General features: G+C 54.3%; 2 protein-coding genes and 1 long non-coding RNA gene across 10 annotated transcripts; 2 read left to right on the top strand and 1 right to left on the bottom strand.

Moving 5' to 3' along the window:
* Positions 1-19,334: 19,334 nt before the first annotated feature.
* On the top strand, positions 19,335-26,616 carry ENTPD8 (ectonucleoside triphosphate diphosphohydrolase 8). 3 transcript variants are annotated; one of them, XM_058302787.2, is made up of 10 exons: positions 19,335-19,466; positions 22,592-22,735; positions 22,803-22,920; positions 23,261-23,411; positions 23,479-23,638; positions 23,909-24,139; positions 24,315-24,563; positions 24,990-25,100; positions 25,356-25,490; positions 25,570-26,616. In XM_058302787.2, the coding sequence occupies exons 2-10, from the start codon at positions 22,610-22,612 to the stop codon at positions 25,759-25,761; spliced, it is 1,473 nt and encodes a 490-aa protein (XP_058158770.1). In that variant the 5' UTR covers positions 19,335-19,466; positions 22,592-22,609; the 3' UTR covers positions 25,762-26,616. The 3 variants fall into 3 exon arrangements, with proteins under 3 accessions (XP_058158770.1, XP_058158771.1, XP_071073240.1); XM_071217139.1 differs by having other exon boundaries at positions 19,359-19,466; positions 22,599-22,735; XM_058302788.2 differs by lacking the exon at positions 24,315-24,563.
* Positions 26,540-34,094, bottom strand: NOXA1 (NADPH oxidase activator 1). Its single transcript, XM_058301398.1, is given in 12 exon segments — positions 26,540-26,792; positions 26,795-26,835; positions 26,964-27,039; positions 27,042-27,087; positions 27,258-27,409; positions 28,406-28,572; positions 28,574-28,620; positions 28,776-28,848; positions 31,667-31,749; positions 33,601-33,704; positions 33,707-33,977; positions 34,068-34,094. Coding segments are annotated over 12 exon segments (1,170 nt in total). The 3' UTR covers positions 26,540-26,709.
* Positions 34,095-34,272: 178 nt separating this feature from the next.
* On the top strand, positions 34,273-58,505 carry LOC131279386 (uncharacterized). 6 transcript variants are annotated; one of them, XR_011649538.1, is made up of 6 exons: positions 34,273-34,483; positions 51,386-51,546; positions 52,136-52,229; positions 54,023-54,058; positions 55,026-55,291; positions 56,096-58,505. It is a non-coding gene; the product is annotated as an uncharacterized lncRNA (long non-coding RNA). The 6 variants fall into 6 exon arrangements; XR_011649535.1 differs by having other exon boundaries at positions 54,324-55,291; XR_011649539.1 differs by having other exon boundaries at positions 34,284-34,483; positions 53,835-54,058; positions 55,043-55,291.
* Positions 58,506-69,107: the final 10,602 nt, after the last annotated feature.

The raw sequence follows: 69,107 nt of genomic DNA, 5'->3' as shown, positions 1-69,107 counted from the left end.
GTCATGTCCCATGCTGGAGGGAAGGCAATGCATTTACATGCTGAGTTTGGCTTCGAGACTGGCCACATTTGAGCAACACTGAGGCTCTCAGGAGGTAACTCTTAGGCACACTGCTGCTCTAGGCCTTGTTCTTATTTCAGGTGCACAGGCTCACAAGCATAGTCATTAGTATCAGGAGCTCATTGTTGGACTTCATTCCTTTTTGGTCTTTGCCGTTGCACTTGGGGGATTGTTGCTGTTCCTTTAGGGACTGTGATAGAGCTCCCCTGGCTAGGAACTTAGCACCCCCTCAGTTGTTGTTTTTAATTGTTTCCTATGAATATCCAAACATTTTTATGTATCCTGGATATATGCCCTATAGAACTCCCTGCCAACCATGTGTCCTCTGTCAATAACATCCCACACCAGTATTCCTCTGCTGCCATTGTTGAACCACTCTGTGGTCCAAAACTTCCTGAAAAGTGAAGCCCAATATATTGCCAGGTTCCCTTAATAGTAAAATGGAATATAGCGATGAGTTTAAAGGTTAGATATAGAATACATATTAATTTGGAAAAATTCTACATCCTATCTTTTTCTTTTCTTTTTTCTAATTATTAAGCTTATCTTCACAAGAGTTTTAGATCACAGTAATTCATATATACAATATACAGTACTCCCACATATCCAACAAAAAACCTTTTCCCTTCCACAGCAATAATCTTTTAACATATTCATACCATATTTACTCAAACTGATGTATAGATATTGAGACAATAGCTTTCAAACAAGGTGACATTTGTGTTTACATTGTGGTTTATACTTTAGGCTATACAATTTTCTAAATTTTTAGTTATCCTATGTTTTACATTATGATTTACATTTTAGTCTATCAGCCCCTATACATTTTTGGTGTAATTTAACATGTCTTATATCCATCCTTGCATAATCTTGTGGAACACTTCCATTGCTCACACAGTTACATTGGTTCCATCTATTCAATACCTCTTTCGCCCTCCCCTCAGGGCCCACAGTGACAGTCAATCTTCATTTCTTGAAGAGCCATGTTCAGAGCTACTTGCAACAGTGTTGAGGGCTTGACATGCTCAACTGCCCTAATGCCCTGGGAGTTACCATTTCTCTTGCGAGATACAGTTCCCTCTATTTGATGGCATCAATCCTCCTCAGGATGTGGATATACCTTCACTCTCATTATATGGGTCTCTACCCAATGATATAACCCACTCTGGCAAAATGAGCATTCACATATTCCCTAGGAGTCTGTCCTGCATTAGATTATCCCCTTTAAGTATCTTAAACAGGTAACTTTCCTTATTATATTTTTGAAAAGGTTTTCTCAGCATTATACTCTCAACGAACACCTGCCAATCTCCTGTGTTCATATGTTGCCCCACCCTCCCCCCAATTTCTTGGGCAATATTACCCACCCGCCCATCCCTAGCCCCCCTCAAGCCCACAAAGCCCCACCCAAAGGTAACCCTATGCCCCCATTTTACCCCTTCCTTGTACACATACTTACCTCCAGCTTATCATAGATTTCACCCATGTAGATGTCAGCTTACATCCTTCCTCTACCCCCTGATTTCCTGTAAGCCTATCATCCAGTCTCTAGCTCTCTGAGGCAGCTTGGTTTACTTATTTCATTCCATTGAGGTCATGTAGTATTTTTCCTTCAATGCCTGGGTTGCTTCACTCAACATAAGGTTCCCAAGATTCACCCATGTTGTCACGTGTGTTTCTAGTGTATTTGTTCTTAATGCCGAGTAGTATTCCATTGTATGTATACGCCACATTTTATTTATCCATTCATCTGTTGATGGACATTTGGGTTGATTCCAACTTTTGGCAATAGTGAACAATGCTGCTATGAACATTGGTGTGCATATATCGGTTTGTGTCCTTGTTTTCAGTTCTGCTGGGTACATACCCAGCAGTGGAATTGCTGGATCATATGGCAAATCTATGGTTAGTTTTTTGAGAAACCGCCAAACTGTCCTCCAGAGTGGTTGGATCCTTCTACATTCCCACCAGCAGTGGATGAGTGTTCCCATTCCTCCACATCCTCTCCAGCATTTGTAGTCTTCTGTTTTTTTTTCATAGCTGCCAATCTTATGGGAGTAAGATGGTATTTCATTGTAGTTTTGATTTGCATTTCCCTGATAGCTAGAGATTTGGAGCATTTTTTCATGTGCTTTTTAGCCATTTGTATTTCTTCTTTGGAGAAGTGTCTGTTTAAATCTTTTTCCCATTTTTTAAATGGGTTATTTATCTTTATTTTCAAGAAATAGGAGTTCTTTATATATGCAAGTTATAAGTCTCCTATCCGATATATGGTTACCAAATATTTTCTCCCATTGTGTAGGCTCCCTTTTTACTTTCTTGACAAACCCCTTTGAGGTGCATAAGGCTTTAATTTTGAGGAAGTCCCATTTATCTATTTGTTCTTTTGCTGCTTGTGCTTTTGGACCTATTACAAGGTCTTGTCTATGCTTCCCTACACTGCTTTCCAAAGTCTTTATGGTCTTGGCTCTTATATTTAGGTCTTTGGCCCATCTTGAGTTGATCTTTGCATAAGGTGTGAGATGGTAATCCTCTTCCATCTTTTACATATGGATATCCAGGTCTCCAGGCACCATTTGTTGAATAGGCCATTCTATTTCAGTTGAGAGGGTTTGGTGGCTTTATCGAATATTATATGGCTATATATATGAGGATCTATATCAGAACTTTCAATTCTGTTCCATTAGTCTGTGTGTCTCTCCTTATGCCAATACCATGCTGTTTTCACTACTGTAGCTTTGTAGTATGTTTTGAAGTCAGGTAGTGTGATTCCTCCAATTTCATTTTTCTTTTTCAATATGTCTTTGGCTATTTGGGCCTCTTTCCTTTCCAAATAAATTTCATAGTTAGTTTTTCTAGTTCCTTAAAGAATGCTGTGTTGATTTTTATTGGGATTGTATTGAATGTGTAAATCAGTTTTGGTAGGATAGACATCTTAATAATATTTAGTCTTCCTATCCATGAACAGGGAATATTCTTCCATTTCTTTAGGTCTTCTTTGATTTCCTTGAATAGTCTTGTGTAGCTCTCTCTGTATAAGTTTTTTACCTCTTTTATTAAATTTATTCCTAGGTATTTGATTTTTTTATTTACTATTTTAAATGGTATTTGTTTCTTGATTTCCTCCTGAGCTTGCTCATTATTGGTGTACAGAAATGCTACTGATTTTTGCACATTGATCTTATAACCTGTGACTTTACTAAACTCATTTATGAGTTCTAGAAGCTTTGTTGTAGACCTCTCAGGGTCTTCTATGTATAGGATCATGTCATCTGCAAATAATGAAATTTTGACTTCTTCCTTTCCTATTTGGATCCCTTTTATATCTGGTTCTTGCCTCAGTGCTTGAGCAAGTACTTCTAAGACAAAGTTAAATAGAAGGGGAGAGAGTGGGCAACCTTGTCTTGTTCCTGATCTTAGAGGGAAGGATTTTAGGATTTCACCATTGTAAACGATGTTGGCTGTGGGTTTTTCATATATACTCTTTATCATGTTCAAAAAATTTCCTTGTATTCCAATCTTTTGGAGTGTTTTTATCAAGAAAGGGTGCTGTATTTTGTCAAATGCTTTTTCTGCATCTATAGATATAATCATGTGATTTTTTTCCTTCAGTCTGTTTATATGGTGTATTACATTGATTGATTTTCTTATGTTGAACCATCCTTGCATACCCGGAATGAATCCCACTTGGTCATGGTGTATAATTCATTTAATGTGTTGTTGAATATGGTTAGCAAGTATTTTGTTGAGTATTTTTGCATCTAGGTTCATTAGAGAAATTGGTCTGTAATTTTCCTTTCTTGTGGTGTATTTGTTTGGCTTTGGCACTAGGTTAATGTTGGCATCATAGAATGAGTTCGGAATGTTCCTTCTTTTTTGATTTTTTGGAAGAGTTTCAGCAGGATTGGTGTTAGTTCTTTCCGGAATGTTTTGTAGAATTCACCCGTGAAACTGTTTGGCCCTGGGCTCTTCTTAGTTGGGAGGTTCTTAATGACTGATTCTATCTCTTTACTTGTAATTGGTTTGTTGAGATCATCAATTTCTTCTTTCGTCAATATAGGGTGCTTATGTGTTCCAAGGAATTTGTCCATTTTCTCTGAATTGTCATTTTTGTTGGAATATAGTTTTTGAAAATATCCTCTTATGATAGTCTTTATTTCTGTGGGGTCAGTGGTGATATCCTCTTTCTCATTTCTTATTTTGTGTATTTGCATCTTCTCTCTTTTTTCTTTTGTTAGTCTCGCTAAGGGTTTGTCAATTTTATTGATCTTCTCAAAGAACCAGCTCTTGGTCTTGTTTATCTTTTCAAGTGTTTTCTTATTTTCTATTTCATTTAGTTCTGCTCTTATCTTTGTTATTTCTTTCATTCTTCTTCCTGTGGGAGTACTTTGTTGTTTTTTTTACTAATTCCTCCAAATGTGCAGTTAGTTCTTCAATTTTTGCTCTTTCTTCTTTTTTGATGTATGAATTTATGGCTATAAATTTCCCTCTCAGAACTGCTTTTGCTGCATCCCATAAGTTTTGGTATGTTGTGTTATCATTATCATTAGTTTCAAGGTAATTATTAATTTCTTTTGAGATTTCCTCTTTGACCCACTGTTTTTCTAAGAGTGTGCTGTTTAATTTCCATATCTTGGTGTGAAATCTGGGCCTCTGGCCCTTGCAGATTTCCAGCTTCACTCCACTGTGGTCAGAGATATTATTTTGTATGATTTTGATCTTTCTGAATTCATTAAGCCTTTCTTTGTGGCCTAGCATATGGTCTATCTTGGAGAATGATCCATGTGCACTTGAGAAAAATGTATATCCTGCTGTATTCCGGTGTAATGATCTGTATATGTCTATTAGATCCAGCTCCTCTAATATACTGTTCAAATATTTTGTTTCTTTCACCAAAGAAACTCTTTTGAGATGCTCTGTCCAAAGTTGATAGTGGTGTATTAAAATCTCCCACTATAATTGTAGAGGCATCTATTCTTTCACTTAGTTTTTCCAGTGTTTGCCTCATGTATTTGGAGGCACCCTTGTTAGGAGCATAAATATTTATGATTGTTCATTCTTCTTTTTTTTTTAAAGATTTATTTTTATTTATTTAATTCCCCTCCCCTCCCCCGGTTGTCTGTTTTCTGTGTCTTTTTGCTGCGTCTTGTTTCTTTGTCCGCTTCTGTTGTCGTCAGCGGCACGGGAAGTGTGGGCGGTGCCATTCCTCGGCAGGCTGCTCCCTCCTTTGCGCTGGGCGGCTCTCCTTACGGGTGCACTCCTTGCGCGTGGGGCTCCCCTACGCAGGGGACACCCGTGTGTGGCACGGCACTCCTTGCGCACATCAGCACTGTGCATGGGCCAGCTCCACACGGGTCAAGGAGGCCCGGGGCTTGAACCGCGGACCTCCCATGTGGTAGATGGAATCCCTAACCACTGGGCCAAAGTCCGTTTCCCGATTGTTCATTCTTCTTGAGAGATTGTCTCTTTCACTAATATGTAGTATCCTTCTTTGTCTCTCACAATTGTTTCACATTTAAAGTCCATTTTGTCTGATATTAATATAGCTACTCCTGCCTTTTTTTGGGGTTATTGTTTGCTTGTAAGATTGTTTTCCAACCATTTACTTTCAGCCTCCATGAATCCCTGGGTCTAAGATGTCTTTCTTGTAGACAGCATATAGATGGGTCATATTTCCTTATCCAATGTCCCAGTCTGAATCTTTTGATAGGTGAGTGTAATCCATTGACATTCAGTATTATTACTTTCAAGGAATTATTTATGTTAGCCATATTTTGTTTGGACTTGTGTTTGTCATATTTTGTTTGGTTTTTTTCCCTTTTCTTTTTGTCTTTTTTGTTGCTCTTACACTCTCCTCCAACTCTGCCTCTCCTGTTTTTTCCTTTCTTCCTGCAGAACTCCCTTTAGTATTTTTTTTTTTAAAGATTTATTTTTTTATTTATTTAACTCCCCTCCTCTCCCCCGGTTGTCTGTTTTCTGTGTCTTTTTGCTGCGTCTTGTTTCTTGTTTCTTTGTCCGCTTCTGTTGTCGTCAGCGGCACGGGAAGTGTGGGCGGCGCCATTCCTCGGCAGGCTGCTCCCTCCTTCGCGCTGGGCGGCTCTCCTTATGGGTGCACTCCTTGTGCGTGGGGCTCCCCTACGCGGGGGACACCCTGCGTGGCACGGCACTCCTTGCGCGCATCAGCACTGCGCATGGGCCAGCTCCACACGGGTCAAGGAGGCCCGGGGCTTGAACCGCGGGCCTCCCATGTGGCAGACGGACGCCCTAACCACTGGGCCAAAGTCCGTTTCCCCCTTTAGTATTTTTTGAAGGGGAGGTTTCTTGTTGGCATACTCTTTCAATTTCTGTTTATCTGTGAATATTTTGAACTCTCCATCATTTTTGAATGCTAGTTTAGCTGGGTAGAATATTCTTGGTTGGAAATTTTTTCTTTTAGTACCTTGACTATATCATCCCACTGCCTTCTTGCCTCCATGGTTTCAGATGAGAAATCAGCACTTAATCTTATGTAGCCTCCCTGGTATGTTATGGTTTTCTTTTCTCTTGCTGCTTTTAGAATTTTCTCTTTGTCTTGAGCATTGGATAATTTGACAAGTATATGTCTTCGGGTGGGCCTGTTGGGGTTTATGATGTTTGGGTTGTGTTGTGCTTCCTGGATATGTACATCCGTCTCTTTCAGTAGACTTGGGAAGTTTTCAGCCATTATTTCCTGCAACACTCCTTCTGTCCCCTTTCCCTTCTCTTCTCCTTCTGGGATGCCTATAATACGTATGTTTGTGCATTTTGCATTGTCATTCAGGTCCCTAAGTCCTAGCTGGATTTTTTTCTATCTTTTTATCGATCAATTCTACTATCTGTTTGATTTCTGATGTACTGTCTTCCACATTGCTAATTCTCTGCTCTGTCTCTTCTAATCTGCTGCTATTTGCTGAGAGTGTATTTTTGATTTCTTGAACTGTGGTGTTCATTCCCACCATATCTGTTATCTTTTTGCGTATGTCTGCAATTTCCTCTCCAAGTGTTTTCTTCATATTGTTAAACTCTTCCTTTACTTCATTAAGTTGGTCTCTAATATATGTTCTGAGATCTTTAATTACTTGTCCGATGTTCTGCTCCCCTTCCTGGTTTTTAGTTTGTTCATTGCATTCAGCCATGTTTTCCTGATTATTGGTTTGGTTTGTAGTTTTTTGTTTCTGTCTGGTCATCATTTTATCTTGACGGGTTTAATCAGTTCCTTAGCTTCTTTGTCTATTCTTGGGGATTAATTAGTTGTTGTTCTTGCATGTTATATCTTTTCTTTGTCACTTTGTTCTTCTTATTCTAATTTCTTGTTGCTGGCTGAGTTCACTTTGAAGGAAAATATTAGGGCCAGGGAAAGGCAATTGTGTAAGAAAAGAAAATGTGTAAAGTAGTATTGGTAATAAATGTTAACAGAGCAACAATATGAGATCTTGGAGAATGGATATTAGATTCATGTAAGTTGTGTAGATTTATAGCACTGAGTACCTATAATGAGATAGTCAACTGAATATGGGGAGGAATATAGTATGAATTAAAAAACCAGTGTTTTCATGAGAGAGGGAAAGAGAAAAGAAAGACAATAGTATCAAGAGTGGATAAAAGAGAACAGAACAAAGGTATTAGAAATTAAAAGTTAGACAATTTGGGGACCAAAGAAAGGGAGGTGGAATGTAAGAGAGACAGTAGATGATGGAGGATAGCAAGATGTGGGGGAAAGGGGATAGTGTAGGTGGCCAAAATCAATTCACACAGAAACGAGGAAATGGAGGATGAGGAAACACAGCAAATGTGAGGTGTTCCCTGAAGCACCTATTGTATAAATAAGGTAAAATAAAATAAGAAGAAAAAGAGAGAAAATTTTAAAAAAAGAGAAGGAAAAAAAGGGGGGGGGGGTGGGCAAAGAAAAGGGAGGGAAACAAGGAAGAAAAAGAAAAGAAGAAAAAAAACCTATTAAATGAAAAAGGACCTTGGGGGATACAATGGGAGAAAAGACCAGGATATAATGCAATATTAGCAACCAAGACAATAAAATAACAAAAAAAAAAAAAAAAAGAGAGCGAGAGAGAGAAGAGAAAAAGGAAGGAAAAACCCCACAAATGCCAAGGGCTAGGACAATCAAGGACCTCAGATGGACCTCAGGGCATGGTGGATTCAGGGATGGGAAGTCTGTGATATTGCAGACTCAAGAGGTGTGAGTCTCTGGGGTGTGGGCCACCAGGGTTTAGGGGACACAGACCTGGGAACCACAAATCTAGTTAACAGGGAGCCTGGGAGCACTGCAGTGCAACACAGCCTTCAGGGATCCCTGCAGCTGGGTGCCAGCCCTAGGGGGAGGGGTCACACCAGCAAACTCTGACCTCTGTGTCAGAAACCCAAAATTCCCCCTCTCACAAGAGTCTCTTCTGTCACTGTCTCACCAAGTTGACTTCAGGACACCTCCCGCCCTGCAAGCCCCCAAAACAGCCTGCTGGGGGCGCCTCTGTACTACAAGTAGTTCAAGGACTACCATAGATCAGCCGCCAGCCCTAGGGGGAGGGGCTCTAGCTGGAAGCTCTGATCTCCATGTCAGAAACCCAAAATTCCACATCTTGCAAGAATGCCTCCATCTCTGTCTCACCAAATCGACTTCCAGACACCTCCCACCCTGCAAGCCCCCGAATAGCCCGCTCAGGGCTTAGGAATTCCCCAGTGCAGCAGAGCCTCCAGGAATTGCCACCTCCATGGTGCCCGCCCCAGGGGAAGCATCCCACGTGCAGCCCTGATCTCCGTGAAAGAAACCCAAAATTCTACCGTTTACACAAATCTTTTCTGTCACCATCCCACTAGATCAATGTCCAGACACCTCCTGCCTCAGACACCATCTTGCCCCGCCTCCTTTTGTGGTGTCTTTATCTGGCTTTGGTATTAGGGTAATGCTGGCTTCATAAAATGGGTTGGGTAATTTTCCCTCTTCTTCAATTTTTTGAAAGAGTTTAAACAGGATTGGTGTTCATTCTTTTCAAAATGCTTGGCAGAATTCACCTGTGAATCCATTTGGTCCTGGACATTTCTTTGCCGGGAGATTTTTGATGACAGATTAATCTCTTTAAATGTGATTAGTTTGTTAAGTTCTTGTATTTCTTGTAGCGTCAGTATTGTTTGGTTGTGCATTTCTAGGAATTTGTCCATTTCATCTAAGTTGTCTAGTTTGTTGGCATACAGTTTCTCATAATATCCTCTTATGATTCTTTTTATTTCTGTGGGGTCAGTTGTAACTTCCCCCTTTCATTTCTGATTATATTTATTTGCATCTTCTCTCTCTTTTTCTTTGTTAGGGTAGCTAGGGGTTTGTCAATTTTATTTATCTTCTCAAAGGACCAGTTTTTGGTTTTGTTGATTTTCTCCATTGTTTTATGTTCAATTTCATGTATTTCCACTCTAATCTTTATTATTTCTTTCCTTCTGCTTGTTTTTGGATTGGTTTGCTGTTTTTCTAGTTTCCCTAGTTGTTCAGTTAAATCTTAGAGTTTAACTCTTTCTTCTTTTTAAATACAGGCATTTAGGCTATAAATTTCCCTCTCAAGACTGCCTTCACTGTAACCCATAAGTTTTGATAAGTTTTGTCCTCTTTTTCATTTGTCTCAATATATTTACTGATTTCACTTCCAATTTCTTCTTTGACCCACTGATTATTTAGAAGTGTGTTGTTCAGTGAGGGCGCACGGCGGACAGCAGGCGGTGTCAAGGGCGGACGCACAGCGGCGCGAAGAATGCTGCGGAGACGGAGAGTGGTGGCAACGCGTCTGCTTTATTGAGGAAGACAAGCGTTTATATAGGCTAGGGCGCTGGTGGTAGCAAGGCTAAGCCAAATAAGGCAATGTATGTGAGGGGAGGCCGCTAATTGGCTGGGGGACGGTTGGGGGTGAGGTACGAGGGTAAGGGGCGACGTGTGGGGTGCGGATTGGCTTAAGCTGAAGGCGACCTCCGATTGGTTGTTGGAGGCTGTTGCTAGGTAAAGGGGCAGGGGTGAGGTTATCATTCTGGCGGGGGGTATATGGGGGCTGGGGCAGAAGATAAGGGGTAGTTGTGGGTTGGGTTCTGGTGAGGCGCGGGAGAGGCAGGCCGATTACCCGAGGGCGGCCCCTATGGAGACTGGATGCTGGGTGGAGATCGAGGAGGCAGCCGTTACGGGCAAGAGTAGCAGGGGGGCGACAATCTACCCGCACCAAGCACTCACCCAGCAGGAGACGAGGCCTCATCTCAACGTGCTGGGCCTGCCCAACGATGGTAGCATGCTTGTTACCTCAGTTCAGCCTCCACACATTTGTGAATTTTCTTTTTTCCAATTATTGATTTCCAGTTTCATTCCATTTTGATGTGAGAAGTTGCTTTGTATAATTTCAATCTTTTTATATTTATTGAGAGCTGCATTGTGCCCTAACATGTGGTCTATCCTGGAAAAAGATCCATGGGCACTTGAGAAGAATGTGTAACCTGCTGAATTTGGATGCAGTGTTCTGTATATGTCTATTAGGTCTAACTCATTTATCATATTGTTCAAGTTCTCTGTTTCCTTGTTGATCTTCTGTCTAGCTGTTCTATCTAATGATGTGAGTGGGATGTTGAAGTCTCCAATGATTATTGTAGAGACATCTATTTCTCCCTTCAGTTTTCCCAGAGTTTGTCTCATGTATTTTTTTTTTTTAAGATTTATTTTTATTTATTTAATTTCCCCCCCTTCCCTGGTTGTCTGTTCTCTGTGTCTATTTGCTGCGTCTTGTTTCTTTGTCCGCTTCTGTTGTCGTCAGTGGCACGGGAAGTGTGGGCGGCGCCATTCCTGGGCAGGCTGCTCTTTCTTTTCACGCTGGGCGGCTTTCCTCACCGGCGCACTCCTTGCGCGTGGGGCTCCCCCACGCGGGGGACACCCTTGGGTGGCACGGCACTCCTTGCACGCATCAGCGCTGCACATGGCCAGCTCCACACGGGTCAAGGAGGCCCGGGGTTTGAACCGCAGACCTCCCATATGGTAGACGGACGCCCTAACCACTGGGCCAAAGTCCGTTTCCGTCATGTATTTTTTTAATAAAGATATTTATGGGCTTTAGTCTTTGGTGAGTTTATTGCATAGATAGCTGATTCCATCTAGGATCAACCTGGGACATTACCATCAGCAATTAGTGACTTTTTTTTTTTTAGTATTGATCTTTTTTTTTTTAAGATTGATTTTATTTCTCTCCCCTTCCCCTAACACCCCACTCCCCACCATTTGTCTGCACTTGTATCCATTCACTGTGTGTTCTTCTGTGTCCACTTACATTTTTAGCAGCACCAGGAATCTGTGTCTCCTTTCTTGTTGTGTCATCTTGCTGCATCAGCTCTCTGTGTGTGCAGCACCACTCCTGGGCAGGCTGCACTTTTTTCACATGGGGCAGCTCTCCTTGTTGGGTGCACTCTTTGCATGTGGGGTTCCCCTATGCAGGAGACAACTCTGCATGGCAGAGCACTCCTTGCACATGGCAGCACTGCACATGGGCCAGTTCACCACATGGGCCAGGATGCCCTGGGTTTGAACCCTGGACCTCCTATATGGTAGGCAGATGCTCTATCAGTTGAGCCACACCTGCTTCCCTGTCTCATGTATTTTGGGACACCCTGGTTAGGTGCATAGATATGACTGTTATATCTTCCTGGTGGATAGTCCCTTTTATTAACATATAATGGCTTTCTGTATTTTTGCATTTAAAGTCTGTTTTGTCTGATATTAGTATAACTAATGTATTTGCATGGAGTATCTTTTGAACCTTTCACTTTCAGTCAGTTTGTATCCCTGGGTCTAAGATGAGTTTCTTGTAAGTACCATATGGATGGCTCATGTTTTCTTATCCATTCTCTCAGTCTGTACCTTATGATTGGGGAGTTTAATCCATTCACATTCAATGATATTACTGTAAATGCACTATTTACTTCCACCATTTATTTTATTTATTTATTTATGACATTTTCATATGTCATACCATGTTTTAGTCTGTCTTTTTACTCTTTTGGTTATCCTTTCTGCTCTTCTTTCTTCTCTATGCTCCTCCAGGCCTCTCTCTCCTGTCTTTTTATTTCAGGTTCTAAGATTTCCTTAAATATTTCCTCCAAAGTTGGATTCTTTTTTGCAAACTCTCTTAGTTTCTGTTTGTTTGTGAATATTTCATACTCACCTTCATATTTGAAGGACAGTTTTGCTGGATAAAGAATTCTTGGCTGGCAGTTTTTCTTTTTCAGTATTTTAATTGTATCATACCACTGTCTTCTCGCCTCCATGGTTTCTGAAGAGAAATCTGCACTGTTACTGGGCATATCTTGTATGTGCTGGTTTGCTTCTCCCTTGCTGCTCTAAGAATGCCCCCCCCTTTTTTTTAACTTAATTTTTTTTTCTCTCTCCCCTTTCCCCATCCATCAGTTGTCTGCTTTCTGTGTCCATTTGCTGTGTGTTCTTCTGTGTCCACTTGTATTCTTGCCAGTGGCACCAGGAATCTGTGTTTCTTTTTGTTGTGTCATCTTGCTGCATCAGCTCTCTGTGTGTGCAGCGCCACTCCTGGGCAGTCTGTGCTTTTTTCATGCTGGGTGGCTCTCCTTACAGTGTGCACTCCTTGCATGCGGGGCTCCCATATGCAGGGGACACCCCTGCATGGCTCAGCACTCCTTGTGCGCATCAGCACTGTGTGGGTCAGCTCATCACATGGGTCAGGAGGCCCTGGGTTTGAACCCTGGACCTCCCGTGTGGTAGGCAGACACTCTATCTGTTGAGCCAAATCTGCTTCCCTGAGAATGTTCTCTTTATCTTTGACATTTAACTTTCTGAATATTATGTGTCTTGGAGGTCAATTTGGATTTATTCTGATAGGGGTATGGTGTCTTTCTTGGATGTGTAATGCATTTCTTTCATGAGAGTTGTGAAATTTTCAGCTATTATTTCCTCAAAATCTCCTTCTGCCCCTTTTCCCTTCTCTTCTTCTTCTGGAAATCCCATGAAAGGTATGTTGTTGGGTTTCACATTGTCATTCAACTCTGTTTCCTGCTCATTTTTTTCCATTCTTTTCTCTGTCATTTTCTTTCTACAATTTCAGCTATTCCACCTATGGTATCACTTATTCATTCTTCTATCATTTTGAGTCTGCTGCTATATATCTCTAATGTGTTTTTTATCTCACCTATTGTGTCTTTCATGCCTGTGAGCTCTGTTATTTTTCTGTTCAGGATTTCAGATTCTTCTTTGCACTTACTCAATGTCTTCTTTTTATTTTTATTATTATTTTTAAAGATTTATTATTTATTCTCCCCCCGCCTCAGTTGTCTGCTCTGTGTGTCCATTTGCTGTGTGTTCTTCTGTGTCCGCTTGCATTCTTGTCAGCAGCACCCAGAATCTGTGTCTCTTTTTGTTGTGTCATCTTGCTGTGTCAGCTCTTCATGTGTGTGGCCCCACTCCTGGGCAGGCTGCGCTTTTTTCATGTGGGGTAGCTTTCCTTGCGGGGCACACTCCTTGCGTGTGGGGCTCCTCTACACGCAGGACACCTCTGCGTGGCACAGCACTCCTTGCACGCATCAGCACTGTGTGTGGGCCAGCTCCTCACATGGGTCAGGAGGCCCTAGGTTTGAACCCTGGACCTCCCATGTGGTAGGCGGATGCTCTTATCAGTTGAGCCAAATTCACTTCCCTCAATGTCTTCTTGATGTCATTTATCTCTTTACTCATATTGTCTTTCAACTCACTAATTTGATTTTGGAAATTTGCGCACAACTCACCAATTAGTTCTCTCAAATCTTGCATCTCTTCTGGAGTTTTGATATATTCTTTTTCTTGGACCATATTTTCTATTTTCTTAGTATGGCTTGTAATTTTTTGCTGATGTCTAGGCATCCCTATCAGGATGGGGAGTTTACATTGATGCTCAATTTTTTTCTCTTTCATAGGGAGGCTGTGTTTTACTGCTGCTCTTTGATTCTTGGTTCAACCTGGATCATTAGGATCATCCCTGTTAGTTGTTCAAAACTGGGCCCTGGACCCAATAATAGGTTCCAGACCTGCTTCCTAGGGCCTTGGGGAGGGAGGCTATAAAGGCGGGAGAAAGCCTCTCTCATTTACTTATAATTTTCTCACATGCATTTCCTTGCCTGACAGCAGATGGAGCTCTTCAGCAGCTGGTCAGAGTGTGTTTGCTAGAACACAGTCCTGACGGATGTGGTGAGGATTCTGCCTGGAGGCCCAGAGCCTGCAATTAAAACTTTCTTAGGGACGGGTCTCCAGCCTGTGCTGGCAGCCCCCTCCCTTTCCCCAGGCTGGAAATATTTCCACTCTCTTCTGAGTCCTCAACACTAAGTCTCTCTTACTAGAGAAGGAGACTGGGAGGCTTGTCTATCTTCAGCCCCTTGCAGGCGCCCGAGGCAGACAATGCTGTGGCCTCACCTGGCCTGGACGGGCCCCTGGGACACAGCAGACCAGATTTTTGGGTCAGGAGCTGAGTCAGCCTCAGGCTGTGTCCCTCTCTCCCCTTTCCTGGGGTGGTAGATCCCTGGAGCCCCTTCTGCCTATAGCCACAGGCCCAGAGGCCTGAGGATTCTGAAGTGTCTAGTGTGTGTGTGTGTGTGGGAGGGGTGCCAGCAGCATCAGCCACTGGCTTCAGCTCACAGTTCTGCCCTCGTGATTCCTCCCTTGTCCCTCTCTCCCCTGGGAGGTGTCCAGCTTTCACCTGGTGTCCTAAACCCTAGAAGATAATTTTCTAGGCTGTTTCTAGCTTTCCTCTAGCTATTTTTCTGGAGGAGAAGAGAGTCCCATGTCTTTCTAGTCTGCCATCTTCCCAGAAGTCCCAGAGGGGGTTCTGAGGACCGATTCTTCAGAAGGCTGAGATTGAAACATCAATATTCTCCATATAAACTAGACCCAGAGTCTCAAAAAGTAATATTGAAAATGTCCAGGAGACAAGCCAGAATTACTCAACATCTGAAGAACTATGAAAGTCTTGGCTGACAGGGAAAAGGATATCAACTGGTGCCAAGGATGAGAAGATGCCTATATTTAAATATCTGACAAAAACTTGAAAGCAGCCCTTATTACAATGCTCCGTGAACAATCACAGACACTTAAGACCCAAATGAAACTTTAAGAAATAAAAAATACAATAACCAAAGTAAAAAACTCACCAGATGGACTCAGTAGCAGAATGGAGATGACAAAGAGAAGATCAGTGAACTTGATTAAGACTAATCAATTGAAATTATCAATGTGAACAACAGAAAAAAGATTGGTCAGAAATAAAAACAGAGCATCTGCCACCCACAGGATGAAAAAATGTCCACCACTGATGTCCTTGGACCCCAGAAACAGAGGAAAAGAATGTGATGTAGAAAAAAAATAATAGTTGGAGAAATAAAGATAGAAAATAGCCAAAGCTTAGCAAAAGATATAAATCTACAGATTCAAGAAGCTCAGTGAACCCCGAGCAGTTTAAACCCAAAGAAGTCCACCTGCAGACACACCACAATCAAACTGCTGAAAAGTAAAGACAAAGACTCTTGAAAGCAGAGAGAGAGAAATGGCATATTATCTATAGGGAAACTATGACCTGAATGACCAAGAAATTCTCCTCAGAAACCATGGAGGCCAGAGGAAGAGGCACATCATTTTTGAAGCACTGAAAGGAAAGAACTGTCAATCCAGAATCCTGTATCATGTGAAAATGCCTTTTCAACATTTTCGACAAATGTGAAGTAAAGATATTCTGAGATGGAGGAAAACAGAGAACTCTTTGCTAGCCAACTGGCTCTGAAAGAATTGCTAAAGAAGGTTCTTCAGACAGAAGGGAAATGCCAGAAGGAAACTTCAAAAATGAGGCAGGAAGGAAAAGCAATGGAAATGGTAAACATCCAGGTTAGTAGAATAGACTTTGTCCTCTTAAGTTCTTTAAAATAATGTTTGAGGGAAGCGGACTTGGCCCAGTGGTTAGGGCGTCCGCCTACCACATGGGAGGTCCGCGGTTCAAACCCCGGGCCTCCCTGACCCGTGTGGAGCTGGCCCATGTGCAGTGCTGATGCGCACAAGGAGTGCTCTGCCACGCAGGGGTGTCCCCGCATAGGGAGCCCCACGCGCAAGGAGTGAGCCCCGTGAGGAGAGCCACCCAGTGCAAAAGAAAGTGCAGCCTGCCCAGGAATGGCACCACACACATGGAGAGCTGACACAGCAAGATGACACAACAAAAAGAAACACAGATTCCCAGTGCCGCTGATAAGGATAGAAGCGGTCACAGAAGAACACACAGCGAACGGACACAGAGAGCAGACAAGTGGGCGGGGGGGAAGGGGAGAGAAATAAAAAATATATATATATTTGACTGATGAAAGCAAGAGTTATAGTTATAACAGTGTATTGGGGATTGAATTGTGTCCTCCAACAAGGCATGTTCAGGACCCAAACCCTGATCCATTTGTAAATAGGATCTTTGAAGAAGTTATTAGCTAAGGTGAAGCCAAACTGAACGGACGCCGGCCCTGACCCAGTATGGCTGGAGTCCTTCAAAGCAAAGGAGACTGAGCAGGGAGAGAAGCCAGAGGGAAGCAGCGAGCAGCTCGGAGGTGTGGCCACAGGCCACGTAACAGCAGAGCCAGGGAGCCCCAGAGACGGCCGGATGACGGCTCGGAGGAAGCAAACACACAGCTTCCGAAGAGCCAATACCTTCCTGTTGTTAAGCCAACCCACCCTGTGGTATTTGTTTTAGCAGCTGGAAACTAAAACACATTGCCTGGTGGGGTTTTTTGTTTTTTTTTAATGTAGGAATTGTAATATAAAAAACAAGTATGAAAGGGGAGGAGCATAAAGGGACCTACATGGTGGTAAGATTTCTACATTCCAATTCAAGTGATAAAATATTGACTGTAAATAGACTGTAAGAAATTATGTGTGGGAGTGGATGTGGCTCAGCAGTTGAGTGCTGGCTTCCCACATACAAGGTCCCAGGTTCAATCCCTGCCCCCAGCACATAAAAAAAATTATGTATGTATCTTAAATTCTCTGGAACAACCAATAAATAATTATACAAAAAAAAGTCAAAATCATAAGTTAATTAAAATATTTTAAAAGTTCAAATAATTAAAAAGGAGGCAGAAAAGGGAAGAAAAGAGGAACAAAAAACAAACAATAAAATGGTAGCCCTAAATCCAAACATATTAATAGTTACAGGTGATGTGAATAGTCTAAACATAGCAATTACAACACAGAAATTGTCTGAGTGGATAAAATGCATGCCCAACTCTATGCTGTTGACAAGAAACTCACTTCAAATATAATGATATAAATAGATTAAGAGTAAATGATTAGAAAAATATTCAAACACTATTTGAAAGAAAGCAGGAGGTGCTGTGTTAATATCATACAAAGTAGACTTCAGAGCAAAGAAAATTACTGGGAATAAAGAGGACATGACACACTGGATCAATTAATCAAGAAGAACCTAACAGCAGATCTTCAAAATACATGCATTAAAAACCGACAGTACTGAAGTGAGAAATAGACAAATGCACAATTAACAGTTGGAGACATAATGCTCCTCTCTCAGAAATAGAACCAGGAGACAGAAAATCAACAAGGATAGAAAAGAACTGAAAATTATCATCAACTAGACCTCATTACATCCACAGCACACTGGAACCCAAGAATGGCCAGACACACGTTCTGCTCAAGAGCACATGGACCATTCACCAAAGGGACCCATACCCTGGCTCAAAAACACAAACTTTAATAAATATAAAATATAAAAATCTTACAAAGATTGTTTCCGGCATTAATGGAATTAAACTAGAAATAAATAACAGAAAGAAAGCAGGAATATCTCGAATCACTTGGAAATCACGCACCCCTGAAATAACACATTGGGGAGTGGATGTGGCTCAATCACTGGGGCACCTGCTTCTGCATAGGAGGTCCTGGCTTTGGTTTATGGTGCCTCCTAAAAAAATAAAATAAAATAAACAACAAGCAAAAGAAACAAGGGAAAAAAAACCCAACTCAGAGAAGCCGATGTGGCTCAGTGGTTGAGCACCGGCTTCCCACATAGAGGCGCCCCTTACCTCAGAAACAAAAAAAAGACCACACTGCCCTGAGGGCAGCAGGGGCTGTGAAATGCAACAGCTTCCCACCCAGCATGGCCATAAAAGAGAAAAAACCTTTCGAACTTCATAAAAATTAAAGACATTTGCCCTGTTGAGAGAATGTAAAGACAATCTACTGACTGGGAGGAAAACATCTGCAAAGCGCATATTTGAACAGGACTTGGATCCGGAATATGGAAAGAGCTCTCTGAAATTAGGGGGAAAACAGAACAATCCCATTCAAAGACGGGCAAAAGATGTGGACAGACCCTTGGCCAAAGCCGGACGTCCAGGCACCCAGCAGGCCCGGGACCGTGACAGCACGGTGACAGTGCGCCCGAAACGCCCTCGCTCAGGGAAGCGCACCCCGAAACTCCCCGGGACGAGGCCACACCCAGGGCAGCGGCGCGGCTCCTCCGCGGCCCCGGGACGGCTTAGGGTCTGGGGGCGGCGTCCGTGCCCCGGGGCGCTGGCAGCTGCGCCCGCACGAGAGCCGGCTGGACCGCGGAGGGCCCGGGCAGGGGCGCGGGCAGCGGGCGAAGCCGCTGGGTCCTGGGGGGGCAGCGCTTGACCGCGCCACGCGGTGCGGCGGGGACGGCCCGGGACCCCCCGCCTGTGCGCCCGCGAACCCGCGGCACCAGCCCGGGCACCCCTTCTGCGGGAGGGCGGGGGAGGGCGGAGGGGGGCAAAGTCCGCGCGGCCTCGGCAGAGCGAGGGGCGCGGGACCGGCCTCGGGCCGGTGGCCACGGGGGCAGGCGAGCTGGGGCAGGGGCCGGGGGGCAGGAGCTGGGGCAAGGGCCGGGGCAGGGGCCGGGGCAGGGGTTCCCTCCAGGCGCCCGCCCTCCCCCCTCTCCTGGCGGCTCCCGCCTCTGCCCTGGGGCGCCCCAGAGGTCGGAGGCCTGAGGGCGGGGTCCCTCCCTCCCCCCAGTCCCCCCCCCCCGCGGCGGCTCCGCGCTCAGCCCCGCCTGGCCTCAGTCTACCTGTCTGCGAGCGGGGGGTGGGCGCACAGGGCGCAGTGCGTGCCGCCCCGTGGACTCTGCCACCGCCCCGCCCGGACCCCGGCCGCGGTGGGCGGAGACGGGCCTGCTGGGAGGGGGGCAGGCGGGCGGGGCGGCCCGCAGGCGCCGGCCAGACCCGCGGACCAGACCCGCGGACCAGACCCGCGGACCAGACCCGCGGACCAGACCCGCGGACCAGACCCGCGGACCAGACCCGCGGACCAGACCCGCGGACGCGCGCCAGAGCGGGCTTCCTCGTCGGACGCGGCCGGCCGCGCGCAGGTGAGCGGGTCCGGGTGGGGGCGGCTGGGGGCGGCCAGGTCTCGGGGGTGGGGCTGTCCCGCCCGCCTGGGGAGCCCGGGGACCAGGCGGGGCGATCGGGGCGCCGAGGCCCTGGGGCGACGGAGGGCCCTGCCCGGTCCCCGGGTGTGCCTGGGCCCGCTGTGGGCTCGGCCGGGCCCCCTCGGCTCCAGGGCCGCGGGGTTGCGTGGACGCCCCGCGCGGTGCCCCTGAGGGCGGCCCGGAGCCCAGGGCTGGGAACCAGCTCCCTGGACGCTGGCCGAGGCATTCCTGAGGGGACACGGTCGGAAGCGCAGCCACGCGCCGGGGCGCCCCGCGGGGCCTGGCCCGCCTTCTGGAGGCGCGGGGCGGCGGGGAGCAGAGGGCGGCGGGAGCCCTCCGGCGGGCAGCGCTGGCCTCTGCCTGGCCTTTCTGGGCCGCCTCAGCTCAGCTAAAATGATTCAAAAATAAGATTAGAGACCTGTAAGGGGAAACCATCAAAGCACTGATGAAAAACTTTTAAAAAGACCTAAATAAATGGAAAGACGCCCAGCCTTCGTGGATTGGAAGACTCACTGCCGCGGTGATACTGCCTAAAGCGATCTCAGTTTACAGATTCAGCGCAACCCCTGTGCACGCCAGCAGGCTTTTTTTTTTTTTTTTAACGAAATGGAAAAGCAGATATTCAAATTCATATGGAAAGCAAGGGGCTCGTGAAAAGCCAAAACAATCTTGAAAAATAAAGAGGGTCACACTCCCTTATTTCAAACTCCTGCAAAGCTGCAGCAGTTGACAGTGTGTGCTGGCCTAGGACAGACACGTGGCCCATGGACAGGACTGGAGCCCAACTCAGTCCACACAGCCATGGCCAGCTGATTTCCACAAGGCTGACAAATTCAGTCAATCGGGAAAGAAGAGTCTCTTCAATAAATGGTGCTGGGAGAACTGGATCTCCATTTGCAAAAAAAAAAGAAGGACCCCTACCTCACACCATATGTAAAAATGAAACAAAATGACCAAAGGCCTAAATATAAGAATGAAAACTATAAAAACTCCTAGAAGAAAATGTGGGGAAGCATTTTCAGGACCTTGGGTTAAGTAAGCAATAGTTTCTGACTTTACACCAAAAGCATGAGCAAAGAAAAAAAGAAAAGATAAATAGGACTTATCAAAATTAAAAATTTTTGTACATCAAAGGATCTCATCATGAAAGTAAAAAGACAGGTCACGGAATGGGAGAAAATATTCAGAAGCCACATATCTGATAAGGGCTTAATATTCAGAATATGTAAAGAATATATATACACAACTCAAAAACAACCCAATTAAAAAAATATGGTCAGGGGTTTGAATAGATTTTTCTCCAAAAAAGATATTCAAGTAACTAGTAAGTACATAAAAAGATGCTCAACATCTTTAGCCATTAGAGGAATGCAAATTAAAACTACTGTGAGAGACCACTTCCTAGCCACCAGGATGGCTATGATCTAAAAAAACTGACAATATCAAGGGTTGGTAAGGAAGCAGAGAAATAGAACCCTTGTCCGTTGCTGGTGGGAAGATAAACAGTGTGATCTGCAGGGGACAGTTGGGCTGTTCCTCAGAGGTTAAACCTAGAATGACTGTATGACTTGGAATTCCACTCCTAGGTATATGCCCCCAAAAATTGAAAGCAGGGACTTGGACAGATGTTTGGACACCAAAATTCATCACAGCATCATTCATGGTAGCCAAAAGGTAGAAGCCACCACCCCAGTGTCCCTCAAAACAGACGATGGAGAGACAGTGTGGCCCATCCATACAACGGGATGTCAGCCGCAAAGAAACGGAGTTCTTACACACGCTACAGCACACCTGAACCTTGAAGATGTCGTGTCGCGTGAAATAAGCCAGACACATGACGACAGATGTTTATGACGCCTCTTATATGAAATACTTAGAATAAGCAAAGCCATAGAGACAGCAGAATAGTGGTGACGGGGGCGGGAGATGGAGAGTTATGGCTGAATGAGTGTGCATTCTTGTTTGGGATGATGACAATAGTCTGGAAATAGTTAATGGTGAGAGTTACACAGTTCTGTTAACATTCTTTAAAAATTTTTAATTTTAATTTTAATTAGAAAAGTTATGAGCTTACAAAACAATCGTGCATAGCTGGGCTCCTGCACGTCACCCACCACCAGCCCCTTGCGTTTGTTACAAATGATGAACGAATGTCATCACACTATTCCTGCTAACTATAGTCCATAGCTCACATGTGGTGTATTTTCCATAAGCCACCCTATTTTAACCCCATGTGCTAGTAAAGCACATTTGTTGTAGTTCATGAGAGAATGCTCTCGTATCTGCCGTTGACCACAGCCCACCTTCCACCCCGTGGCTCGCTGTGTTACGCAGCCCCTGCCTTGTACAGTCCATCCAAGTGCACACTCAGTGGCTCTTACTTTCATCACAGAGTTGTGCGGCCATCACCTAAAATGATTTTTAGGTTATGTATATTTTGACACAAAAATAAATTATTCTTTTAACAAATCAGATTAGAGAAATTTAAGGTTGGATTTTCAAGGATAAATTGGATCTTTGTTAAGAACCCGGAAATTCGGGGATGCCCCCGAGCCTCGTTCATTGGGCCCCACGATGTGCGTGGCTTGGGAGATCTAGACAGCCTAGCGGGCAAGAAGGAAAGCCCCCTGCAACCTGCCGGGGTCAGGGCTGTCGGAGAGGACACCTCCCCGGGAGGGGGCAGAGAGGGGCGGGGGGGGGTCCTGGCGAATGCAGAGCGACCTGCAGAGCTGGGCACACCCAGCCAGCCCCTGGCGGGGCAGGGGCAGCAGTGGGGAGAGCCCGGGGTGGGGTGGGCTCAGCCCGTCCCCCTGTGGGGGGCCCACAGAGGCTGCCCTGGACAGTGGCACAACAAGGGGCTCTCCCGGGCTCAGTGGCTGTGTCACGGGCTAGCCCGGCGCCTGCCCCGCGGCCCTGGCCTGGCCTGCCCAGCCCTGGCCACTGCGGCCACCCACTGGCCCGCCCGAGTGGGCAGCCCGAGCCCCAGGGAGGCTTCCGGGGCAGGTGGCGTCTGGGGAGGCCATGTCCGGAGGGAAGTCGGGTACAATGAGACCCCTGCTGCCCAGCCCGCAGGACCCCTCCCCATGGGGCTGCCCCGGAAGACGTGTGTCCTCACGGCCCTGCTGGGGGCTGCAGCCACCTCGGGCCTCGCTGCTCTCGTCCTCATGCTGGTGCAGGCCACCGACGTCCTCCTGCCCGCGGGCACCAAGGTGGGCCGGGCCGAGCGGGTGGCCGGGGCTGGCGGGCGCTGCCCCTGCTGACCCCGTGTCCCCGCAGTTCGGGCTCGTGTTTGACGCCGGCTCCTCCCACACGTCCCTCTTTGTGTACCGGTGGCCGGCGGACAAGGAGAACGACACGGGAGTGGTCAGCCAGGCCCTGGCCTGCCAGGCGGAAGGTCAGGGGGGCTGGGGCTCCCCCTGTGTGGGGAGGCTGGTGGTGCCCGGCCCCAGGCGTCGACCTAGCCTGCGTCCTCTTGGACCCTGACCCCTCCACCTGGCTCCCCATAAAGGAGGCGGCCAGGGAAACCAAGGGGACTTCGCGCCCCCAGTCCTGGGGCAGGAAGTCGGGGTCCGCTCGGTGCCCCCGGGGCTCGCGGCCTTGGAGTTAGGCTCCACCCTCTTGCCGTCATTTTAACTCCCCTCTGCAAGGGCGTTTCAAACCCGCCTGTGCTCAGGCTGGGGGCTCGGCAGCCCTGCCTTTCGGGGCCTCACGCCTGGCCCCTGCTGCTCTTGCAGGGCCTGGAATCTCCTCCTATGCCTCGGACCCCGCTCGGGCCGGCGAGAGCCTGCAGGGCTGCCTGGAGGAGGCGCTGGCGCTGATCCCCGCGGCCCAGCATCGGGAGACGCCCGTGTTCCTGGGGGCAACGGCAGGCATGAGGCTGCTCAGGTGGGGGCAGCCCCGGAGGGGGGGTGTGGCCGGCACCCCCAGTCGACTTAGCGCTCCCTCTTCCCAGCGTGAAGAACAGCTCCCAGGCTGAGCTCATCTTTGCCGCGGTGGCCCGGGCCCTGGGCCGGGCGCCGGTGGATTTTCGGGGTGCTGAGCTCCTGGCCGGGCAGGACGAGGGGGCTTTGGGCTGGATCACAATCAACTACGTGCTGCGGCTGCTGGTCACGGTGCGGGGCAGCCCGGGGCTGGGCCGGGGGCACGGGCCTGGGGGCTGGGGTCAGGGCTGGGGGCGCAGGGCTGGGGGTGCAGGGCTGGGGTTGCAGGGCTGGGGGTGTGGGGTTGGGGCTGGGGGTGCGGGGCTTGGGGTGTGGGGTCGGGGCTGGGGGTGCGGGGCTGGGGGTGTGCGGTTGGGGCTGGGGTTGCGGGGCTGGGGGTGTGGGGTCAGGGCTGGGCCTGGCTGGGGGCACGGAGCGGCTGAGCGCCCCTGTCTGTGCCAGTTCTCCTTCTCCGGAGCGTGGGTCCGCCCTGCAGACGCGTCGCTGGTGGGCGCCCTGGACATGGGGGGCGCCTCCACGCAGATCTCCTTCGTGCCTGGAGGCCCCATCCTGGACAAGAGCACGCAGGCCACGCTGCGCCTGTACGGCTCCGACTACAGCGTCTACACGCACAGCTACCTGTGCTTTGGGCGGGACCAGATGCTGAACCGGCTCCTGGCGGCGCTGGCACAGGTGGGCCCTGCCAGAGGGGGGAGGGGAGGGGAGGGGGATGTGGGGGGAAGCACCTGGGAGGGCAGGGGTGAAGGAGGGGGGGAGGGGGAGGGGAGGGAGAGAGGGGAGGGGGAGGGGGCGAGGTGGGGAGAGGAGGGAAGGGCCGGGACGGCGCCCCTCGCTCACACCCCCGCAGGGCCCCTCAGCGCCGCTCCGGCACCCCTGCTACCACCGCGGCTACCGGGGCTGGCTGGCGCCCCTGGCCGAGGCCCCCTGCGTCCGCGCCCCCGCGGGCCCCGCCGGGAACGTCTCGGTGGAGGGCACGGGGGACCCCGGGGCCTGCGTGGCCGCCATCCGGGGGCTCTTCAACTTCTCCAGCTGCGAGGGCCGCGTGGACTGCGCCTTCGAGGGGGTCTACCAGCCCCCCTTGCGGGGCCGTTTCTACGTGAGCGCCCGCGCCTCCCCCCGCCCCGCGCCCCCCGCCCCGCGCCCCGAGCCCCGAGCCCCCCGCCCCGCGCCCGCGCCCCCCGCCCCGCGCCCCGCGCCCCCCCGCTCCGAGCCCCGAGCCCCGCGCCCCGCGCCCCCCGCCCCGCGCCCCCCCGCCCCGCGCCCCGCGGGGGTGGGGGTGGGGGAGGGGGGTCTGTCCTGAGGCCCAGGGGAGCCTGGCCCAGTGGGCTGGGGGGCCGGGGACCTGCCGCAAGGAGGGCCGAGGCCCCCCTCCCCTCCCACTGTCCCCGCCCCCCTCTTCCCTCCTCACCCCTCCCCTCCTCCCTCCTCACTCCTCCCCCCTCCCCCTCCTCCGTCCTGCCTCCTCCCCCCTCCCCCTGCCCCCTCCCTCCTCACCCCCTCCTCTTCACCCCTCCTCCCTCAGGCCTTCTCCAACTTCTACTACACCTTCCACTTTTTGAACCTCACCTCCGGGCAGACGCTGCGCACAGCTAATGCCACTGTCTGGGAATTCTGCCAGAGGCCCTGGGAGCTGGTGAGCGGGCACTGACCCCGCCCCGCCCCCGCCCGGCCCCCCAGGCCCCCCTCCCCGGTGCACCTGGGCAGGTGGGCGGAGACTGTGTCCCGTGGTTCTACCCCACTAGGGATGGGGGAGCTGGGAGGGAGGGAGGCCGGGGCCTGGCACCCCCCCCCCCCCACCCATCTGCAGCCCCCAAGGGGCCGCCCTAGCCTGGGCCTCAGCAGTGCGCCCGGTGACTGGAGCCTCTCGGGCCTCGGCCTCTCGGGCCAGGTGGTGGCCAGCTACCCCGGGCAGGAGCGCTGGCTGCGGGACTACTGCGCCTCGGGGCTCTACATCCTCACGCTGCTGCTCGAGGGCTACGGGTTCGACCAGGACACCTGGTCTGGCATCGAGTTCCGCCAGCAGGTGATGGTCTCCCCCGGGGCCTCGGCTGGGCCAGGGCCAGGCGGCCGCCTGCAGCCTGACCGGGCCGTGCGTCCCTCAGGCTGGCGGGACCGACGTGGGCTGGACGCTGGGCTACATGCTGAACCTGACCAGCATGATCCCAGCCGAGGCCCCGGCCCGGTGGCGGGCAGCGAGCCACGGCGTCTGGACAGCAGGCGTCGTCTTTGTGGCACTGACCCTCGTGACAATCCTTGGGACAGCTGCAGCCCAGCTCCTCTGGCCCCAGGCCTAGGCCACACCCACTCCCCGGCCCAGTGCCGCCTTGCTGTGTGGGCTCCAGCCCAGGGTCAGCCTCGAGCCGCGGCAGTGGCCAGGCCCGCTCGGGGACCCTCGCCATTCCCCCGAGGTTCCCCAGAGCAGAGCCGCGCCTGCCACGGAACGGGGGCTAGGCCGCTTGGAGCAAGGGGCCCGTGCTCCGTGCCAGCCCGTGGGCGCCCATGTGTGACCCGGCCCGTCATGGCCCTCAGATCCTCAGTGGTGGCCGTGGGGCCTTGTGTGGACACAGCCTGGACGCTGAGCTGGGGCAGGCGGGGGCGCTGGGGACACCCCGGCTGAGCAGAGAGGTGCACCTGCCAGGCACAGCTCGGGCTGCGTCGTCACACCCGGTGCGCACCAGCCGCCCGCAGCGAGGGGGCATCTGGGCTGAGCTGGAACCTGCCCTTGGTCCAGTGGGGTCTGGCTGGACCTGTGACCACGGGCTGACCTGAGGCATGGGAGAAGCCCAGGGTGTGGGGCAGTGGCGGGACCACCCTGGCACCCGTGCCGCCCGTGGGCTGTCTCGAGGCCTCCTGGTCCTGGCACCCCTGCCCCCCGTGCCCTCCCAGGCCCCCCAGGGCAGTGGGGCCTCTGCCGGGCACGGGCAGCACTGGTGGGCTGGGCACGGAGGGCCTGGGGAAGCCGCAGCGGCTGTGGGTGACGGTGAGCCGGGGCTCCCGGCTCTTCCTCCTGTGACCTGCCAGGAGGCCGAGTGGCCCCAGTGCCCCCAACGTGGATGCCAGGCTCCAGCCCCTTCTCCCCAGTCCCAAGCCGAGTGCATGGATGACGGTGGGAGAACATTGTTTTTATTAAAGGGCTTCTTGCCATGGGATTTCTCAAGGCTCGTTTCCCAGCTGGGACCCCCGGGTGGGCTGGGGATGGATCCAAGGAGGCTGCACGTGGTGGGGTGGGAGCCCCTGGGGTGTCAGCGCCTGTGGCCAGGTCTGGCCTCCTCGCTGCCAGCGGGGGCCACGAAGCATTTCGGGAAAACGCCCATGCGGCCCTCACGGGGCCCTCCAGCCACGCCTGGTCCACTGCAGGGGGAGGGGGTCTCCTGACCCAGGCGTCGCAGGATGTGCGCTCCCCTCGGCGGGCTCTGTGCCCCGGGCAGCCCCCAGTGCCCCCTGCAGCCTGGCAGCCCCAGCAGTGAGGTGGGAGGCAGCCCCTGCGCCTTTACACGGCACATCCAGGACGTGTCCCTGCTGGTACTCCAGGTCCTCGGGCCCCTGGGCCGAGCAGCCGTGCTGGGCCACCCCTGGTAGAGCACGGGCCGGCCCCTGGCCCCTGCAGCAGGAGCGCAGCACTGCAGGGCAGCCGGGCACTGCGAGGGCACGGGGTCTGCCCACCCAAGACTCCCCTGGCCCAGGAACCCCCCAACCTAGGAGCCCACCTGGCCCGGGGACCCCCAACCTGAGAGCCCGCCTGGCCCGGGGACCTGACCTGGGAACCCGCCCTGGGGTCGGCTCAGCTCACCCGGCCCTGAAGCCGCAGCCCCCCAGGGCCATCAGCCGCCTCCTGCCAAGCCCCCTGAAGGGAGTCCTCCCCCAGAATGGGGACCCAGCGCCCCTCCTGGCTGGCGGGAAGAAAGCTGCGGAGAGGCTGCTCAGGGCGCCACAGGGCGCCCACTGCCGGGGACGGGCCAGGGCAGCAGTGCCTCGCTGGACAGTGCCTCGCCCGACAGTGCTGGCCTTTCTTCCTGCAGCCACCCTGTACTGGGCCCTGGCCGGGGCTGGGGAGGCCGGTGGCGCCGGTGCCAGCCTCACTCAGAGCTTCCCGGCTCGGGGCTCCCCCAGCGCATCCCCCCGCTCAGAGCCCCCCCCAGCGCATCCCCCCCGCCCAGAGCTCCCCAGCGCAGCATCCCCCCCGCTCAGAGCCCCCCAGCGCATCCCCCCCGCTCGGAGCCCCCCCCAGCACATCCCCCCGCTCGGAGCCCCCCCAGCGCAGCATCCCCCCCGCTCGGAGCCCCCCAGCACATCCCCCCCACTCGGAGCCCCCCCAGCGCAGCATCCCCCCCGCTTGGAGCCCCCCAGCACATCCCCCCCGCTCGGAGCCCCCCCAGCGCAGCATCCCCCCCGCTCGGAGCCCCCCCAGCGCATCCCCCCCGCTCGGAGCCCCCCAGCGCACCCCCCCTGCTTGGAGCCCCCCCAGCACATCGCCCCTGCTCCGGCTCGGAGCCCCCCAGCGCATCCCCCCACTCGGAACCGCCCCCTGCGTCCTCTGTCCTCTCTCTCCCCACCCCTCCCCAGATGAGCAGCTCAGGCCCCCAGCGCGCGGCCCCTGCCCCAGGGCGGGCTCCTGCCCTGGTCTGCTCCCAGCCGCCACCATCTCCGCCGCCCCTCCCTGGGTGCCCCCGCCCCTGCACTGGCCTCTTCCCCTCAGGCTTCCATGTGGGACCCTGAGCTTCGGCCTCTGCTCTCCTCCCTGTGGGGGGCTCCCTGCAGCCCAGGCGCCGCCCCCCTTGAGACTTACCCCTGGGGCAGGGCCCCAGTTCCCGCCCAGCCCTGCTGCCCCATTGCTCCAGCTTTCAGGGGAAACCTACTGACCCAGACCCCGTCAGGGTGGACACGCCTCTGCCCACTGACCCCCACGGGCGCGGGGGTGCAGCTAGGGACAGTGGGGACGGGCAGGGGTGTGGGGGAGCAGCCGGGGGAGCGGTGGAGGGTGGAGGGCTTTCCCGGTCCACCTGGGCTGTGCGTGCTGGGCCTGCAGGGGCAGAGCTTGGCTCAGCAGGGCCCGCGGGCCGGGCAGGTCGGCTCCGCGTCTGGCCCTCAGGGTCACGGTGAAGGCCGTGCACGGCGACGGTCTCCAGGGGCTCGGAGTCGCCCGCTGCCGGGTGCTGAACCAGGCAGAGAGGGAGGGTGGGACCCCAGAGCCCCAGCTCTCAGGGCGGGGGCGGGGGCCGAGGCTGTACGTGGCCAGCCGGGTCCTGGGCTGCTCCGAGAGGGGCTTGCACGGGGCCTCTGTCCCTGCGCAGGGCTGTGCTGACCGCACCCCAGCCCTGAGCTGCTGCTCCTGAACGGCTGGGGGAGCCCCCACCATGAGTGGGTGCCCCTGACCCCGGCACCTGCGGGGCCCTCCATGGGGGGCTCAGCCCCTCAGCCGCCGGCAGCCCTGCAGAGGGGGGGGCGGGAAGGGCTCCAGCAGCTCTTCCGCAGCATGGGGGCCAGCTGGCCACTTCCTCCAGACCCCTGCCTGGGCTCCCACAGCCGCTCTGCACTGCACCCCTTGCCCGCCCAGGGCCCACTCGCCTGGAGGAACCTGCTGGGGGCGTGCTCCAGGGGGAGCCTCTGAAGGGAAGCCAGGTGCGCTGTCAGCGCTGCCAGGGGCCTGGGGCGGGGCCTGGGACGTGGGGGCCTGGGGCTGCATGTGGGAGGCTGGAGATGAGGGCCCAGCGCCTGGGCATGCGGGCTGGCCCAATGCGCGGAGGGGGCGGAGCCACAGCTGCCCGGGCCCCCAGGTGGCCCCTCCCTGCTCCCACCCGGGCTCGGGGAGCACGAGGCCCGGCCCTCAGCGAGGGGGCGCCTGGGGGGTTTGCTGTCTTGGAGCCAGGCGGCCCCCAGCCTCGGTGCTGCCCACAGCGTGGGGAGAGCAGGGAGCGCGGCCTCTGAGACCAGCGTGGGTGGTGGTCACGGCGGCCCTTAGGCCAGGAACAGTTTGAGGGAATTTAATTTGGCATAATCTGTAAGGTGATGTTCTGTTATTAAGGATTTTCTGTTAAACTTGGGTCAAGTGAACGTTAATGAGGAAAAGCAGCGGCTGTGGATTCCGGCGCTGTCCTGTGATGACGGTGCGGTTCGGCCGCGTCTGTGTGCGCAGGAGACACCCTTTTAGTCCCTGCCTTCCCCAGGCACCCGAAGCTTCCGGGGAGCCCTGGGGCCAGGGCTGAGAGCGTGAGCTGGGGCCGAGGGGCACACCAGGGGCGTGGGCCAAGCCAGGCCCTAGGACGCCGGCGGGCGCTGCCCCCCCCCCCCCGACCTGGCCCCGTTCCCGGGCAGAGGACGAGTACCCGCAGGGCTGGCGCCGGGGGCCGAGCCAGGGCCGCTGGGGCCTCAGAGCCCTGGACGCCCACCTGCCTCCCGCCCTGGTGACGGGCTTGGAGGAGACACGGATGGGGGGCCCCGGGGCCTCTGCGCGAGCGCGGCTGGCGGGGTGCCGGGACGGCCTGCGTCTGCTCGTCCAGCCACCTGGCGTCCCAGCACCGCAGCCTTTGGACAGAGTCCAGGCTCCGGGCCCTCCCGCCGGCGGTGAGGCGGCCCGGCACCTGCCTAAGCCACCTGCTCCGGCCCCGCGGCTCCTGGCTGCGCCCCGGAGGGAGGTCCCCAGCCCTGCAGCCCTTGCCCGGCCAGCCCCACCCAGGCTCACCCACCTGCCTGTGGGAGAGGACGGGTGCACGGCCGCCAGCCTGCCTCGGCCCATCGCGGCCGCCCTCTGCACCTGCAGGGGTCTCGGGGCTGGCGGGGGGGCTGGCGCTGCGGGGTCCTGTGACACGGGCCCTGGGGGCGGGGAGGCCTCGTTCTCCCTGGCCGGGTGTTCCGGTGAAGGTGGGCCTGAGCTGAGGCGAGCCTGGCTCGGGTTTGGGTCTTGCTCTGCCCCCAGCCCCTGGCGGTTCAGTGCAGACCCCCTTCCCTTCACCGAGGGCTGCGTCACGTCTTAACTCCCTCTAAGGTGACCACCTGGTGGGGGGCAGTGGAGGACAGCGGGGCCAGCTCGGAGGGTGCCCGGCCCGCCCACCTCCTGGACCCCTGCAGCCCCTGCCCCCTCACACCCACCCTGACCCCTGTACCCCCTGTACCCCCTGCTCCCCCGCCTGCCCTCACCCTGACTCCTGCACCCCTGTGCTCCCTGCCCCCAGCCCACACCCACCCTGACCCCTGACCCCTGCTCCCAGCCGGCACACCCACCCGGGCTTAGCTCCTCAGGCTAAGTGCCTTTTCCAGAAGGGGAGTCAGCCACAGGGCCCTGCGTGCAAAACCCAGAGCAGCATCTCTGTCTTCCCAGGGCCCCCGCCTGCCCTTTTGGGCAAGCTGCTTCCCAAGCCTCGTCTTGGGGTGTGTGGGGGGGCAGGCCCGTCCTTCCGTTCCCTCGCCTTGGGCGCAGGAGGCCTTACCGCGGCCCTGCCCAGGAAGTCCAGGGCTCCAGCCGCTCCAGGTGCCTCCGGTGGGGCCAGAACACCTCGCTGCCCGGGACGCAGGAGGGTCTGAGCCTGGGGCAGAAGAGCCCTCGTTCCAGGGGTTCTGGAAGTCCCCGCTCTGCCCCCAAACACGCCCTGAAGTTCCTTCGTCCCGTGGGGGCATTGGGGGGCTGAGAGCTGGACGTGAGCCTCAAGCCACAGGCCCCGCGTCCCCCTGGGCCCACCGAGTGTGCGGGGTGGGGCCAGCCTCCACTCCCCCACCTGCTGCCCTCACCTGCACCTGCTCCAGGGCAGTGTCCAGGGCTGTGCAGACCGCCCGCCCCGGCCCAGCATCCCCTCATCCCGTGGGTGCTCCCCCCCACCCCTGCCCCCCAGGCAGGGCCCCCCGGGCTGATGGGAGGGTCAGAGGCTGCCCAGCAGGGCCTCTGCTTCCTGCGTGCGGCTCTGTGTGGGGGCAGGCGCTGTGCCCGTCCCGGGCAGGGCAGGGGCCCCTCAGCTCCACATGCTGCGCCCTGGGGCCGCTGCGCCTCAGTTCCGCCCCCACCCCCGCATCTGTAGAAACGGCCCCATCACGCCACCCAGCTACTGCAGACTGCACAAGCGGCGGGACACTCAAGAGCGTGGCCTGCCCCGCGCTGGCCTCTGGCCAGCAGGTGTCCCTCCTCACTGTGAGGCCGTCGCGGGGCAGGGGGAGGTGGTGGAGTGCTGCAGGGGCGCGGGGCTGTTGGGGGGCGCGGGCCTCTGTGCTCACCAGTCCAGCTGGAAGTTGGCCACTCCTTGTTGGAAGAAGCCGACAGCCAGGCAGGGGTCTTTGGTCACCGCCTGGTCAAAGGCCTGGGGACAAAATGCCCATGAAACGCCAAGGCCCACAACCTTCTTCCCTGCTCACAGCCGAGTCTGGGCAGGTGGCTGGTGACAGGGCCTCCGAGCTCCACGCAAGCGCTGCCCGCCGCGCCTCCTGCGCCGGCCCAGGCTGGGGTCCCGTGTCTGGGCCGGCCCCGTGCCTGGCCCAGAGGCCAAGGCCGTATTGGAAGTCAATTTGTTTACCATGTGGACAAAGGAGAAAAGCTAGAAGGAAACACACCAGTGTGTTAATAAACAGATATTTCTGGGGTGTGGCATTAAGCAGATTTTTGCCCTTTTTAATATTTGATTTTTGTTAGTTCACATGAAGAACACATTATTTGAGTATTAGAAGCAGAAAGAATAACAACAAAAAGGCTTAGTGTGATAGCTTGCTGTGTGTAAAGCACAACTCTTCCTAAAACCAGACTCAGGAAACAGGCTGACTTGTGCTAAGGAGGACAGCAGTCATCAGTTAAATGCTTGCACAGGCAGGTGCCAGGCGGGGCAACGTGGCGATGCTCCAGCCCACTGGGCAGAGTCGGGGCTGGATGGGGAAGTGAGTTCAAGCAAGTCTGGAGTCTCAGTGCCTGAGCACAGGCAGGCAGGGGCGACAGTGACACAGGTCAAGTCCCAGGCACAGAAGCAGCAGACCCCCCCCCCCCTACTGCACTCCGCAGACCCCGCCTCTGTGTATGGAAGCTGCTCGACTGCTTTTTGAATCTCCATACTTCTAACCACATGCCCAAGCCACTGTTTCCTGATTTCGTCTACGAGAGCCGACACTTCCTGTCTCCAGGTCAAGCTAGAGGACACTGTGCTCTGCTCCTCCTCCAACCTGAGCCCGTTGGCGCTCCCTCTGGTTGAACTGCAGTTTGATGATGGGCTGGGTCTGCCTCTCAGGCTGCTGCTCCGCTTCCTGCACAGCCTTTTTAAATGGGAATTTTGACTGAGATGAGTGTAGCTCTACATGCAATTGTAAGAAAAGACAGAGGCTCCCTGGACACTTTGTCCAGGTTCCTCCAATGATGACATGTTGTAAAACTAGCTCACTACACTGTCCCGTAACTTTTCACTCTCTCCGTTTGCTTAGTTTCCCAGGGAGTTGTCGCTGATCTCTGGACTTCTCTGTGGAAGGAACCTGCTTCCACGGAGGGGCCGCGGGAGGCTCTGTTGCTCGTGGCCCTGCACCCTGACAAACGCGGCACATTGGTGAAAACAGCATCTATGGAGGCAGAGGGTGTTCTGGGCGGTGGCGGTGCCTCTGAGCCCTCCTGAGCACCGCTCCTCTAGGGACACGGGTCAGCAGGGGTCAGCATGTGCCCAGATCCGGGGTCTGGGCACCAAGGTCACAGCTTGTCTCCTCACCAGCCACCCAGCCACATGCTCCTAGTCCTCTGGCCCCAAACCCTAAACCTCTGGGGGCAAGCGAGCCCCTCTGTGGGCCAGGTCCAGCCTCAAGCCTATGTCCAGGTGTGTCCTGACCTTCGTGGTGGGCACCTGCAGACGAGTCGTGCCTCACCTTTCTCTCTGTTTCCCCTGGCCTCAGAGCCCAGCAGGAGCCCAGGGGAGGCAGTGAAGGAGCCCGGGACCCCCTTTCCTGGCCCTGAGCCTGTTCCAGGGGGGAGTGCCAGCCCACCCAGGGCATTCACTGAGGGCAGTGTCCCAATCCCAGGGGGAAAGGGCAGGGGTCCTGGGCTTCACCCCTGCCCCAGGGCCTTGCTCCCGGCCCTCTCAATGACCCTGTTGCACACGGCAGCGACAAAGGCCAGAGGACAGCCTCTCCAGGGGCGGGTGTCGGTGCCAACCCCGGGGGCGCCGGTCGTCAGCCCCTGGGCTCACCCGCAGCGCGGCCTCGGGGTCCCGGGCCAGCAGGTGCACGCGCCCCACGTCGAAGCACATCCTGGCGGGCGGTTCCGGGAAGTCCGAGAAGAGACGCAGGGCGCAGCCCCGTCCCCGCGCTCCACGGCCTGCGCGCCCTGGTGCCCGCCGCCCAGGAGGTCCCCGAGAGGCCGGCGGCGCGCACCTGGGGCGCACCTGCGGGCGCAGACCTCGCGAATCGGGCGGAGGGGAGCGCGCCGGCGGCCGGAGGCCCGCGAGGGTCCAGGGGTGGCCCGGGGCGCGGCCGCGTACCGCGAAGGGGGCCTGAGGTCCAGGGCGCGCGCCGGGGCGTGGGGTCCCTTCGGGGCGCGGACGGGGACGCCAGGTTCCCGCGCCTCCTACCGGCCGGCCCCGCCGTCCCCGGTTGGCCCCGCCCCGGCCGGCCCCGCCCCTCCCGATTCGGCTCCGCCCTTCCAGGCCGGCCCCGCCCTCTCGGTTAGGCTCCGCCCCACCATGTGGCCCCGCCTCCGCCGGACTTCCGCGGAGTCCTCTGAGCGCTCCCGCTGTCCAATGGCGCCCCCTGGCGGCGGCGTGGCCCCGCCCCTTCCCGATTCGGCCCCGCCCCAGACGGGCTTCCCCCTCCCCGGATTGGCTTCGGTGCTCCGGGAAAAGCCGTCCGGCCTGCTCCTCGACGCCGCTGCCGCGGCAGGGAAAGGTTCCGGACGTGGACTGCGTGCGGCGGCCCGCCCCGCGCCAGGTGAGGGTGTGGGCGGGGCGTGCGTCCGCGTCCGGTCCTCCCCGGGGGACGTGCTGGCCCTCAGCGAGGGAGGAGGCCCTTGGTTTCCCGTGAGAGGTGAAGGAGGGCGGGCCCTGTGCTCCGCGGTCGCCGCTGCTCGAAGGACAGGTGGGTGCAGATGCCGGCCGGGCCCGCCGTGCGGGGTCAGCGCGGGGACGGACAGAGCTGGAGCGACCCAGGGGCCAGGGAGTCCGGCCCTCTGTCCAGGTGGGGAAACTGAGGCCGGGGTCGGGAGGCCGCCTGGGAGCCCTCCGGTGCGCGGGCCGGAGTGAGGGGCGCCCGCCCCGCGGCCTGGCCCCCGCGGCCTGGCCCCCGCGGCCTGGTCCCCGCGGCCTGGCCCCCGCGGCCTGGCCCCCGCGGCCTGGCCCCCGCGCTGCGCCGCCTGCGCCTCCCGGTCCTTCCGGGGCCTCGTCCTGGAGCCGCTCCCCGCGTCCCTCTCCCCAGCTTTGCCCGCGGCCCCCACCCGCGCCTCTGGAGCCGCGAGCAATCCCCTCACCCCTCCGCGGCTCCGTTCCCCGCAAATGACCGCTGAAGACCCCGGGCCCAGCCACCCCCTGCCCGCGCACACCCCCGGCAGGCGAGGAGGCGGGCGGGAGCCCGCAGCACCGACCTGGCCGGCGTTCTGGGCCCTCGGCGCTGCCGCGTGTCCGTTTCTAAGCTCCTGTTTTGCTACTAGCCTCAGCCATTTATTTCCTCTCCCACTCGATGGAATTTTTTTTAAGAGATTTTTTTTTTTCACTTGAAATACAAGTTTTAGAAAATTCTAGAATTTACCTGAATGAATCAAAAATTACAGAGCTAGAAAAAAATTATGAATGGTAGGTTGTTTTACAGTGAGCACAAACATGCTTAAAAAGTATGTGAAGACGTGATCCTTTGTGATATTACTTGTAAAGAAAAACGCCTGTGTACACACATCTTTTGAAGTTTTGAAAGGAAAATAGTACTGTATATTTCTTTATCATATCCCTTGAAGTATTTAGTATGCTCTTGTTTATTTTCCTATGTTCTGTTTTGTAGCCTTAAGAAATGTTTCAGGCATATCTGAATATGTGAACTAAGAGCAAATACCCCACATGGTGTGATGCTGCGTTATCTATATAAAACCACATGCATTTATTAAATTTTGTCTCTTGAAAAAAGCAAACCCCAAGGGCCAGATGCCATTTTTCCTTCTCTCTCCCCACACCTCAGCCCCAGGCCTGGCTTCCTGCTCCCCTGAGGGGCATCTCCACCCACAAATCTGTCTTTCCCCCTTCAGGGGCTTGGGCCCCTGAGCACAGGCCCCTCTTGCCTCCACCTCTCTCCCCCAGAGTACCGTGCCCCACTCCACGGCCTCATTTTCCTCTTTCTAGAACTAATCCACCAATATGTAAATACACTGTTGTTCTCCCATCTTAAAAATCAAATAAAAACTGTCCTTGGCCTCGCATCCATTTCTTTGCTGCCCTTGGCCGCCAACCTCTTTGACAGACTGGCCTGCACTCAGTGTCCCCAGGGCTTCTGCGTTGCGCAGTGCCCCGTTGGTCCACAGCCATGACCTTCACTTTTCGTGTTTTTTTTGGTATATTCACTATGTTGTGCAAGCACCACTCCGAAAGGAAACTCGTCCCCCTTGGTGCCTCCCGATTCCCTCGGCACCACTACTCTTCCGTCTCCGTGAATTTGCGTCTCTGGGACAGCTCGCAGGTGAGGAGCCTGCAGCGCCGTCTTTTGAGGCTGGCTTCTCCTCCCCGCTCGCTGCTGTCATGACGCCGCTGCGAACCCGGCAGGCTTCAGGGTGGGCTGCGCTTCGTGGCCTGGGGGTTGCCCAGGAGGGGAATGGCTGGGTCGCCGGGCAGTTCCACGTCTCCCTCTTTGAGGCCCGCCAGCCTGCTGTCCACAGCGGCCGCTGCACCTCGCATTCCTCCCTACACCTGCTCCAGGCGGCCTTTGCCCCCGCCCCGCTCTACCCAGGGGCTTGTCCAGGCCGCCGGCGCCCTCACCTTGCTGGACGCGTGGCCAGGCTGCTCAGGGCGCGCTGCAGCCCCTCTGCCTGCTGTCCCCTACCTGGGGAAGCGCCCTGGCCCCGCCCCGCCACCCAAGCCCCGCCCTCCCCACGCCCAGGCCCCGCCCCTACGCCCAGGCCCCGGCCCCGCCCCTGCCATCCAAGCCACGCCCAGGTCCTGGGCCCCGCCCTTGCCACGCCCAGGCCACGCCCCCGCCACACAAGCCCCGCCCTCCCCCACGCCCAGGCCCTGGCCCCGCCCCTGCCACCCAAGCCACGCCCAGGTCCTGGCCCTCGCCACGCCCCCGCCACACAAGCCCCGCCCTCCCCAGGCCCTGGTCCCGCCCCTGCCACCCAAGCCACGCCCTGGCCCCGCCCAGGCCCCGCCCCCACCGCCCAGGCCGGCCGCTGCCCACGCCTGCTCGCTGCCGTCTCCTTTGAAACAGCATGTGAATGTCCGTCGTACTCTCTGTTCTGTCAACTTTACTACTTTCCATGCTAAAAAGCAGGAAAAAGCAGGATCCCGCCACACCCGCTCACCTGCGCCAGCGCACCCCTCCCTTTCTCCCCGCCCCGCGGGGTGCCCCGGCCGCCCCAGCCCCCGCCCCGCGCCTCGGCGAGGCCGCAGCCGAGCGCCCCTCGTCCCGCTCCCCTCCGCCCGCGCTGGCGGCCGCCGCGGCTCTGGGGTCTCCGCGATCTCCCCGCACCTGCTTCGGCCGTTCCCCACAGCCCTCTGCTCAGAGCCCCCGAGGGCGCCGCAGGGCCTCCCCGCCTGGCCGGTCTCGGGCTCCCAGGGCCCGCGGGCCTCGCCCGGCGGCGTCCCGGCCCCGGGGCCCTGCTCCTGCTCTGCTGCCCGCGCCCGCGCCCCGTGCCCTCCGGTGCTTCTAGAAGGTCGTCGCTCCGCCCAGCAGGCCTCGGAGGGGCCTGGCCTCTGGCTCGTAACTGTCCACCCTGCAGCGAGCTGGTTCCGGGGCGCGGGGCCCGCGGGGAGGTCTCGCGCCTCCGGGCTCCTCCGTGTCACGGCGTGTCTCGTGGCAGGGAGTCCTTCTGGGAAGCTCTTGGCTCCCTAAAGCGCACGGTGAAGGCCGAGGGTCAAGGCCCGGCAGGGGTGGCGCTGGGGAGGGGTCGCGCTCTCGTGGCAGGAAGTCTTCCGGGCACAGTGCAGGCAGCTGCTCCCAGGCCTTCCCGACAGAGGTCAACGTGGGGGGTCAGGAGGCCCCAGTGAGGGGACGCTGAGCCGGTGCGTGCAGGAGGAGCTGAGGCAGCGCCTGCTGGAGGGGTCGGGATGCTGGGCGGTGAGGGGCGCCGGGGGATTGGCCAACTGGGGTGAGGTGCTGCCAAGTGGCGCGTATCCCGTGGACGAGACCCAGAGCGCACCCACTGCAGGCCAGTGACCCGTGGGCGCAGGCTCCGACTGCTCGTGCTGCGGCCCCTCTGCTGTCCCCTGTGCTTGGCAGCTTGCCCCTGTTTGCAGCTGGGGAAGGGCGAGGGTCAGGCCCGCCTCGCCCCTCGAGCTGTGCGCTGGCTTGGAGGCGCGGGGGCAGGGAGCAGCCCCCGGTGGAGGGGAGCATGGCACCCTCGCGTCCCCTCCTTTCCTGGGCCCTGTGCTGGCGGGTGGCTGAGAGGTCAGGCTCGGAAATGGGCTGCGTGGCCCGGGCTCCCTGTGGCCTGAGGCTGCGCCCAGGACGCTTTCCCCCTGGGCGGGTTGTTAGGAAGGAAGCTGACCTGTAAGAGAACAAAAACTGGCCCGACTGTGGAGGAGAAAGGAATTTTACTAACGATCTTACAAGGACAGGTGCACGACCTGGATAAAATGGCCCCGGCTCCAAACAGCAGGTAGCAACATTTATACCCTAATCCTGCTGCACAGGCCCCTCCCCCTTCCCCGCTGACTGGGTCTTCGGGGCTTGCGGCCTACCCAGACAGAAGCAGACAGAAGCGGTTCCGCCCCGAGCCTCCGCTTCCACGCCCTCCGGTGCCCCACATTGCAGCGGCCCAGGCCGCTGTCACTCCTGCCGCTGCTCGCACTATTGGCGCCGCCCTGCTCTGGCCCCGCCCTGCTCTGGCCCCGCCCTGCTTCTCATCACTGGCCCCGCCCTGCTCTGGCCCCGCCCCTGCTTCTCATCACTGGCCCCGCCCTGCTCTGGCCCCTCCCTGCTCTGGACCCGCCCCTGCTTCTCATCACTGGCCCCGCCCTGCTCTGGCCCCGCCCTGCTTCTCATCACTGGCCCCGCCCTGCTCTGGCCCCGCCCCTGCTTCTCATCACTGGCCCCGCCCTGCTCTGGCCCCGCCCTGCTCTGGCCCCGCCCTGCTCTGGACCCGCCCCTGCTTCTCATCACTGGCCCCGCCCTGCTTTGGCCCCGCCCCTGCTTCTCATCACTGGCCCCCGCCCTGCTCTGGCCCCGCCCCTGCTTCTCATCACTGGCCCCGCCCTGCTCTGGCCCCGCCCCTGCTTCTCATCACTGGCCCCGCCCTGCTCTGGCCCCGCCCCTGCTTCTCATCACTGGCCCCGCCCTGCTTTGGCCCCGCCCCTGCTTCTCATCACTGGCCCCGCCCTGCTTTGGCCACGCCCTCACTTTGGCCCCGCCCTCGCTTTGGCGCTACTTTTCAAATTCTTGGCTCTAAAGCCTCTAGAACCCTTTTCCCTCCCTTCTCTAATGGCAGAATGGCAGAATTGTGAAAATTAAATAACCCTTTCCTACAAATCCCCCCTCTTTCTTTTAGACTCTTAGTTTTCACTCTTCAGTTTCTCAAACCTGCTAAGAGTCCATCACATTCTTCATCATAGAGATCCTCCTCTTTAAGGGGGTACAAGGAGTTTTGCTTGTGCTGTGAGGGCATCTGTTTGGTTAGGGCTGTTTCGATGAGTTTCTGAGCTGACCCTCGGGCACACAGGATGATGCAGCATCCACCTGCTGTGAGTACCCCAGCCATGCTGATAAGGAGGTCAGGACAGACAGGGCCATCCTTCCCACTTCCAGACCAGCTCTAACCGTCCCGTGAGTGGGTTGTCAATGCCAGAATTTTTTGCTAACTCTTCAAGTAAGGCTGTTAAGCCTTGCAAGGCCTTGGTGATAGTTCCAGGTGGGGCTGTATTACTGGGGATGAAGGTACAGCAACTACCTCCAACCATAACACAGACGCCTCCTTTTCCTGCCAGCATCATGTTTAGGGCTATCCTGTTTTCCCAGGCCATTCAGCTAGTAGCATCCAGCTGTTCTGCTATTCCCTTACCTGCATCCCTAGTGTAATTAATAAATCTTTGTTGATTATAATATATATAGTTAATCCAATCCACATTTTTGTTAATGATGACCCACCAGTACACGAATGACTCAAATCCTGCAGCTACCTGATTTCTAGCTTTATTTTTTTTTTTTAAGATGATTTTATTTATTTATTTTTAATTCCCCCCCCCCCCCCCCGGTTGTCTGTTCTTGGTGTCTATTTGCTGCGTCTTGTTTCTTTGTCCGCTTCTGTTGTCATCAGCGGCACGGGAAGTATGGGCGGCGCCATTCCTGGGCAGGCTGCACCTTCTTTTCACGCTGGGCGGCTCTCCTTACGGGCGCACTCCTTGCGCATGGGGCTCCCCCACGCGGGGGACACCCTTGCGTGGCACGGCACTCCTTGCGCGCATCAGCACTGCGCATGGCCAGCTCCACACGGGTCAAGGAGGCCCGGGGTTTGAACCGCAGACCTCCCATATGGTAGACGGACGCCCTAACCACTGGGCCAAAGTCCGTTTCCCTGATTTCTAGCTTTAAATTCATCTGGGACTCCTCAGGGAGCTCCTCTACTATCTAGATAAACTCAGTCATCAAGGAACCAGGTAAACTTCTTTTCTTTCTCTTTCCCTGGTTTTGTGTTTCTTCCTCTTTTTCAAATGCCAGGGTAAATGGGATGGCCAATTGAACCAGAGCACAGGTTCCTCCCCACTTCTCAGGTAACACTGGTTAGAGGATGCTCCTTCCACAGTACCACCGAAGGTCTGCTTGAGGTATGACCAAACTGGAGAAATTGCCCATACTATCCTCACTCACGTTCCATACTTGTGCACACAGGGCCATGGTCCCAAGGTCCTGGATCCCCTTTCCCATCCAGAGAGGCAGAGTGACTTCCTTGACCAAGGCAGGAAGCTGGTATGGCTTTGATGTTTCCCTTTTGACAATAGGAAAGAGAGAGGACACTGCACTGCAAATTTCACCAGGAGTAGCATTCTGGAAGAGAAGCACCATGCACTTAAACTCCCTTTCATGCTCTTCCATACCCACTGGAAAGAGCAAGATATGAGCAGTGCGCCAGCCTGTTGCATAAGAGTAAAAGTTGCTTTTGTCCTGGACTGTGTATTTGACCTATTCTACCCAGGCATTTGTGTCCCCATATCCTGTCTATCTCTGTGGTCTTCTTTAAATCCTCTGCCTTCAGTATCCTGACTGCTTTGGGGTCATTCTGCATCGGGGAACTGGCCTTTGGTGGGTTTTCCCTTGGCATCTCTGAAGGGTGAGCTGGAGGGGACGTTGTTGACATCACATCCACAGGGGGAGGAAGGACTCGAGTACGGAACCTCCCCAGAGGGTCTTTACCTGTAACGTCCACCCCCATCCTGTAGACTCTGTTGGGAAGAATAACAATTGTTTTTGCTGAATTTCTCTGCCTTTCTAATGGTTATTACCAATTGGTTACACTGGAGGCTTTTGCAGTCTGGTGGGGTATTACCTTATAAAAGGCTATCTTGGCCTCCTCTTTCCCAGTGGTCCACCCCTTATACTCAGCCCACCACATAAAGCTCCAATTGAGATGGGGGAGGTTGAGATACCTTCTCGGTGACTCTGGGCATAGATATTTATTTTGCCAACTCAGACATCACTGCTGCCCTAAATCTCCGCACCTTATCACTTGGCAGGCTTTAGACTGCACAGTCTGGGACTTGAGGCCTTCGGTTACATTTACTATCAATTTAAAACGGGGCTTGTTGTGACCTTATGAAACATCATATTCAGTATAATTATTCTCATTTTCAGAAACATTAAATCCTTCATCTGCTAGTCTTTTAAGGCACTAGACAAGGTGGATATAGATAACAGCCTGGAGGGATGTCTTCCCGCAAAGTTCACTGATACAGAGTCCGGGCAGTCCCTCCCCCTTTCCTATACGTCCTCCCAACTACTGCCTTCTCAGAGTGATCCTTAAGGGATCCGAGGTTGGAGTTATTTCCCAGGACTCGGATGGTGTTGGGTACTTATCACCCAGGTCGGGCACTGGTCCTTCTACTCGAGAGTAGTGAGTCCAGCCTCTTTCTGCTGTCTGGTCTTCAGGCTCAGTTGTCAACAAAACTTGACAGGGTCCTTCCCAGGTGGCTGAAGTTTGGACTCCTTCCATGACTTGATTAGGACCCAACTGTCAGGCCGGTATTGATGGACAGTGAATTTGAGAGGCCAGCAAACCACGATGCCTGAGGGATGACCAAGTAGAAGACAAAGCCAGTATATAATTCTTAAGGAAGAGATCCTTTGACTCTAAGGAAGGGAGGTCTCCAGTCCTCCTAGGAAAAGGCAAGCCAGAAAGCATTTCATAAGGAGTGATTCCCAATTATTTCCTAGGGTATGGGTAAGCACTTAATCCAGGGTAACTTTGTTTCTAAGACCAACTTAGAAAGATGCTTCTTTAAAGTCTGATTCATTCTTTCTACTCTCCCTGAAGACGGCAGGTGCTAAGGTGTATGGAAGTTCCATGTGACATCCAGGCTTTGCATAATATTCTGGAGTACACAGGAGGTAAAGTGGCTACCATTGTCTGCATCTATATTGTCCACTAACCCATAACGAGGAAAATTTGTTTGAGGATAATTTTAGAAGTTCCTGATGCTGTAGCTCTATGAGGCCAGAGGATATGTCCATCCATCCTGTCACATGATCTACAATAACCAGAACATACTTTAGCCGACCCACTGGGGGCATTTAAGTGTAATCAACCTGAATGCTCTGGAATGGCCTGAAGTCCTTCTTGCTTCCCCATTGTTCTTGCTTTCTTAAGACTTTCTTATTACCATTTTGGCAAGTTATACATTGTTTACTTATTTGTTTAGCTACAGTTTAAAGGCCCACACATTCAAAATACTTAAGAAGCAGACAGCACCTGGCCTGTACCCCCCATGACTCCCTTGGTGTAAGACTGCTGATGCCTCTCTCATCACTTGTTTATTCAACATTTATCTGCCATCCAGGAGGAGCCACCTCCCTTGATCATCTAGGGTTGCTCCTAACTGCTCCAGCTCTTTTACCTCCTTTTCAGAGAATGTGTGGATCCTGAACTCTTCGGGAATGGGGCATATCAGGATCCTCAACTTCAAAGGGCAACTCAGGGAGGCTTCCCCAGCCTCTTCATCTGCTAACCTATTGCCCTTTGCTTCAAACGTATGACCTTTCTGATGTCCATTGACATGCACCACTGATACTTCACTGGTTAAAAGAAGATTGGCCAATACTTGTTTTATTAATTCCCCATGGACCAACCCTTTTCCTTTGCTTTTAATCAAGCCCCCTTCTTCCCAAATTTTCCCAAAAGTGTGGACTACCCCAAAGTCATACTTAGAGTTCATGTAGACTATACCATCCTTTTCCTCTAATAATTTGAGGGCTTGATTTAATGCATACAGTGTGCAAGATTGAGCTGACCAGTCATTGGGCAATTGGCCAGCTTCTTTTACCTCACAAGTTGGTCCATCTACAATTGCATAGCCATTGTGCCCCTTCCTTCTAGGACCCTGGAGGACCTGTCTATGGACAGTTTTTCCCCTGAATGCAGGGGATGATCCCCTAGGCCAGACTGGACTCGGGTCTGATCATCAGGTCTAAACCATCATGCTCAGGAGGCTCCATCTGGTCAGGTCCCTTCCAGAGGAAGGAGGCCGGGTTTAGGCTGTGGTCTGTTGTCAATACCAAGTCATTTTTCCTGTTAGGGTAACGTCATACTTCAGAATTCAGGAGTCAGTCAGCCACCTCCCGCTTTCTGAGACAGAATAGTGCTGACCTGATGAGGGGTGCTAACAACTAAGGCTCCCCTGAAAGTCAGCTTCCGGCCCTCTTCCACCAGGAAAGCAGTTGCCACCACAGCTTGAACGCAACCCACCATCCCCTGGAGACAGGATCCACAATCTTGGAAAGGAAGGCTGCAGGTCTCCTTTGACCTCCCCAGATTTGGGTCAGAACCCCAATGCTGTTCCTCTATCTACCGTAACAAAGAGGTGGAAAGGTTTCTCAAGGCAAAAGAGGACCAGAACAGGAGCTTGCACCAATGCCTGTTTGAGCCCCTCTAATGCCTCTATCTCCCCTTGAGAATTTGCACCTTCATTCTTAAAGGGGTGCTGGAGGATGATGGTCACTCTTTTGTAACTGCTTCCTGCTGTTTAGGGGCAGTAGGCCTTACCTGACAGGATGTAAAGCCTTCCTGCTATTCTATCATGGTTAGAGGAAGTGACTATGGCACCCTGGGTATATTAGTCAGCCAAAGGGGTGCTGGTGCAAAATACTAGAAGTCTGTTGGCTTTTATTTTATTTTATTTTTAAAGATTTATTTATTTATTTAATTTCCCACCCCCCTCCCCGGTTGTCTGTTCTTGGTGTCTATTTGCTGCGTCTTGTTTCTTTGTCCGCTTCTGTTGTCGTCAGCGGCACGGAAGTGTGGGCGGCGCCATTCCTGGGCAGGCTGCACTTTCTTTTCACGCTGGGCGGCTCTCCTCACGGGCGCACTCCTTGCGCGTGGGGCTCCCCCATGCAGGGGACACCCTTGCATGGGACGGCACTCCTTGCGCGCATCAGCACTGCTCATGGCCAGCTCCACACGGGTCAAGGAGGCCCGGGGTTTGAACCACGGACCTCCCATATGGTAGACGGACGCCCTAACCACTGGGCCAAAGTCCGTTTCCCTGTTGGCTTTTATAAAGGATATTTATTTGGGGTAGGAGCTTACAGATACCAGGTCATAAAGCATAAGTTACTTCCCTCTCCAAAGTCTATTTTCACATGTTGGAGCAAGATGGCTGCCGACGTCTGCCAGGGCTCAGGCTTCCTGGGCTCCTCTGGGCTCAGCTCCTCTGTTTCCTCCACAAGGTCAGCTGTAGACTATGAGGCTCTCTAGTCTTTGCCTCTCTCCACAAGGCCAGCTGTAGACTACCAGGTGAACAGCTCTGTCTCTCTCCCTGGGATTTCTGCCATGTCTAAGGAGCCGTCTCTATTCCTCTGTGTTCTTCTCCTGGCTCAGGTCCTCTCTTCCTGGGGCTGGCTTCTCTTTCCTCTGTGTGACTTCCTGGGGCTCCAGCTCAAGACTCCAGCATCAAACTCCAACATCAAAAGCCTTCCAGCATCAAAAGGCTCCAACCCTGTCCTTTGCCATGCCTTTTATCTGTGAGTCCCCACCCACCAAGGGGCGGGGACTCAACACCCTACTGACCCGGCACAATCAAAGCCCTAATCGTAACTTAATCATGCCCAGGTACACATCAGATTACAAACATAACCCAACATCTATTTTTGGAGTTCCTAACTATATCAAACTGCTACACTGGGGGAAACTGAATTAAATCCCTATATGGCTAACAAGATGGAAGAAATAAACTTAATTAGAATTTCGAGGTTATAGGATTTCACTGAAAGGATACTGGGCCATGAAAATAGCAAGGGCCAGATGCCTAAAGGCTGCATCTTCCTAAAGGTGATGGGCTTCATTTTGCAGGTTTTCATCAGAAACTGGTTTCTGGGTCCTAGGTTTGGAAAAGTTACACTTAGACTATCTTGAAGGGTTTAAGCCGAAGTGGATCCCATCTTGCAAGAAGGGCTGGCCGACCTGGGTAACATGGCTGGCACGCCAAACAGCAAGAAGCAGTGACATTTACACCCTAAGCCTAACACACATCCCTCCCCTCTTCCCCACTGATTGGGTACTTCAGGGGTTACAGCCTATCCTAGACGTCTAACTTACGGTTCCTGCTCTGAGTCGCAGCTCCCGGGCCTCAGCGCCGCTGTCACTCCCGGTAGCGCTGTTCAAATTCGGTGCTGCTTCTCATCATTGGCTGCCCTCGCTTTGGCCCCGCCCCTTTCTCACCATTGGCCCCGCCCTCTCTTTGGCCCCGCCTCCCACCTCACCATTGGCCCCGCCCTCGCTTTGGCCCCACCTCCCTTCTCGCCATTGGCCGCCCTCGCTTTGGCCCCGCCTCCCTTCTCACCATTGGCTCTGCCCCTCGCTTTGGCCCCACCTCCCTTCTCTCCATTGGCCCCCTCGCTTTGGCCCCACCTCCTTTATCACCATTGGCCCCGCCTCCCTTCTCACCATTGGCCGCCCTTGCTTTGGCCCCGCCTCCCTTCTTGCCATTGGCCGCCCTCGCTTTGGCGCCACTTTTCAGATTCTTGGCGCCAAAGCCGCTCGCACCCCTTCCCTCCCCCTCCAAGGGCGGCGGGCTCGCCTCCCCTTCTCGGGGAGACTAAGCTTGACCCTTTCCTTGCGAGGTGGCAGCGGAGGGGCTCGGCCTCCTGCCCAGAGGCCGCTGCTCGAGGGCCTTGAGGCCGCGCCCGCCCCCGCCGAGCCCCCGCCGGGCCGCGGCCTCGGAGCCCCAGTCAGCGGGACCCGCCTGCGGGCGGGCTGGAGCGGCGCCGGGCGTCCTGCGTCCCAGCCCCGGGCCCTGGGCTGCCGGGGCGCTCCCCTCCGGGAAGGGGCTGGTCGGGGACGGGGGCTGAGCGGAGTGCCTGGGGCCCTGCGGCCGCGGTCCTCCCGCCTGAGGGCACCGGCGTAGGGGATGCCGGTCTCCTCGCCGCTGGAGGTCGGCGAGCAACTCCTCGGGCCGCGACCACTCGGGGAGGACAAAGGCAGTGGGGTCCCTGGGATGGGGGTGCCGGCGTCCGCCGGGCGTGCGCGTGCCAGGCCGAGGCCGCGCCTCCGCGCACCCACGGAGGGACGTGGCCGCGGAGCGGAGCCTCTGCTGTGCCCCGGCACCCCCGGCCCGGGCAGGCGGCTCCCCTGCGCCTCCGGGATGGGCCGGCCCCCTCCGTGCCGCGTGGAGGGAGCGGGCGAGGCGTGGCAGGTCCCCCGCTGCTCCCGGGCGTGGAACTTGGGGCTGTGCTGTCGCCAAAGTAGGGGAAGGCGCCGGGCTCCTCTGTGGACAAAACAAGAAATGTGCGCGGTCTGCGTCCGCCCCCGCCGCTTTGGCCTGTCGGAGCGCCTCACCCCACTTCCCCCTGACGGGCGCCAGTGCTCGCTGGAGATGCGGCTGACTGCAGGGCAGGGCCTGGGAAAGATCAAGACAGACCTGGTTAGGCAATATGTGAATGCTCATTTTCCCAGAGTGGGTTACACCATTGGGTAGAGACCCATATAATGAGAGTGAAGGTAGACCCACATCCTGGGGAGGACTAATGCCATCAAAGAGAGGGAACTGTATCTCTCAAGAGAAATGGTGGCTCCCAGGGCATTAGGGCAGTTGAGCAAGTCAAGCCTTCAACACTGTTGCAAGTATCTCTGACCATGGCTCCTCAAGAAATGAAGATTGACTGTCACTGTGGGCCCCAAGGGGAGGGGGAAATAGATATTGAATAGATGGAACCAACGTAACTGTGAGGGCAATAGAAGTATTTCACAAGAGTATGCAAGGATGGATATAAAACATGTAATATTACACCAAAAATATGTAGGCGCCGACAGACTAATAATGTAAATCATAATGTAAAACATAGGATAACTAAAAATTTAGAAAATTGTATAGCCTAAAGTATAAACCACAATGTAAACACAAATGTCACCTTGTTTGAAAGCTATTGTCTCAATATCTGTACATCAGTTTCAGTAAATATGGTATGAATATGTTAAAAGATTATTGCTGTTGAAGGGAAAAGGTTTTATATTGGATATGTGGGAGTACTATATATTGTATATATGAATTACTGTGATCTATAGCTCTTGTGAAGAGAAGCTTAATAATTAGGAAAAAAGAAAAGAAAAAGATAGGATGTAGAGTTTTTCCAAATCAGTATGTATTCTATATCTAACTTTTAAACTCATCGCTATATTCCATTTTACTATTAAGGGAACCTGGCATTATATTGGGCTTCACTTTTCAGGAAGTTTTGGATCACGGAGTGGTTCAACAATGGCAGCAGAGGAATACTGGTATGGGATGTTATTGACAGGGGACATATGGTTGACAGGGAGTTATACAGGGCATGTGTCCGGGGTGCATGGAAATGTTTGGATATACTCATAGTGGAAACAATTAAAAACAACAACTGGGGGGGGTGCTGGGTTCCTGGCCGGGGAGGCTCTGTCGTGGTCCCTAGGGGAACAGTGGCAGTCCCCTGGGTGCAACTGCAAAGACCAGAATGAGGGTCCAACAGTGAGCCCCTGATACTAATGACTATGCTTGTGAGCCTATACACCTGAAATAAGAACAAGGCCTAGAGCAGCACTGTGCCTAAGAGTTCCTTCCTGACAGCCTCCGTGTTACTCAAATGTGGCCAGTCTCAAAGCCAAACTCAGCATGTAAATGCACTGCCTTCCCCCCAGCGTGGGACATGACACCCGGGGATGAGCCTCCCTGGCGCCCAGGGATCACTACCAAGTACCAGCTGATGACGTAATTAGAAAATGACCTTGGGGAAATGGACTTGGCCCAGTGGTTAGGGCGTCCGTCTACCACATGGGAGGTCCGCGGTTCAAACCCTGGGCCTCCTTGACCCGTGTGGAGCTGGCCCATGCGCAGTGCTGATGCGTGCAAGGAGTGCCCTGCCATGCAGGGGTGTCCCCCGCATAGGGGAGCCCCACGCACAAGGAGTGCACCCCGTAAGGAGAGCAACCCAGCGCGAAAGAAAATGCAGCCTGCCCAGGAATGGCGCCGCCCACACTTCCCGTGCCGCTGACAACAGAAGCGGACAAAGAAACAAGATGCAGCAAATAGGCACAGAGAACAGTCAACCCGGGGAGGGGGGGATTTTTTAAATAAATAAAATCTTAAAAAAAAAGAAAAAGAAAATGACTTTGAATAAAAGGTTCAACGCGGACCAGCAGAATATCCCTGTCTACATATAATAACAGGAGTTAAAAATGCTTTTTGACCTAAATTAAGGGGGAAATGGAAAGAACAAATGAGTTTATATGGCTATGAGTCTCTAAAAAAGAGTCTGGAGGTTGTCAGAAGGATTGCCCTTATGCACAACTGAGCAGAGTCTCAGAGACAGATAAAGTAGATACAACCCCAGGTATTGGTTCTTCTGAGGGCTACAGAGACCCACAGGTTCTATGGTCATGGCAGATGGAGTTCACTGCCATGTCAGTTGGCCCTTCCTTGTAGTTGGTGTTTCTGTGTGATGGAGCTGGACTCATATGTGATCTCTTTTCACAAGCCTTTCCTGTTACTTTACTGGAATTGAAGTTGGTGCTGGGGTTTAAGATATATCGAGGGGATCTGAATCTCTGGACTGACCATATGATAGCCAGGCCCTGAGCCTCAACAGACTTCAGCTCCTACACTCTGGTTTATTGGACTTACCCCACTCAGCTAACATGAAGTTAAAGAATGTCAACCACACCATGGAGCCAAGAGTGCCTACAACTGAAAGCAGGAGGATTGCATCCAGTATCGAAGTGGAATCTAAGCCCCTCTTGACATAGATGTAAAATGGACACAACCAATCCAAGGTCCACAGGAAGGAGGAATACAGTAAGGATTAGAGTGGACTTACTGATATTCTATTCATGAACTATTGTGGTTAGTAATAGAGAAAATGTGGCATTGGTGTGGAAAAAGTGGCCATGGTGGCTGCTGGGTGCGGGGAATGGGAGGAAGAGATGAGATGTGGAGACATTTTCGGGACTTGGAGTTGTCCTGGGTGGTGCTGCAGGGACAATTACTGGACATTGTAGATCCTCCCATGGCCCACTGGATGGAACGTGGGAGAGTGTGGGCTATGATGTGGACCATTGACCATGTGGTGCAGCGATGCCCAGAGATGTACTCACCAAATGCAATGGATGTGTCATGATGATGGGGGAGAGTGTTGCTGTGGGGGGAGTGGTGGGGTGGGGGCGGTGGGGTGAATGGGGACCTCATATTTTTTGAATGTAATATTTTTAAAAAATGAATTAAAAAAAAAAAAGACAGACCTGGAGCCAGAAGGTGAGGGCCCTTCGAGAAAGCCCGGCAGGAGGGAGAAGGTGGAGGAGGGGGCTCTTGGGCTCCGTGCCCCCACCAGAACAACCAGGGAAACGCAGGAACTGTCTGAATCAACTAAGCCTACTGTGCGGCACCCGGGAGGAGCTGGGGGAAGAGGCTGGTAGATTGGGTAAATGTTGGTGGATTTCCGCCCCGGGTGGTAGCCAGCTCCCATCCCCCTGCCGCGTGGCAGGCAGCACTGGGGGCTGCAGCCAGGACTCCCACTGCAGCTTCCTGTGGCCAAGGTGGGCTAAGAGGACCCAGGCTCCCAAAATCTGGGGGTGTGAGATCGGATTGCTTACCACTCCTTCTGATCAACTGCTTCTGATTGTTGGGGGGCTGGCTCTGAGGGCCAAGTGGCAGAGGAGGCTTAAAGAGCGAGTACTCCTCTCTCTTTCTGTCTTTCCATCTCTCTCTCCTTTCTATTTCCCACTTGGAAGCAAAAATGATTTGAAAAAGCTGCAAATACACAACTCCAACCCTCAGGGACAACAGCAAAAACAAACCCCAGCAATTCCAGAGCAGTGGGAGAATGAGATCTCCAGAGTTACAGCAAGATAATAATCCATGTCCAGTGCTTGGCCAAAAGTTAAAAGACACATGAAGAAGCAGGAAAGCATGCCCCATTCACAGGAAAAAAAGGATTTACTACAAACCATTCCTGAGGAAGCTAGTATATTGGAATTTAGTCAAAGCCTTTGAATCAGTTGTCTTAAATATGTTTAGTGAGCTAAAGAAATCCACATACAAAGAAGTAAAGGAAATTAGGGAAATGTTTGAACAAAATAAAGGGATGGAAATTATAAAAAGGAATCAAACAGACATTTTAGAAATGCATAGAACAGAATTAAAATGAAAAACCTCATTAAACGTAAAGGCGAGACAATTGAAATTACTCAGTGTGAGGAGCAGAAAGAAAATATAATGAAGACAAATGAACTGACACCATGAAGTGTGTGAACATACTCATCATTGGCGTCTCAGGAGGACAAGAGAGAGGGAGAGCAGGGCAGGAAAAGTGCTGGAAGAAATAAAGGCCCAAAACTTCTCAAATCTGATGAAAGATGTGAATAGACACATCCAGGAAGCTTGAAGAACTCTAAGCAGGACAGATTCTAAGAGCACTACAACAACACATTAGAGTGAAACTGTCGAAAGCGAAAGACAAAGAGAGGGTTTTGAAAGCAGCAAGAGAGGAATGACTTGTCACAGGTAAGGGATCCAGTGCTAATAAGCCAAAGGGGCGCTGATGCAAAGTGCCAGAACTCTGGTTTTTATTTGGGGTAGAAGCTTACAGTTACGGGCTGTAAAAGTCCAGCTCCAGGTACCATGAGAGTTATTTTCTCACCCGAAGTCTGTTCCCACCTGTTGACACAAGATGGTGGGTGATGTCTGTGAGGGTTCAGCCTTCTTCCTCTGAAGGCTCTGTGGTTCCCGCTTCTCATCTCAGCTGACATAAGGCTCATCTCTCTCCCTGGGGCCCATTGCTTTCTGGGCTCAGCTGCTCAGTTCTCTCACAAGGTCAGCTATAGACTATCAGGCTCATCTTTCTTCCTGGGGTTGCAGGATTCTCTGTGTATGTTCTCTGGCTACTTCCGTGTGAGAGTCTGCTTTATCAGCCCAAGGGGCTGGAACTCAAAGCTGAGTCTCACTCTAATGACATGGTTCAATCAAAGCCCTAATCTTAACATAATTTAATCAGGTATCTCAACTTAATCTAATACAATCAAAGGGTATCATGCCCAGAGAAACAGACCTGTTTACAAACATTATCAAATGTCTTTTGGAATTCATAAATAATATCTGCACTGTTCCCTTCCCCGCATTTCAGGACGTGTCTTCCTTCGCCTCGTGGACTTGCCTTGTTTCCTTGGAAACCTGCAGATGTGTCCTGTCTAGGTGCCAGCCTGGCACTCTGTCCTTGGCAAAACGGACTGCCACTTCCCCTGCTCGTCATCGCTGGAGTTCAGGAACCACTCTTGATGTTTCTAGGTAATTCACTCATTCGTTCATCTATTGCCACGTGATGTGTATATTTTTGAACAATTGTTAACTTCATCAGATGGAAAACTGCTTGGACTGTTCCTCTTGCCACAAGCAGGAGCAGCTAGGCTGCCCTGGGTGGGTGTGAGGCTGGAGGACGCGGTTGGCGCCCAAGAGGCAAGTGTCCAGGGACCGGCTGCACACGCCAGCCTCCCTCTGCCGCAGCTGTGACTCACAGTGCTGGTCGTGCCCGACGCCCCAGCCCTCGCATGCTCTCACACGTACCCGCTGCGGAAGCTTGAGAAGAGCGGACAGCGGCTCACGCACCCCAGCAGCACCCTTCGCAGTCTGAAGCTCCAAGGCCAGTCTGGAAAGCAACTTGCTCTGTGCACACCTGGCGCTGCCCGCAGGTCCTAGTGACGGGCGCCAGCCTCTGGGGCATCATGGCCCTGACCTCCACTGGTGCCTGCAAGAGCAAATTTAAAATGTCCTGTTTCGTCTTCTCCTTTGAACTCTGAATCTCAAACTCTGGAGCCACTTTCTGTTTGCTTTGCTTTCTCTGTCATGACATACTCATATCTTCATGTCTTCATTGCAGCAGGAGAGCCTGTCTTGCCCATTCCGGTGCGTGCCTCGTCATCTGTTTCCTTCTGTTTGGAGAAGACTGTCCCCTTTCTGCAAGGTTCTGCATTGTAAGTTGATCGTCGCCAGCCGCTGGGTGTGCTGTGGGTCAGTGGTCTGGAAGACTCGAGCCCTGTCCAGACTCAGGAGGGCCTCCCTGGCCAGTGCCGAGAGCCCAGCTCTCTGTGGGTCAGGAGACCCCTGTCAGTTCTCATTCTAGGCATTCTAGCAGGTTCTGACAGCTGGCACCGGAGGCTGTTTGTATTTCCTTAGAGGAAAACTGTAGGTGGTATCTTGTCTCTCCTTGGAAGGTGCACATTATTTAAAAAATGACTTCCTTTATTGAGCCAAAATTGACCCCCAAAACCTCAAATCCTGCCCACTGATTTTATAAAGAATTAATCTCACTCCTTTGGAAGTCCATTCCAGTGCCAGGTGGAGCTCTGTCATGAGGCCATTCTCTTGCTTTGGGTCACCCAGTGACGTGAGGAATGACGGTCACAGCCTTGGGGAGGGAAGCTGGGAATGAAGGCTGGGGGCCACAGGAACGCAGGAAGCCTTCCAGCTGGGCAGCCTGCAGAAGGGCCTTCCCGGAGCAGGGGCCTGCACACCTGCGCGGGTGAGACGCTGCAGGCCACAGCTGCTTTCAAATCCCTGGACGTCTATTTAGGAACAGAATTTAGCTCAAAGACAAAGATGTTTGCTATTTTTATTTTAACTAGATTTAAACGTTTGAATTTTGGAGTGGAAGCATCTTAGAGGTCATTTTGCCACTCTAACTTTCAGGCTGTCTGCAAAATAGAAAATCCTGCCATGGAAACTGCCTTTAAATTTTTAATTAAACTTTTTATCTTGAATTAGTGGTAGATTCACAGCAGCTGTAAGAAACAGCACAGCATTGCCGTTACTCTTGGCCTGGGCTCTCCTGGTGGCAGCACCTGCACAGCTGTCACCCCACAGCACAGCCAGGACGGCGCCTGCCCAGGGCCAGCAGCGCCCCGTGCATCGGCCCCTTCTCCATAGTGGAATCTCGGCCTGGAACCTTTGGGACTAGCCTTTATCACTCCGCCTTGTTCCCGACTTTCACCTAGGGTGTTGTACACGCAATAGTTCAGTCCTTTAAATAAATGACGTGAAATTTACCCAACATAAATTAACTCTTTCAAAGCGGACAAACCAGGGGTATTTAGGACACTCACAATGTTGTGGGGCCAGCACCTCTATTTAGTCCCAGAACATTTCATCACCCCAAAATAAAACCCCATCTTCATTAAGGAGTCAGGCCCTACTCCTCACCCTCCCAGCTCTTGGCGCCCATCACTCTACTTTCTATTCCTAGGAATTTGCCGATTCTGGATATTTGATATTTGTGGAATCATGAAATAGCCGACCTTTTGGTGCCCGGCTTCTTTCACTTAGCTCAGTGTTTTTGAGGGTCATCTGCGTTGTAGCACATGTCAGAACTCCGTTCCTTTTTATGACTATAACATCCCAGAGGAAAGTGTTGCAACTTTCCTCTAAGTTTGAAATTGTTTCAAAATAAAAAGTTTAAAATGTCTATTTAAATCCTTTGCCCATTTTTTAAAAAAAGGTTTATTTTTATTTATCCCTCCCACTTGTTTGTGCTTGCTGTCTGCTCTCTGTGTCCGTTTGTTGTGTGCTCATCTTCTTTTTAGGAGGCACCGGGAACCAAACCTGGGATCTCCGTATGGAAGGGAGGCACCTAATGGCTCGAGCCACCTCTGCTCCCTGCTTGTTGTATCTCTCATTGCGTTTCCTTATTATGTCTCTTCATTGTGTCATCTCATTGCATCAGCTCGCTGTGACAGCCCCTTGCTTCAGCTCGCTGTCTTGTCTTATTCAGGAGGCGCTGGAAACTGAACCTGGGACTTCCCGTGTGGTAGGTAGGTGGCCAACTACTTGAGCCACATCCACTTCCCCTTTTGCCCATTTTAAAAATTGGGTTGTTTGTCTTTTTTTTTTAGCTGCATGAGTTCTCAATACATTCTACATACTAGATCATTATCAGATACATAATTTGCAAATATTTTCTCCCATCCTGTAAGTTGTGTTTTCACTTTCTTGATAATGTTCTTTGATGCGTGAAAATTGTGTTTTGATGAAGTCCCATGTATCTATTTTTTCTTTTGTCTTTTGGTATGAAGGTCATGAAGACTATCCTCTGTTTACTTCTAATAGTTTATAGTTAGAGCTATCAAATTTAGGTCCTTGGTCCATTTTGAGCTTATCTTCTTATATGGTAAGGGGTAGATCCAAGTTGGTTCTTTTCATGTGGGTTTCCAGTTGTACCAGCACCATTTGTTGGAGAGACTCTTCTTTCCCCAATGAATGGTCTTGGCACCCTTGCCATTAATGTGAGGTTTTATTTCTGGACACTAAAGTCCATTCCGTTGGTCTCTATGTCTATCCTTATGATAGCACTACAGTGTTTAAATTACTGTAGCTTTGTAGTAAGTTTTGAAGTCAGGAATTGTGAGCCCTCCAACTTTGTTCTTCTTTTTCAAGATTGATTCAGCTATTCAGGGACTCTTGCAATTTCATATGAATTTTTGGATGGATTTTTCTTTCCACAAAAGATGATATTTCAGTTTTCATAGGGATTGTTTTGAATCTGTAGATTGCTTTGGGTTGTGTTGCATCTTAACAATAGTAAGTCTGTCCATGACCATGGGGTGTCTCGCCACTTATCTAATTTCTTTCAGCTTCAGCGGTGTTTTGTAGTTTTCAGAGTGCAAGTCTTTTATAGCCTTTGTTAAGTTTATTAATAGGCGTTTTATTGTTTTGGATGCTATTTGCTTTCGTGTCCTTGGAGCTGATCCACTCCTGTGGGTGTGAAGCTGCTGTAGGGGCCCCTTTCGCTTAGGTCCCTTCAAGAGGGCGTGACCCAGAGCGGTCCAGATCCTCGTAATGCAATCCTTTATGAATGGATGACTATGGAGAGAGAGACAGAGGGAAACCCCAGACATGGAGAGGAGCAGAGAGGAAGCCAGAGGAAGGCAGAAGCTGAAGCAGCAAAACCCGGAAGAGAAGGGGGAGACCGGCAGGTGCGGCTGCGTGCCTCGCTGCGTGAGAGGGGCCCAGGACCGCCTGATGGTGCCTTGATTTTTCTCAGGTATTTTCTCGGGTATTTTTCTCAGCCTCAAAACTATCAAATTTTAAGCTAATAAATCCCCATTGTTAAAAGCCAAACCATTCTGGTGTATTGCTTTTGGCAGTTAGCAAATGAAAATAATTTTCTTTTCAGATTTTTCTTTGCTGGAGTAGACTTATTTTTGGTGTTTTGATCTTGTACCCTGAAACTTTGCTGAACATAATTATTAGCTCTGGGTTTTTTTTGGTGGATTCTTTGGTATTTTCTATATATATAGGTTATGTCACCCATGAATAGAGACTGTTTTACTTCTTCCTTTCCAGTTTGCATACTTTTATTTCAGTTCATTCCTTTTTATTATTTTATCGCAGAGTAGTATTCCATAGTATAGAATACCACAGTTTGTTAACCATTTTTCAGCTGATGGATATTTTGGTTGTTCCCATTCTGGCTGTTACAAGTAAAGCTTCTATGGTTTTTGTGTGAACTAGGTTTTCATTTCTCTGGGATAAATGCTCTAGAGTTTACTTACTGGGTCAGTGGTAATTACATGTTTAGTTTATAGGAAATTGCCCTGCTGTTTTACAGAGTGGCTGTATGTCTCACAGCCCGCCAGCAATGCAGGAGTGGCCCAGGCTCTCTTCACCCTCACCAGCATTTGGTGTTGGTGGTTTATCTTAATTTATTGTTTAACTTTAGCCTTTCTGAGAGGTGTGGCCCGATAGCTCATTGTGGTTTTAGTTTGCATTTTCTTAAAGGCTGATGAAGTAGCACATATTTTCATGGGCTTATTTTCTATCTGAATATCTTCTTTAAATATTCTAGGGGGAAGTGGATTTGGCTCACCTGATAGAGCATCCGCCTACCACATGGGTGGTCCAGGGTTCAAACTCAGGACCTCCTGACCCAGCTGGTGAGCTGGCCCACACACAGTGCTAACGCACACAAGGGGTGCCTTGCCACGCAGGGGTGTCCCCCGTGTAGGGGAGCCCCATGCTCAAAGAATGTGCCCTGTAAGGAGAGCCGCCCCGCGTGAAAAAAGTGCAGCCTGCCCAGGAGTGTCGCGGCATACACGGAGAGCTGATGCAGCAAGATGATGCCGCAAAAGAAGACACAGATTCCCAGTGCCACTGACAAGAATACAAGTGGACACACAGTGAATGGACACAGAGCAGACAACTGGGGGGGAGGGGAGAGAAAGAAATAAAAAATAAATCTTAAAAAAATACATAAATAAATAAATATTCTAGGGCCTAGGCATTTGTTGGACATGGGATTTACAAACATTTTCTCCCATTCTGTCTGTCTTCTCATCCTCATAACAGTCTTTTGCAGAACAAAAGTCTTTAATTTTGATGAAGTCCAATTGATCAATTTTCTTCTTTATTAAGTCAGGCCTTTGGTGTCAACTCTAAGCACTCTTTGCCTAGCTTTAGGTCACAATGATTTTCTCCCATGGTAATCCTTAAAAAAAATTTTTTTTCAGTTATCTCAAAGACAATTTTTTTAATATACTATTTTTTTTTAAAAAAAAAAGATACTTAGATTACATAAATGTTACATAAAAAAATAGGGGATTCCCATATGCCCTGCTCCCTACCCCTCCCTCATTTTCCCACAGTAACAACATCCTTCATTAGAGTGGTACATTTTTTACAATTGATGAACACATTTTGAAGCATTGCCACTAAGTGTGGATTATAGTTTACATTGTAGTTTACACTCTCTCCCACACAATTTTATAAATTATGTCAAGATAGATAATGGCCTATATCTGTTATTGCAATGTCATTTGGGACAATTCCCAAGTCCTGAAAATGCCCCCATATTAGACCTGTTTTTCCCTCTTCCTCCTCTCAGAACCACTAGTGGCCACTGCCGCCACATCAATGATAACAATTCTTCCATTGCTAAAATCATAATAAGTCTATAGTAGAATACTAGTAAGTCTACTCTAGCTCTTTGTTCATTCCCCAATCCTGAGACTTCTGGGATGGTGATGCCTGCTCCACCGCCAATTGAGAGAGTGCTTAGATCCCATGGGGCAGATGGATGGGATTGTTTTGCTTGCAGTTGCACATTCTCTCTGTTCCTTGGGATGGTCATTGTCCATTATCATCTCCTTATTAGTTGTCCTGAGTGAGTCCAATCAACTCTGTTGAAATTCAGGGCCCAGCTGGCACATGGACAGCCCAAAGAGTTAAGTCTCATGGACATAAACCTATCAACTCTAGTACTAACTATAGGTTCAAATAGAAGGGGCAGAAGAGACATGTGTAGGGAAACCACAACTGAGTCCAACTCTCATACTGGGGAGCATAAATTCCAAAGTAGGGCCACTGACAGGGCACCAAACTCCTGAGCTGTCTGCCCTGCCTATAGTATCTAGATGTCTCCAGACCTCGCAGGAACCCTGCTATTTGAGACAATATTTACTGTGGCAGTCAATGAGGTCCTGTTCAGACATGCATAAGCATAACCTCTGGGATGACCTCCCAACTCAATTTGAAGTCTCTTAGCCAAATAAACTCATTTGTCTTTACCTTTTCCCCCTTTTGGTCAAGGCCTTTTTCCAGTTGCATTGCTAGCTGGTTCTTGGTAGAAATCTCTTGGTGCCAGGAAGGCTCATCCCTGGGAGTCTTGTCCCATGCTAGGGAGAAGGTAATGCAGTTATATGTCAAGTTTGACTTAGAGAGAGTGCACATTTGGGCAACAAGGGGCTCTCAGAAGGTAACTCTTAGGCACTCTATAATACTAGACTATGTTTCAATTTCAAAAGTAAATGTTCATAAGTACAGTCATCAATTTCAAGTGCCCATCAATGGACCATCCTCCTTCACTAGTCACTACCCCTATACTCGGGGAATTCTTGCTGTTCCATTAGAGAATGTGGCAGAACTCCCCAGGATGGGAATTCAATCTTCTTTCAGTTATTGTGTGAATCTCCACCCACTGTGACAATGCCCCGTGAACACTTAAACACATTATATGCCTTAGTGGTGTGCCCCAGGTGAGCCTCCTCCCATGTATCCCCCATCTCTGACACCCCACACCAATGATCCTCCCCTGTCACAAGTTTAACCCTTCTGTGATCCAAAATGTCTTCAAAAATGCAACCAACAAAATAACCAAATACAACTAATAAGAAAATGAAATAATAATGATAGTTCTAAAAATAAGAAATAAAATATTTTTGAAATTTTGGAATAATAAAAATGAGATTTATATTTAAAAATTTTTTTTGGCATTATGTCTTTTATGTAGGCTTTGTTGTCTTGTATGCACAGTGACATTTTCTTCTGTTTATTCCCCCAGTGTCCTATTTTTTTCATTTTGTCTTCCAAGAAGCTTTAGGTTACAGAAAACAGAATATAGGGGATTCCCATATACCCAACATCCTCCCCCTTCCCCCTTTCCCCTATTAATAACATTTTACATGTGGGTGGTATATCTGTTCTTCCCACTTGTTAGGTGGGTCTCCACCCACTGATAAAACACACGATGACAGGATGAACATTCGCACACTCCCTAGAAGCCTGCCAGGTGCATTCTGTCCCGCACACCCCAAATCCAACACCCTAAACCAGGGACCCTCCCCTGCCATATTTGCCGAAAGAACATTCCCAGTGCGTAGTTTCAACCACATTTCCACAAATCCTCAGAGTTCACCTGCTCTCTTCCCCAACCCTCCCCCAGCCTAAAGTTTGTCTAGTTTTACATTTTTCACGTATGACGACGATCCATTTTGGGTGTGAGGTTTAGGCCAGGTTTGTTTTCTCCCCTCCGGACGTCCACTTGCTTCAGCACCATTTGTTGAAGCCCGTCTTGCCTCCGTTGAGCCGCTTCCGCCCACTTGTCAAAGGTCAGTCGGTGCCGCGTGGGCTGCTCCTGGCGCCCGTCCTATCCACTGGCCTGAGGTCTCCCCCCGCCGGCGCCGCCTGCCTTCCTATCTGCAGCTCCGTGGCGGGCGTCCACCTCAGCGCAGCTTCCTTTAAGAGCTGTGGGTACGGCCTGGAAAACACCGGCAGGGCCCCTGCCCCTGGAGCCCAGAAATCACGGGGCTCCTCATTTCGCAAGTGCCCAGGGAGCCCGGGAGGAGTGGCCGCCCCATAGCTCAGAGTGCTGCCCGGAGGGGCAAAGTGGCCAAGTCTGCATCTGCGGAAAACACCGGAAAAAAACAGCCGAGGAAACAGACCTGGCGCCCACCCAAGAGTGCCGGGGCGACCTACGGGAATTCACTTACAGTTACTCACCCCCAGCGCAGCGAAAACACCATTGTGCGCCGGGCCACAGGAAGCCCACCTCCCAGGCGCGCTCCCGCCGGCGGCCAGGGCCCTGGGCTCCAGGGAGCTGCGCGGGCCTAGCGCCCCCACCCCTGCTACCGGCCTGGAACCTGAGCCAGGAAGCTGCATCCGGAAGGCCCTCGGTTCCTGCTCTCCTGGGGTTACCTGGGGGCAGCTTCACGCCTGGCCACCCCTGAGCTGCTCCGTCCTCCGGGCCCGCCGAGGGGCCTGCTCGCCACACCGACCCCCATGCTGCATGGCGGCCTGCGGGGGTCTCCGCCGGGCTGTGGGGGATGCAGGGTCTCGGGGTCCCCCCAGGCTGTGGGGTCCTTGGGTCCCCCCGGAGGTGCAGGGTCTCGGGGTCCCCCCGGGCTGTGCGGTCCTCGGGCCCCCCAGGGATGCAGGGTCTCAGGGTCCCCCCGGACTGTGGGGTCCTCGGGTCCCCCCTGGGCTGTGGGGTCCTCGGCTCCCCCCAGGGGTGCAGGGTTTCAGGGTCCCCCCGGGCTGTGGGGTCCTTGGATCCCCCCCGGGCTGTGGGACCCCCTGGGGGCTGGCCCAGCTTCTAAGCCCCCCCACCCCTCCCCTCTGCGTCTCTCTGAGGAGACACTCTCTTGGCCATAAGAGGCTGGAGGGCCTCGAGCGGACTGGGTGGCCCCGGGACCCGCCAAGCCGGGGCGTTGGAAGGGCCGGAACGGGCGGTCCCTGTCGAGGTCCACCGAGCCTTGGAGCCCGCGGAGGTGACCCCACCCAGCACCCTGGCAGCTCGAGCCCCTCGGCAGTGCCCGGACCCCTGGGTGGCGTGAGGGGCGGGGATGCCCCCCACCTGGGCCTCCTGGCCTGGGGCCTGAAACGTCCTGGAAGCCGCCACAGATGCTGGCCGTGCCTGCAGGGCCTGCCTGGCTGGTGCACGGGGCAGCCTGCGCCTTCCCCGCTGCCCTGCGGACGGCCTGTGTCTGCTGCCCTCTCCGACTCTGTGCTCCCACTTGGGCCTGCCTCGTGCTCCCGCCAGGGCCGTGGGCTGCTTGGGGCAGGGGCGCGCAGGCCAAGGCGACGCGGCGGCCTGGGGTGCACCGTCGGGGGGCAGCACCCGGCGGGACCTGGGCTCGGGCTGGGCGCCTTTGCTTTCCGAGGCAGCAGGCTGCTCCGCTGGGCGAGCCAAGGTCATCCTGGCCAGACGCTCCGACCTGGCCAGGCTGCCGTCCGGGGCTCAGTTCCAGGCAGGTTTCTGTCATTTTCTTTTCCTTATTTTAAAACGAGGTCAGTTCAAGTCTGCGCATCCTTCTGTCCTCACGCTGGCCTCAGCGGGTTCTCCCCGTGTCATCTCGGGATCCCAGGCCTTGGAGGTGGAGCGGGGACGAAGGCTGCGCTGAGGGGTCCTTCTGGGGCCCTGGAGGGCAGGAGGGAGTGCGGCGACACCGGGCCTGAGCGAGAGGCAGGCGGCGCCTGGGGCGAGGCTGGGACGCGCCCACCCGGGGCAAACCACCGGGCCCGTCTCTTCCTATGCCCACTTCTGGCCTCCCCGAAATAGAAAGGGGGCTCCCAGGGGCCTGGCAGCGTGGAGACCCCAGGGGCGCTCACCTGGACCGCCAGCCTCAGGCCCGCGCCACCGCACAGCTCTGCCTTTTGTCACAGCGTCTGAAGGATGACGTCGAGGTGACACCTGTGCAGGTCGTGGAGGGCAGACGCCCCACCGAGGGGAAGGGGGCCGTGCTGTCTGCTCCAGCCCGCCCTCCCACCTCCCAGCGTGGCGACAGGCCCACAGCGGCCGGGCCGGGCAGCCCCGTGGAGCGCGGCAGGCGGACGTCCAGGAGCAGGCGGCGAGCCAGGTCCGCGGGCGGGGGCCAGGGAGCGGCGGGTGCCGCGCGGACCAGCCCCAGACGCCCCTGGGCATGAGGCGGCCGCGCCCAGGGCTGCCCCCGCCTTACGGGGCTGGAATTCCATGCACTGTCTGGCGGAGAAGCCCTCCAACCCGTTCTGGAGAAATGGTGAGAGCTGCAGATGGCGGCGGGTCCCGAGGCCGCGGGAGCCCCAGTGTGTGCTGCGCCCGGGCCTGCGTGGCCTGTCGCTGGCCGGAGGGGCCGCCCCGACTCCACGCCCCGCCTGTCCCCCCCCAGCCCCGTGCGCCGCCAGGGGCAGGCCCCTTTGGGAGGCGTCGGTCTCAGGGGCAGCCGTGCCCAGGCACAGACTCAGAGGCTGGCGGCCAAAGGGCCTCGGCTGTGACTAAGCCGCAGGCCACTGGCTGCGCGTTGGCTTGAGGTGGACGCTTTATTAATGTGTATCCACAACATTGATGTGTTTAAAACAAGAGCCTCCGGGCTGTGGCAGCCACAGGCCCAGACGGCCCAGCCCAGGGGTGCCCAGCGAGCCGGCGGGGGTGGCCTCTGCCGACCTCACTGCCAGGCTCCCCTCCCTGCACTTGACCCCTCGAGGCCTGGAGTGGTCACACCTGGGGGGCCTGCAAGCCCCCCGCTACCAAAAAGGGCAGGGCAGCGCGGCGCGCCCTCAGGCGGGGGTGCTGGCCCCGGAGGCGACTGTCAGCTCTGGCGCAGCGGTCAGCGGGCCCCGGGGGCTCAGGGGCACCGCCTGCGCCCAGCACACAGGGACCCTCGAGCGCCGGGAGCGAGCGGGCGGGCTGAGCGGCCTGCGCAGGACGGAGCAGCACAGGCCGGGGCCTGGCCCAGCCGGGCCTGGACACGCTAGGCCCAGAGCCCCGGGCCGCTCCTGCCCGCCTCAGCCCGAGGCCGCCTCCAGCTTCCGCCAGCAGAGGGGCCCAGAGACCAGCCGGCTGCCGCAGGGGAGCGCGGGCAGCCAGGCCGGGGGTCTGGCTGGGGGCCTAGGGTGGCCCGACTGGCCTGGCGGGTCCAGCCAGGCCCGGAAGTGCCCACTGGGTGTGGCTGAGGCCCCAAGGCCTACCTTAGGGACACTGCCGGGGCCCAGGGCCGACCATCCTGACCCTCCCGAAGGGGCTCTCGGCCTCGGACGCCTGAGATGCACGCCCTGGGGGAGGCGCCGTCCTGGGCCTGGGCGAGGGCTCTGGGCTCAGAGGTCAGTGTCCTGGTTGGGGCCATGCCCACTTGGTGGCCTGTGCTGACCGGCCGGAGGCCAGCGACGCGGCCCGGAGCCCCGAGCCTGCGGGGGTCAGCCAGTCTCGGCTTCCTCCGGACATGTGGTGACCTCCTGGACAGCTGGCTCTCCAAGAGCAAGGCCCGAGGGCTTGGCTGACGACTGGTTTCCACAGAGAACTTTCCGGAAGGTCTCGGTCAGAGTTCACTTTACAGCCCTGGAAAAGCGCATCCTTCCTAGGGGCACTAGGCCGCCTCGCACTGGTCAATGGGGGTGGCTCCGCGACCGAGCTGGTGGGAGCAGTGGGCCTCGGGGTGGGCCGCGGGGGGGCGGGGGGCGGCCGCGGGGGTGTCCTGCCTGCAGGGCCGCGGGAGAGGTGCTTGCGCCCACCCTGGAGCAGCCCCGTCTGCCGCGCTTCAGCTTCCCCCTCCAGCCCCTCGAGGGGCCCTGTCCGGCCCCTGCTGCCCCTGCCCCGGGCGGCGACTCCTCGGAATGGGGGTGCAGGGAAGAAGGGCTGGGGGTCCCCGCGTTGTCAGAGGCGCCGCTGTGTCCGAGTGCTGGTGACACGGGAAATGTGGGGGTGATGGGTGAGGGTCCAAGGGGCTTTCTGGAAGCAGCGGGAGTGTGATGGTCAGGCTATTGTGTCGACTCGGCCAGGTCACTGTGCCCAGGTGTTTGGTCACGCAAGCGCTGGGCTGATACCAGGGCATTTAAGGGCTTTACTCCCGCTTGACTTCACTGCGGTGGTAAGTCATCGATAGCGGATTGCAGTTACAGCATCAGGGAGAGTGCCATCAGCAACGGTGACGCTCTATCCAACCAGTCGAATGCCTTAAAAGGGAAGTGATTCCAGCATTGAGAGAGAATTCCCCGGCTCGTCTTTGGACAGCCAACATCTCCCAGAACTCGTCAAGGACCTTGACTGGACTTCCTGGAGCCACTGGTTGCAGCCTGCCTGGGCACCGGGGCTTGTGCCTCCCCGCGGCTGCGTGACTCGTGTAGAATCTCTTCCCATTGACAGATCTCTTGTTGGTTCTGTTTCCCTAGAGAACCCTGATAATACAGGGAGCCACAGGGTGCCGTGGGGTGGCCCCCGGCAGGGCCACAGCCCGCGGTGACAACGGGCTGAGGGGACGCCCCCTCTCCTTCCGGCCTCGGGGCATTGAGGGTCCACCTTGGGGGCTCCCCGTGGGCGGGGCTCAGAGGCAGGGACAGGCAGTCAGCATGGCCAGTGCAGCCCGGAGGGCCAGGGGTGGCCCGTGTGGTGGGGGTCCAGCAGCAGGGCAGGGGTGCAGCCTGCAGAGGCCCGAGCGAGGCGAGGGGGCACGGCTCCCCGGGGCAGAGATGTCCAGTGGGGGGTGGGCCTTGGTAACCCTCACCCTTCGCTGCCCCCAGAAGGCCACAGCTTAGCCCATAGGAGCCACCTGCAAGGGGAACCCATCTCACGTGGGAGCCCACCTGTGCCAGGAGCCCACCTGTGAGGGAGCCCACCTGTGAGGAGGTGCACCTGAGTGGGAACCCACCTGCAAAGAGAACCCTCCTGTGGGGAGCTCACCTGTAAGGAGGCCTACCTGTGGGGAGCCCACCTGTGAGGGAGACTTGCTCACGCCGTCCTTGAGGCTTGCAGCCGGAAGCCCCGCATGCCTGCTCCCGCGCAGGCCCTGAGGCCCTGGTTCTGTGCGCTGGTTCTGTCTTGTTTTGGGGAGCTCCCTGGGGGTCCAGAGAGGCAGGGCTGGGGTCTGCTGGAGGACTTTGAGGGGGGCAGTTTGGAAAGAGCATCTGGGAGCAGGTGGTCCCACCACAGAGGGCGCAGGCTCCCAGGGGGCTGAGAGCCCAGCCGCGGGTCCCGGGGATCCGCCTTTGGCTTCGCCAGACGCTCTCCGTGTCCGCACATGGCCCGGTCGCCCCGGGCCACCTGGGCGGGCAATGGACAGCCCTGCTTCACGTCGAGCTGCCAAGGTGACCCCAACACTCTCAGGAACTCAAGCTACTTGACGCGAGCTAAGAAAAGCAAGCATGCGTTCAGAGAAATATCCGGAGGAGACCAGCAGTAAAGAGAGAAAGGATGATTTTTGCTACTTTAAAAAGTGGGAGCTGAGCCTAAAGCAGCTCCTTTCTGCCAGGAATTCTCCCATTTCTTGAATGGCTGTAACAGTTTATTGTCAGGGCCTGAAAGAGAGCAGCTGCGGGCTGGGGGACTTGGCTGCCCACCCCCGTGTCCACAGCCGGGACCTGGGCGCCTCACGTGGAGCACAGGCCAGACTCGAAGCCAGACTTGGGGTGGGCACGCGCCTGACCGGCCCGTTGGCGGGCCTCGGCGCCACGGGGGCTGGTGGTTCCTGGGGCTCGTGGCGGGGGATTCCCCAGGAAGCACCTCTGGAGGGAGCCCAGGGCTCGTGCTGCCGTCCCCGGGGGCTCCGGCCAAGCCTCCTGAGGGTGCTGGGGTGAGGGGCTCTCGGGCCGACCCCACCACCCCACATGCTGCTTCCCGGTGCCCGGCCCCCGGCCCCCGGCCCCCGGCCCCACGTGCTGCTCCCCCACCCCTGCCACTGCACGCCCCAGTTAGCTGGTCAGGCAGGATGGGGTGCACTGCGGGGTGTGGTCAGGATGGGGGTGCAATGTGGGGTGTGGTCGGGATGGGGTGCACTGTGGGGCGTGGTCAGGATGGGGGTGCAATGTGGGGTGTGGTCAGGATGGGGTGCACTGCGGGACGTGGTCAGGATGGGGTGCACTGCCGGGTGTGTGGCTCCTGGGATGAGGGCCGGTCATCACCCCTCTGATCTGCAGGAGGTCCAGGCGTGAGAAGGGCCAGGCCAGGCTGTCCAGCCCACCTGAGCTCGTGCTGGAGGCAGGTGTGGGCCCCTCCAAGGGCAGATAGGAGGTGATTTTCTAGGAAATAACAGCATTGGCCAATTTCCTGTAGGAACACAGATGCAAAAAACACCTTAACAATTAGTAAATGAAACTCAGCAGTACCTCAAAGCAACGAAATGGTCTGTGAAGTCAGGTTTATCTGGGAGTGCAGGAGGCATGTGACGTCAGCACGTGTGCTGAGAACTTCTGACCTGGCAGGGGTGGCTTGTCCCCATCTCACTCGGAGCCATTAAAACGACAGGAAAGGACTCAAGAAAGCCAAAGTGCATAAGGGCAGAGGGAATGGGAGAGGCGAAACGTCCAGCCAGCAATGGGAAGCAGATGGCAGGGCAAGCGGTCACTCTTCACAGCCTGAGAGAGCAGAAGCCCGTAGCTGCAGAGGGTCCAGCCCCTCAGCAGAAGGGGCCCAGGGGGCTGGGGACAGGGCGTCGGGTGTATGTTGGGGGCAGTCCCACCCCATTCTCCCCCTGGCCCTCTGGGATGCCGGCCATCTCCAGCCCAGGCTGGAGAAAGGCCACCAGGGAGCGCTGACCCTGCGGCTGGCCCGGCCTGCCCTCCCAGGACCTGGCAGCCAGGCCCACCCAGAGGCAGAGATAGGAGGACACCTTCAGACAGACAGACAGACTGGCCCAAAGGAGCACCCGGGCCTGGGTCTCCCCACCGTGGGATGCCCACCACTCCTGGGGTGGTCCCGGCAGAGAATCTCCCAGCAGCGCTTAGTGCCCCCTTAAATACGAGCGCCCACTTGAGAAGAGCTTCTAGGAGAGAAGACAGACACCATGAGAAGGAAAAAGGGACAAACGTGTGAGAAAATAAAAACTCAACTAAACCCCGAGGTCCCCAAAGGATCAGAGCAGAAACCATACACCGAGAAGCGAGGTACGCTCAGAAAACAAGAACTCTTATGCGTTAAAAACACGACGGCAGAAGTAAAATTCAGGAAATCTCCCGAAAAGACATAGAAGAGAAAAGATGAGAAAATTGGAGGCACAGCCCAGGAAATCTTATATCTAAATATTAGTCGTTCCAGAAAAGAACAGAAAAACTGAGGACAGGACATCATCCAAGAAAGAATACAAGAAAGTCTCCTCGAACCGAAGAACCTGAGTTTCCACGTGCGAAGGGTCCCTGCGGTTGGGCCACACCACGTCCTCGGATCCCTGCAGTTGGGCCACACCACGTCATCGGATCCCTGCGGTTGGGCCACACCACGTCCTCGGATCCCTGCGGTTGGGCCACACCACGTCCTCGGATCCCTGCGGTTGGATCCCTGCGGTTGGGCCACACCACGTCATCGGATCCCTGCGGTTGGGCCACACCACGTCATCGGATCCCTGCGGTTGGGCCACACCACGTCATCGTCCTGAGATTCAGAAGACTGCAAGGGAGGAAAGGAGGAGGCTCCTGCCGGGACAGGGGTCTGGTGGCCTCAGACTTCTCAGCAACAGAGGCTAGGAGGCCCCGGGAGGTCATCTCCAGCAGACTCATGGGGGAACGTGCCCACCTACGAAGCCACACTCAGTCAAACTTCCAGTCAGGAGGAAGGGGGTGATAAAGACATGTCCAGCCAGGATGTTCTTTCCTGAGAACGTGCCCTTCCAGAACCAAGAAGTAACCTGGGAAAGGTAAAGCCTTGGGAGTCAGGAGAGCAGGACGCAGCTAGGAGGGAAGAGGGGAGGGTGACAGCCATGCAGCAGGGCTGGAGAGCAGCCCACGCAGGCTGGGGCAGGAGCAGGGGCTGCAGAAGTGTGGTCTCTGGAGAGGTGGGCTGATAGACCGAGAGAACTGTGCTGTCAGCGTCATGCCAATGATGGGAACATAGGAACCTCAGCGGGGAAGGTGTGTGATTTTTTCCTTCTCTCTCCCCTGCCCCTGCTCTTTAGATTGGATAGCTTCACCAGCCCTTTCTTCTCTCATCTCCAATGTGGTAAGCCCAGTCAGTGAATTTTTCATGTCAGTCATTATTTTTCATTATTGGAGAATTTCCATTTAGTCTTTTATATAGTGACATATAATTTCCATTTTCCTTTCTGTTCTCTCACAAAGACCATATTTTCCTTTAAATTTTTTGAACATGTTTTCCATTAATTCTTTGGGCATATTTATAATATCTGCTTTGAAGTCTTTGTTAAATCCAATAACTGGATCATCTTGGAGTCAGTTTCTATTTTCTGGGGTTTTATGGGATTATTTTTTTGGTTTTTGTACTATGGGTCGCATTTTCCCATTTCTTTTTAAGTCTTGTGATCCTTTAGTTGTGTACTGAGCAGTGTGAATGATACACTGCAGGGACTCTGGATTCTGTTGTCTTCCTCTGAAGAGTGTGGATTTATATTCTAGTAGGCATCCCAATTACTAGCTGATTATCTTGAACTTGGGTAGGCTTCGTTTGATTTTTTTTTTATGGTGGATCTTTGGAAAGCCCAAGCTATTTCCCAAGCCTCCTTTTCTTGGTAGGATTCGACCTTCCAGCTGTCCCCTGTGGGTCTTGTTGGAGCTTGGCTTTTGACTTTGGCAGGTGGGCCTGGGGTGGGCCTTGCTCTCGGCAGGGTCCTCGGACGTGGCCTCTCAGGACTCTTGGCTGCCGCAGCGTTGACTAGGCTGCCCCGGGGTGCTGAGGCCGTCTGCCGCGTCCTCCACCTCTGCTCCGGGAGGTGCCCAGCTCTGAGCAGCTCTCCCTGGTGCACCGGGAGCCCTCGCCTGCACACGTGGACCCCTGATGCGCCCTGCCCTGAGGGCTGCCGGCTCCTCCTGGGTCCCAGCCTGGCGGATCTCGGGGGAGACGGTTGCCGGCCGGGGCTGGCAGGCCCCGGGGCAGGGGAGCTGCCCCCCTCTCGGGAGACGGTCTCGTGCTGCCTGTTGTGCAGGACCGGAGAACAGTCACGTACAGTCCCTTGTCCAGTTTTATCCTGTTTGTGGTGGGAGGGACGGTCCAGTTCCAAGTACTCCACCACAGCTGGAGCAGAAATCCAGAGTCAACATTTGATCAGAATAAAAATCGTACAAGAAAAGAAAAGTAGACAGAGCCCACCAGGCGATTCAGCGTCAATATCTATGATCCTGTACTCCATAAGCGGCGACTGAACAGCGACGTCGCTGGAACATTTTCAGGAGGCTGGGGACAGAGTAAGACCTTGCTGAGGGAGGGCTGGTCAACAATACGTGAAACTGAAAGGCCAGGAAATAACAATGTACACGCATGTAGAAATGAAGGTGAGCCCCTGAGGAGACAGTGGGAGCCTCCGGGTGGGGGGCACGGGGGGGCACAGCAGGTTCTCCGTCACTCACCTTTCAGGACACTTGTGTGCATTTCCTTGATACAGACCAAAACTAAACATAAAAGAGAATCTCATCATGAGCCATACAAAGAGATTCAAGGGGAGAAAGGGATAATCCCCATAAATGCAGAAGAAATTTTACGTAAAAGACATGTTCCGAGTAAGCCTGCGGGCAAACTGGGAATGAAATAGTTAACCCCCAGGATGGACTAGAGTTTGGGGTCTCTCCACCTCGCTGGGCCCCCCAGAGCACAGCCCGGGGCTCTGCGCCCTGCACCTCCGCCTACGGACACAGGGTTGAGAAGACAGCGGAGGGCAGGGCGCCCAGGAGAGGGGCTG

Source organism: Dasypus novemcinctus, chromosome 8 (genome assembly GCF_030445035.2).
Source record: "Dasypus novemcinctus isolate mDasNov1 chromosome 8, mDasNov1.1.hap2, whole genome shotgun sequence".
NCBI lineage: Eukaryota > Metazoa > Chordata > Mammalia > Cingulata > Dasypodidae > Dasypus > Dasypus novemcinctus.
The sequence above is the reverse complement of the archived record's forward strand: the minus strand, read 5'-3'. Positions and strand labels throughout refer to the sequence as shown.

Bases quoted from the DNA above. Each gene is read 5' to 3' on its own strand.
- ENTPD8 (XM_058302787.2), top strand. From the start codon at position 22,610: ATGGGGCTGCCCCGGAAGACGTGTGTCCTCACGGCCCTGCTGGGGGCT. The intron at 22,736-22,802 runs GTGGGCCGGGCC...GTGTCCCCGCAG, and splicing joins TCCTGCCCGCGGGCACCAAG to TTCGGGCTCGTGTTTGACGC. The intron at 22,921-23,260 runs GTCAGGGGGGCT...CTGCTCTTGCAG, and splicing joins CCTGGCCTGCCAGGCGGAAG to GGCCTGGAATCTCCTCCTAT.